The sequence below is a fragment of the Vicia villosa genome, linkage group LG2 (genome assembly GCF_029867415.1).
Source record: "Vicia villosa cultivar HV-30 ecotype Madison, WI linkage group LG2, Vvil1.0, whole genome shotgun sequence".
NCBI classification, from domain to species: Eukaryota; Viridiplantae; Streptophyta; class Magnoliopsida; order Fabales; family Fabaceae; genus Vicia; species Vicia villosa.
Genome location: NC_081181.1, coordinates 158,006,146 through 158,078,234, shown reverse-complemented (window position 1 = coordinate 158,078,234; position 72,089 = coordinate 158,006,146). Strand labels below are relative to the sequence as shown.

The 72,089-nt window shown below is 33.1% G+C and overlaps 5 protein-coding genes across 5 annotated transcripts in view; 2 read left to right on the top strand and 3 right to left on the bottom strand.

Annotated features, from left to right (window-relative positions):
- LOC131652693 (serine/threonine-protein kinase STY13-like) overlaps positions 1–893 on the bottom strand; it is a 3,435-nt gene extending 2,542 nt beyond the window's left edge. The window contains exon 1 of the mRNA XM_058922636.1: positions 304–893. Coding sequence (XP_058778619.1) covers positions 304–434 — 131 coding nt within the window. The 5' untranslated portion in view covers positions 435–893. The remainder of the gene's footprint in view (positions 1–303) is intronic.
- Positions 894–20,640: 19,747 nt separating this feature from the next.
- On the top strand, positions 20,641–21,437 carry LOC131650435 (uncharacterized). Its single transcript, XM_058920145.1, has 2 exons — positions 20,641–21,316; positions 21,418–21,437. Exons 1-2 carry the CDS (start codon positions 20,641–20,643, stop codon positions 21,435–21,437), a joined length of 696 nt encoding a protein of 231 aa, XP_058776128.1.
- Positions 21,438–36,418: 14,981 nt separating this feature from the next.
- LOC131652690 (glucuronokinase 1-like) lies at positions 36,419–39,671 on the top strand. The gene is made up of 6 exons (XM_058922630.1): positions 36,419–36,745; positions 36,853–37,002; positions 38,016–38,204; positions 38,297–38,413; positions 38,794–38,954; positions 39,368–39,671. Exons 1-6 carry the CDS (start codon positions 36,536–36,538, stop codon positions 39,609–39,611), a joined length of 1,071 nt encoding a protein of 356 aa, XP_058778613.1. The 5' UTR covers positions 36,419–36,535; the 3' UTR covers positions 39,612–39,671.
- Positions 39,672–44,273: 4,602 nt separating this feature from the next.
- Positions 44,274–46,755, bottom strand: LOC131647196 (uncharacterized). Its single transcript, XM_058917108.1, has 2 exons — positions 46,265–46,755; positions 44,274–44,958 (listed from the first exon to the last, which is right to left on the bottom strand). The coding sequence occupies exons 1-2, from the start codon at positions 46,613–46,615 to the stop codon at positions 44,809–44,811; spliced, it is 501 nt and encodes a 166-aa protein (XP_058773091.1). The 5' UTR covers positions 46,616–46,755; the 3' UTR covers positions 44,274–44,808.
- A 1,345-nt stretch (positions 46,756–48,100) lies between these two features.
- On the bottom strand, positions 48,101–54,275 carry LOC131652689 (uncharacterized). The gene is made up of 9 exons (XM_058922629.1): positions 53,275–54,275; positions 52,383–52,438; positions 52,224–52,306; positions 52,001–52,079; positions 50,345–50,455; positions 49,873–49,982; positions 48,987–49,070; positions 48,742–48,779; positions 48,101–48,642 (listed from the first exon to the last, which is right to left on the bottom strand). Exons 1-9 carry the CDS (start codon positions 54,167–54,169, stop codon positions 48,572–48,574), a joined length of 1,527 nt encoding a protein of 508 aa, XP_058778612.1. The 5' UTR covers positions 54,170–54,275; the 3' UTR covers positions 48,101–48,571.
- Positions 54,276–72,089: the final 17,814 nt, after the last annotated feature.

Sequence of the window (72,089 nt, the reverse complement as noted above, 5' to 3'; positions counted from 1 at the left end):
CTTATAATTGATTTTTTTGAGATCAATCATGACTAAATAGGACCCCGTCCTTACTAACCTAGATAGCCTCCAAAAACTTAAGACGGCCGTGAGTCAATCAACCAACACATGCCCTAAGTACAAACCATGATTTACTAAATTGGATATAAATCTAAAAAAAGGAAAGCATATAAATACAGACATGGAAATCAAATCAAAACAAACTTTGCACCAAAACTTATTCTTTTTCAAGTAACAACAAATCTACACAATACAAGAACTCAAAACCCAAAATTGACTAAAAAAACCACAAGTTTGACTTACTTTCCTTCATAGACTTTAGCATGAGCACCTTCTCCAATTTTAGGACCAACAAACAACTGTTTAGGATCTATAATCCACTTAGCATCTAAACTAAACTCACCAACAGAATGAACTTCATTACCAGATCCCATTTTCAGTTTCTTCTCTGAAACAATATATCAAACACCTAGCACTCAACAACACTCACCAAAAAAAAACTAACCATACTCTTTTCAAAAAAACCTTGAATAAATTGAATAAATACTTACTATAATTAATCTCTAAGAAAAAAAACTCAACTTTATGCAACTTTCCGAAAATACACACACAAAGTTATCCCAAAAAACACGGTCATGGATGATTAAAAAAAGAGAATGAAATAAAAATTTGCTTTATTTTAGGGGGCAAAGAATAAAACCTCACATGTTAAGAAACACTTAACAACAAACAAAAAACAAAAATAAGTATTAAATAAAATAGAATAGAAAATAAATGATCAAAGATCCAAAATAATAGGGTATGTCAGAGAAGGGTATATAGTATATAGTAGTAGAAAAAAAATGAGGAAGAAGAGATATGATAGATAAGGGTGAGGTTGAAAAAGTGAAAGAGAGGTGAGAAAATGAACGATCTAGATTTAGAGATGGTGAAAGGAAGGTGGTGGAAGATTTTGATTGAATTGAAATAAATAATGAAGAAAAAGAGATATGTTATGATTTGATTTTAATATATAGTTTTATTTTAGTATTATGTGCAACGCGTATTGGTTATTGAATTCTTTATATGTTGGTGGCATTGATTGGGGAAGTAAAAGGGTAGAGAGAATTTGGTCTCTCTCATAAACACTTTTAGCTTAAAACATTTTGTATGCTAGGTTGAGATTTAAGATATTTTGTTAAATCGATTTAGTTGATAGTTGTACAGAGATATTTGATTATCTAAATCACATCATTCCACTAATGTGTCTTTAATAGTTTAAATTTAAAATATTTGATTATTTGAATCTACATCATTTCATATACATCTTTAATAAATGAAATTTCATACATATGTATTGATGGTGACGAATAAAAGCCAGTGATTAATATGTAAATAGTTTATTCTACAAAATAAAATTAGTTTGTAAATCAACTATTAACAATTATAACAAAACTAGGGTTGAAGTGTATTCGTAATTCGACAGTATAATAAAAATTTTTTTTTTAAGGTAAGGTGGGCAAAGCCCCCACAAAATATATTAAACCAAAAAGAAGATACAGGGAAAAGAGAATTGGGGGGAACCGAACCAAAACCCCTTAACGAGTAAATCTATAGTTGGGAAGACCAATATAATTTCTAGCAAAGTCCATTAGAATCTCCCTATGAACAACATCCCACCATCTAAAATCATTAATATATAATCCTATGTTAGCCAGTCTATCCGCACATTGATTCCCCTCCCTATAAATATGGGTTACCAAAAAATTAATCGAGTTAATATGGTGAAGCACATTTTCCCATCTGTTTCGAAGCTCCCAAGGAACAATATCAGGTTTAGAAAAAGCTAGCACCACAAGCTTTGAATCCGACTCAAGCCAAAGATTACACCAATTATTTTGTTTAGCAATTTCCACCGCTATAGCAGCTCCATATAACTCAGCAAGAAAAGAGTTACCATCTCCAATGAACTTGGAGAAACTGCCCTTGTGATTCCCAACATGATTCCGGAAAATACCTCCGCAAGCCGCACGAATAGGAATACCCGAAGTCGCACCGTCAGTATTACATTTTATCCAATGGAGGATAGGAGGATGCCAAAGAAATTCTTTCACAATAGAAGCTTTAGGAGGATGAACTTTAATGTTGAAACATTTGAGAAGATTAAAGTATAAAATGGAATTTGACCCAACCTTCTGGGTGGTATTACCCGAGCAAGCAACTTCCACCTTGACCTCATTAAGAAGGGAAGCCCACGGAAGCTCCTTATCCTCAAACCGTTTCACATTTCGCGCCTTCCAAATTTTACCAACAATGCAGATCACTGCTGCCAGCATCACTAATTTCCCTTGAGCCGAGGATAGCTTGTTGTATGCCCTCCAAATATCCTCAACCGAACATATCCTGAGCGACAGACAAGATGAAAGAAAATTCCAGAATCTGACCGTAAACGGAAAAATACAAAACAGATGAGCCTTGGATTCCTCATGGGAACCACAAAGAGAACAGCAAGAAGGAAGGTGCAAACCACGACCCGCAAGAGAGATATTTGTCGGCACCTTGTTATGAAGCAATCTCCAGAACAGAAGAGAATAAGATGTGGGCATATTGACATTCCAAATAGACTTTCCCCACTCCAGAATATTATGGTCACGATAGAGGAACTCGTAGGCCAACTTCAAAGTGAGAACTCCGTCCGTAGCTGGGGACCAGACGAGAAAGTCCTCCTTTTCATTAACAGACAAATGAATTTTAGCCAAAAAATTAGAGAGAGGAGGAAACAGAACCTGAACATTACTAGGAAGGCACCATTGCCGATGCTGAATGTAGTCAGCAACTCTGACATGACGGAACGGATGAGAGCCGGCGGCAGAGATGAAAGAATCAAGCTCAGTCGAACTTATCCAAGTATCGCCCCAGAAGCTAACCTTGTTACCATTACCAATTAACCAACTTGAGTTACTTTTAATGTCTTCTAAAGATGTTTTCATACTGCTCCAAATAGAAGAATAAATATGATATGAGATCTTCTTGTTGTTTCTTAAAACTCTTGCTCGCAGCAAACAAGCCCATTGATCTTGAGAGTTGAATAAATCCCAGCACTGTTTCAGATTGGCAGCTTCGTTTAAAATGACCAAGGACCTAATTCCAAGCCCCCCTGTTCATACGGTCTGCAACAAATATCCCAAGCTACTGTGACGCATTTACGCTTGTCAATATTGCCGCTCCAAATGAAGTTTCTGGCCCATCGCTAAATGCTTTTCAAGACAGATTTAGGCCACAAATAAACCATCAAAGTTTGGATCATCATGCTTTAGATTACCGACTTCACGAGAACTATCCTGCCCGCAATAGAAAGTAAGCTAGCTTTCCAAGCCGAGAGTTTGATACGAATTCGGTCAGCAATCCCTTGGAAATGAATAGGCTTAGGCCTTCCACGAAAAATGGGAGCTCCTAGATACGTGAAGGGGATCTGACCCGTACTAAATCCCAGACGATTAGCAATGGTGGAGAGCCGATGACTAGGAATAGAACCAGAATAAATGATAGATTTAGAGAAATTAACCTTCTGACCGGAAGCTTCGGCGTATCTTCTTAACAAATTTGTCAGAGCATTAATAGATCCGTCGTCTCCTTTGCAAAAAATCATAATGTTGTCGGCGTATAGAGCATGAGAAAGAACAAAAGTATTACGAGCAGCTTTGATGGGCTTCACCAATCTGTTATCCACAAGCCTAGAAATACCCCTGCTTAGAACTTCCTCTACCAAGAAAAATAGAAGAGGAGATAGGGGGTCTCCTTGGCGCACCCCATTCGTACATTTGAAAAAACCTTCCTGCGAGCCATTAAAAGAAACCGACATAACCGCCGAGTGAAGAATGCATCGTATCCAATTGCAGAATTTACTATCGAAGCCATAAGTTTGTAAAACTTTGATCAAGAAATCCCAATTGAGAGTGTCAAACGCCTTGGAAATGTCCACTTTGATGGCAAGATTGCCATGCCTACTGCGATTAGGGAGCAGATTAATCGCTTCAGAAGTAACACTAATACAATCTTTAATGCTTCTACCTTTTATGAAGGCCCTTTGCTCTTTGGATATGAGAAGAGGCATAAGCAAAGATAATCTGTCCGCCAGAATTTTTGTTATGATTTTGTGCTTGAAATTTGCGAGAGCAATAGGCCGGAACTGGTCAATAGAGTCGGCATTCGGAACCTTGGGGATCAGAACAAGAGTGTTGGTGTTATAATTTGGCATAATCCAGCCATCTCTAAAGAACTGCAGCACTGCGTCAAAAACATCCTCCTTTATAATTCTCCAGAACTTTTGGTAAAAAAATCCGTTAAATCCATCGGGACCCGGAGCACTATCCTTATCCAAGCTCATGACGGCATCGTGAACCTCTTCAATAGTAGGCAGCCTGATAAGATCCTTGTTGTTTTCATCTGTCACCATATAAGGAATAACCTCAAAAATGTAACTATCATCCTGCAAAACAGAGGAGTTATTAAAGATGTTAGTGAAATAATTAACCACATGTCCAGCAATTTGAACTCTTTCCGTAACCATGTTCCCATCCACTTTAAGACAAGAGATTCTTTTGGTTGCTTGTTTAATTTTGGCAATTCTGTGGAAAAATCCAGTGTTTCTGTCGCCTTCCGCCTGTCAGAAAACGTCACAAAAGCGGAGGAAAATCTTAAAAACATCCAGGACAAGATTGTGGAGGAGGGCCATACGGATTTCTTGGACTCCTCTAAAAAAGAGGCCCAGGTTCAGCTCAATAAGGTTCTCTATTGGGAAGAACTTTTTTGGAAAGAGAGGGCTCGACAGTATAATAAATCACAATGGAATGAAATTGAGCAAAACATAATATAAAATATAAATCTCATTCTGTTATTTATATATTTTATTAATAATATATTATTTTATTTATAAATTAAAAATTAAATGAAATAAAAATGGAAAATTATATGAAATAAAATAGAATATATATTAGTATATCATATTTCATTCTACTTCATCAATTATTTGTAAATTTAATTAATATAATTATATTATTTATTGTTGTTTATTTTTATTTTATTCCACCACATATCACCTATCCAATCATATCTTAAATTACACACAAGTTTTATCATAGTATTTCTTATTTGTGTAATAATTTAAACATCCGCAATATTTTTAAATACTAACTTTATATATTTTAATCAGAATCTCATTAGACTCTTCTACTTTGTTTGAAAGTTTAGAAGGAAAAAAAATAGAAGATTTGAAAAAAGTGAATGATTAAGGGAAAATAATAGAAAGGTTTAAGTGAGGAGAGTTTCGAAGATTTGTTTTTATTCTAAAACTAAAATTTATTTAATTTGATAAATTAAAAAATTGTATTGAAGAAATGATTTGGATGGTTTAGACAAATTATTCAAATATAATTTATATTATTATAATATTTCAAAACATAAAAATGTGTTAATTATAACATTCTTTTATTATTTTATATAAAAATATTAAAAATTTATCTATATTTTTCAATTTTTTTTATCGTTTTCCCTAAAGTTTCCAACAAAGCCTAAGAAAACTATCCATTAAAATCAAACTCGATACATTTAGCAAGTTTGGATCAGTATTTAAAAATTTAAAGGAGTTGATAAATAAAATAAAATAAATTGGAGTCTAAGATAAATGGAAACCACTGTTTTAGAAATCGGACCGGTCATCAAACTGGTGAGGGTCCTAGGTCACTGATTCATTGGTTGAACCACTGGGTCACTGGTCGAATTACATGATTAAATTGGATTAAATCGGATAACTCAGTTGAATAAATCGATCTCTGTTGCAATACTATATATTTATTAAATCGGTCGAACCGGATGACTTAGTCTCTAAAAAATATCACAACACCTACAAAATTTTACAGTTTTAAAATATCATAATTTCACATGATTATTTTTTACATTCAAATTATAAATATAATCATCACTCACAACAAAATAATACAAAATATAAATTTAATTAAGTTTTAAACCAATTCTAATTGCAAATAGGGAAAAATTTGTTCCAAATAAGATTTGAATAAAGTCTAATTATATTTTAATTATATGATTTATAAAAAAATCATGAAAACGACATTGTTTTGTGTGGAAAAAAAATATGCATTTAAACTACCGGTTTTTTAAAACCGCCAGTTCACCAATTTTTTCTAATATAACCCGTTCGACCAATCAGTTTGATCCAATTTTTAAAACATCGATGAAAACTACAAATCTAGATGAGTTGTGGAAGATATATAAAAATATAGTATGAGTGAACGTTACATGGCTGAGTTATGGTAGTGACAGTAATATTCGTAAGTTGCTTTTTTAATTGGATCATGATAAGAATATGCTTTCTTATCTTATCTTTTTAATTTTATATAAATGAAAGCTTATCATAGTTAGAAAAAGTCTCAAATTTTAGACAAGACATTTTATCATCATATGTTTGCATTGTGTCTTAGTGAACACCGTGTTTTATTATGCTCTAAACTAATAATACTATAATCAACTGTCTTTATAATTACCAATTAAAGGAGATCAACAGAACAATAATGTTGTTATTTTATTAAATTCATTGCTATTTAAGACACACACTAACTTAATTGATATTAACTTATCTAAGAATATATGATTTTTAATATAGTGACTTTATACTTGTGTTGATAAGTCAACTTGATATACCTTGTCAAAGTATTTAAACACTAATAAAATTACTTGTGGGAACCTAAAATAATAAGCTTGTCTACTTAAAACATGACTATAACCTTTTTTTTATACTAATAATATTCATTTAGATCATCCATTAGGTAAGGTGGTTAACTTTACACATTTTCTCTTATTTAACTCGGTGGTTAACTTAAGATCCATATTTGAGTTTGTGGCTCTCTTAAGTTTATTGTAGTTCAAATACAATGGAAAAAATAAAAATTGAATCTGTAGTGCTAAGTCTTTTGTTGCTTATATTTTTATATACATGCTTATCTTTAAATAAAATAAAACATGTGAGATGAAATTAAATTGTAACGCTCCAGATTATTTTTGGGATAGATCGACGGATCCCTCAAATCAATATAGGTCTTTTCAGCATGCTTTGACCTCACTCGCACACTTTTCGGGAAACTTTCCAGAAGGTCGGGCTACCGAAAAGAATATGCATCTTGTTGGCATAGGTAATAACCATCCATCCTTATAAGTTTTCCTTCAACCATGCAGTCCCATACCTGCACGGCCTTAAGATTCCTCTCATTCCGACGTGGCGACCACCCTAGCCCTCTTCGGCCTCAGGTGTTACATGTGGCGCAACCACCCCTCGCCTTCTTCGACCTCGGGTGTTACATGCCCACCAGCTTCCGCATGGTTCGTCCTCGAACCACATCGTACTAGGAGAGATCTAGCTCTGATACCATTTGTAACTGACCCCACAAACCAACACGGGTCTTTTCAGCATGCTTTGACCTCACTTGCACACTTTCCAGGAAATTTCCCAAAAGGTCACTCATCCAAGAATTTCTCCAAGTCAAGCACAAACACGCTTAACTGTGGAGTTCTTATGAAACGGGCTACCGAAAAGAAGAAGCATCTTGTTGGTATAAGTAGTACCCATCAATCCTTATAAGCTTTCCTTCAACCATACGGTCTCATACATGTACGGCCTCAAGATTCCTCTCATTCTGATGTGGCGACCACCCTAGCCCTCTTCGGCCTCAGGTGTTACATGTGGTGCAACCACCCCTCGCCTTCTTCGACCTCGGGTGTTACATAAATCTCAATAAATTCTTTAACCAGAATCACCAATTCTCTATTAACCAGCAACTCATATCTCATATCATTATTTTAAGGGTTAAATATATTTTTGGCACTTCTAAATATCATAGTTTTTATTTTTAGTCCTTCAAAATATTTTCTTCAAAGAATGATCCTCCTGAAAATTTTTAATTTTAACTTTTAGTCCCTCCTGCGACATAGCGACGGTTTTTACAACTTAGAGACAGAATTAGCGACAACTTTTTATTTAGCGACTGTTTTGGCAAGAGGGACCAAAAGTTAAAATTAAAATTTTTATAAGGACCATTCTTTGAAATAAATATTTTGAGGAACTAAAAATAAAATTTGAGATATTTATGAGGACCTAAAGTATATTTAACCCTTATTTTAAACATAAAGCTTTAGATATATAATAGACTTTAAAGATTGAATATACAATGCAATTACTGGTCAATTTTACATGTTTACTCTAAGTGGAGAATTCCTAGAGTGGTAATATAGTCAATTGATGGATTCTATCTCATAATATTAGTCCTTCCGTCTTAAAATAAGTGTCATAGTTGACACTTTCATACAAATTAAAAAATGCAATAAATAAAAAAGATAGAATAACGATTTTACCAAATTATCCTTATTATCTGTTGGTGTATTCTAATTATTATTAATTCAATGTGGCAGAAATAATATATTACGAATATTAATTAGAGGATACAATTGGAAGAAAAAAACTAAAATTGTATTGGAAACTAAAAGTGACAATTATTTTTGGATAATTTTTCTTACAAATGCGACATATATTTTGGGACAGAGGGAGTATTAGAATTGAGATCTTTGTTGTAACACCCTGGATTTCCGCTTACCCCGCAGGGCTTCCGGCCTACCAAGCATGTCACCAGCTTAATCAATACTCCCCCTAGGTCCGCTTACCGGCTGCCCAGGAAATATTGTTTTTGCCTCCCGCAGGAATCGAACCACGTACCTAGGGGCTAAGTACGTATTCATAGCAATTCCTGCTACCACTTGAGCTACTAGCTCAATTGGTAGCAGGAATTGCTATGAATACGTACTTAACCCTTAGGTACGTGGTTCGATTCCTGTGCGAGGCAAAAATAATATTTCCTGGGCAGCCGGTAAGCGGACCTAGGGGGAGTATTGATTAAGCTGGTGACATGCTTGGTTGGCCGACATGGTTGATGCGTGTAGCGGATATCGCGGTGTTACATTTGCCTTGCTAGGCAACACTCTAGCTCCAATTTTGTCAATGTGAAGAGAGAAAAATTGAAAAAAAAAAGTGTCAATGTGAAGAGAGAAAAATTGAAAATAAAAAAAAAAAAGTGGTAAAGATGTGTGAGAGAGAGAGGGGGGGATGATAAGAGAGAGATACAAAAAGAGAACATGAGAAAAAGGGTTGTAGATGAATGACAGCAGATGATCTAGATCCATATTATTACTATACCAAATATATAAACTTTCATAGCTTAAGATTTGACATGTACACGTGTTGGATTTAGCTTGTGAATGTTAGTTGAGTATTTCAATATGAAAGTGTGATATAAAAGTATGAGAATGCTAAGCGTAAAATGACCTAACTATAGTTTCTACATATTGATCACTTCGATTGAGGTGGTGAGTTCGACTTGCCTATCAGGTGTTTTAGGACTTAGCATATTCTTGAGTTCAAGGATTAGATGGCCTAGAGACATTTCAACATTACATTACAAGATTTGGCAGAGAAGTTCCTCGACAAGGTAGTTAGAGGTTTTAAAGATATTTTCGAGAATGGGCGCAGTTCAGAGACAATTCAAAAACCAAAGACATGTGGAAACAAATAAAAAAATAGAAGCTCACGTAGTAAGATAAGTGTCGATCCCTAGAGAAATGACTGTGATCGACTGTCGTGGCCGGTAAAAATCACAGAGTCGCCACCATATTTTCTTTATTTCTAAGGAATATGAGAAATAATGATAAACCTTAAAAGGAGGGATAAGACAGTCATCACAACCGAATAAGGGTTCACGAGTCGGTTAAGTGAGGGGAAGGTGTTATACATCCCTCACCTCCCTTGTACTCGAGGGGAACCTTATTTAATTTAGGGGTTTATGTGTTTTGTCTAAGAGTAAATTTACATGTATTTATTCTATTTCTGCTTTAATCATGTATTTACAAAAGAGAAGGAACCCTACAATGTGAAAGAAAAGCCTAAATGTTTGTGACTCGCCTTGATTTCGCAATTGTGTGTCTACGTATCTTCATCAATGGATGAAGAAGCTAGAGTCTACGCAAATCGTAGGTGTTAGGTTAGTTGTTTTTATGAAATGATGTGAGGCCACCTTCAAGCGATTAACATAAGCTTGCTCACACATTGGAGGCTCACATCTTGTTTCTAGTTTGCGTTTAAGATATTAGATCAATTCTTTTTTGAAAAAAATGTCTTGTGTTTTCATTAAGTTAATGAGAAAAGTTTTGAATTGGTTAGTTGGTTTAACTTAAACTAGAGGGAAAGTGTTTTGGTCTTGATTAATAAGAAAATAAACCTAAACTAAAAAAAGTGTTATTTTTCATCTTTTTTGAAATATTGGAATTAAATATGTAAAGAAATATTTTAGGATTTTTTATGATCTTTGTAACCTAAAACTAAAATAAACTTAAAAACATAATTAATTTAATTACCCTAAAATTAAACTGAGATTAAAGTTTAATTAAGAAATAAATAAAACTAAGGAAATTAAATAAAATTGTAAGCTAGCAAAAGAATACAAAAAGACAAATAAACAAAATATAAAAAATAAAATAAAAGATATGAGGGTGTTGATTATGTTTATGCAGCAATTAGAGGATGCAAACCGATTCACATCTAGGTCCATTGGGGAGGAAATGATCAAATTAAACCTTGAAAGAAAAATTTTCAGCAACAAGAACCAAGAGGTCGTCACTCTCCCACATGAATTGCCAAAATCGGCCCATTCATTGGCCGACATATGGCAGACAGGGAAAGATAAAAAAAACAAAAAAGGTCATGATATGCACGCAGGGAGAGAGTGAGATATTAATTTTGTATGTTTTGCCGCTTCCCCACACGATTCATCCTCTCATTTTCAACAAGGACCTTTCTCTTTCTAAAACCACATGAAAATTCTCCCCAATGTCGCTACACGGAAAAAACACATAATCTCCATCAAACTTTATTTATCTCAAAGGGAAGGGGAAACATCGAGAAAACCCCTAAGAATGAATAAGATGGTCTCACAATCAAAACTCGGGTACGAAAGTCGGTTATGCAAGGAGAAGGTATTAACACCCCTCACATTTGTAGTATTTAACAAGATCCACTTGGTTTGTTTGTTTCTAAGGGTGTTATTAACTAAGGGTTTACTTTCTAATAAATGGAGAAAAGAAGGTTTTAAATTAGTGAGCTCGCTAGGATTTTCTTAACCCTGTGCCTACGTATGTCCATAGTGCAATGAAGAAACCAAAGCTCTGTAGTTCTTCTAGAAAATGTTTATTTGTTGGTTGTTTTTAGTAGACGGTGTTAACGTTCACGTTCTAGCATTAGGCATTGTGGCCAGTTGTGTGGAGATTTATGCATTACATGTGTTGCGGTAGAACGTAAATAACACACTCTTTTATGAAAATGTTTAAAGTTGAAAAGCCCCAAAGCAAGGTGTCACATTTGATTGGTTAAAGGTTGATTGTAGGAGAAGTATACTAAATGGTCCTCCAAGGATGTGGATATTTGAATATATGGGGAGTCAGGAAGTAATACACCACCAACTCCTTTTTCATCATTTTATTGCAAAAGTATTTGTGAAAAGTATTGTACTAAAGAATATGAGATAAGGGTGAATACTTTGAATATTTGGGCCAAGCGTCCCATATCCAAAGATACTCTAAGGTGAGTTAAGGAATGCTCACGCTCACCATTCTCCATCTATTTAAGACTCGTGGCATACAATACGTATCATATTTTTAATGTATTTTGAATTTATTTGTAGAGAGAAACTTTTTGTTTTAATTTGAGATGTAAAAGAAAAAACAAAATTAAAAGGGAGACTATTCTACTGTTGTCATGCATTTTAATTTCTAGGATTTTTGTACGGGAAAAACTAAGGAAACATGTATTTGTTTTTGTTTATGAACTAAAAATGCTATTTTAGTTTAATTAACCAAGTAAAGCTACTTAATTAATTAAACTAAAAATTTTAAGGGAACATATAAAATAATATGTCAATTTATTATGTATTTCTAGCCAGAAAAATCAAGCAAAAAGTCCAAGCAACAATCATTAAAACAAGGTAGAAGTGTGACAAAAAAAATAGAATAAAAAAATAATTTTTACACACTAATTAGTCAACAAAACTCTAAACAAATTTAAATCCTAAAAATTATATTAGAATGGTATCCTAAAAAAATTAAAGAAACTATCCTAAAAAATTAAAACGAAATAAGTGAAAAATTATTATGGTGCAATGCTGAAAAATAAGGTGCAGAAACGTAATGCAGTCAGGCCCACTAGATGCTTAGCCCATTCAGAATTATTGTTTCAATTATTAAACCAGAAAAAAAAAACTATTGTTAATGGGCCTTCGCTGAAAATTGAGTAAAACACATGGAGAATTTTACTTGTCACTCCCCCAATTATAACTGGCACCTTTTTTATTTTTTTATTTTAAAAATGCCTTTGATATTATTTACTCTTAAAAAATTACATTTGTAAAAAAGAAATACTGATGATGTTAGGTGAAAATCAAAATTTCTGGTAAGCAAAACGAAATTTTCTACACGAAACATTGCGTTTATACCAGAAATTGTTTGAGTTTGGAAAATTTCTTATTGCGATTTACCGAAAATTCCAAAATTTCCAAGGTGATTTACCAGATTTTTCAAATTTCTAGGGCAATTACAAACTATATAGAAAAATACCGGAAATTTCTGTAATTTCCGGGACGATACATACTATCAGAAATTTCCCAGTAACTTGAAATTTTCGGTATGTCTGCCGATGAAATTTTGTATATGTGTAGTCCAGAGCCGACAACATCTTTTAAGGACTCATATACTGATTATATGGAGTTCTTAACCACAGATACGATATGTTTCGTATTGAAATAATGTAGTTCTAATTGTTTTTCGTCATTTATGAAATTGATAACGTTTAATAATTATACTTTACAATTGACAAAATTTTAACTCCCGATCAAAAGTTTTAGCATATGCACAATCTACTGTTAAAGAACATGGTATTGTTGTTGTTACTGTTCGCTCCGATTCTACTAATGAGATATGAGGAAGGAAGGAAGGATAAATTAATTATGGGTTGTGGATGTTTAGTGAGTTGTTTGGTTATGTGCATTTTGATCGTGCAGGTACCAGATACCACTACTTCATATTATTGGTATTACTTTAACGAAGTTGACATTTTTAGTTGCCTTTGTCTATTTGGAACATGAAAGGGAGGAGAATTTCACATGGGCACTAAAGAAGTTCAAAGAGTTATTCACTTTAGAGAAATTTCTACTGAAGTTTGTGGTGACAGACCGAGAACTTGCATTAATGAATGCTATATAATTTGTGTTTCCAAAGATAACTCATATATTATGTTCGTTCCATGTTTCAAAAAACGGGAGCATGAAATGTAAAGAGTACATAAAATCAGAAAGACAAGAACATGTCATGGATCTATGGAACAACATCATGTATTCAAATATAAAACATGAGTTTAATGTACACTTCAAGCACTTTGAAAGTGTTTGTTGTAATAGCCTTATAAACCCCATGAAATTAACGATTAATTTAATCATGTAAACACAACCACAAGGGTGTCACACTTTATAAAACATCACAATTATCTTGCTCCGTAACACGGGTTACCATAATGAACAATTAAACTACACATTTTATACCTGGGATGCTACACAATATCCAATATGTCTGATTTGTACTTGGGATGTCACACGAGATCCAACACATCTGATTTGAGTTAAGTACTTATAAAAAAACGCAACGAATTCATCATAAAAATTCAATTAATACTTCCATAACTAAGATTGAGTCTTAAACTCTGACATTCATAACATCAACAAAAGATAAGTGTCGTCAACACTCAATTCAACATCTTAGAGTATCACCATAATTTTAATGGAAAATACTTCAAATTACTCAACAAAAGAAATCAAAAAGACAAGTGTCAACTCCAGCCCAGTGTTACATGAATCAGAGCAAAATCCCTACTACTCAAAATGATAAACTGAAAGAGAGCTCCAATAGCTAGCTTCCACTTACTTCCTTGGAGTCTACTCCTAAGTATCTGCATGTTACCCAACATGAAGATAACATTTTAACAGAAGGGGCGATCAATAATAATCAATCATAAACAACATAAGAGAAAAGTAAACTTCAACAAATATAGTCTATAAATCAGCAGCATTAATACAACATATACTCACACCTTCATTCATCATAAATAGTTCACACATAATCACATAGTAATCATAGTTAATCACCACATTATTTATCATCAATCCAACATATGCAATGTCACATAGAATGTTAATGCAGTGACACTAACTCAAATGCATGTGGTACCAATTATGAATACCTGGCTCATTTCCCTCTGTGACCCCCCCACCATAGAATCGATTCCCTCTTGGAACCGAAGCACATCACAAATCGCTACCATCACCATATTACGCTTCACTAAAATCCTCATACAAGGAATTCTAGCTACTCACACTCGATCCATCACGATAGAAACAAGGTCACATCATAAACGAAACCGAAGTTCTCACATGATGGATGCATGGACTCTTATCATACAACAACAAAAACACACATAGGTTTGACTTCGGCTATTCAAGTGTGTACTCAACATCATATTCATCATTAACATAACATGTTTATATTTGGACATGCAAATATCACTAATACATCATCACAATATCATCATAACAAGTCATCATAGCACAACATTATTACAACAGTACAATAACTTATTAATAAAACATATAAACAATGAAATTCCTAAACATATTAGGCATATAAATAATAAAACAAAATTATACTATATATATATATATATATATATATATATATATATATCCTGTTATAGTTCAATACATTAGCTTTCTAACACTTTGAACGACACTCAATTTGGACTTACAGGTCAAAAGTTATGCTCGTTCTGTCATCACTCGCTACATGTTCGCAATTGCTCAATACATCAAAGTTTTGCTACTACTCGCTTAGAGAACTCATTACAGAAGTAAACCAAGGAACTTTCACGACTGCTTGCTTATCAAACTCTCCCAGACAACAAACTAGAAAAGTAAAATTTTCGCAGTTAGAGGCCTTCCAGGCCTCCAAATTTGATTCTGTAAAAAGTTACAATTTTAGAATTCGAAATTCTACCATTATATAAAATTTATAACAGCCTACAACATCTATTTAGAGGTCCTAATATAATAGATACATCATGCAATCATATATTCAACACATGATTCATGAATACATGATCCAACAATTAAGATATGGCAGAATTATTATCATCAACAACACCACACAACATAATCATCCAACATCAATATCAATGGGTTTTCATCAATTCCATTAATAATCATTATAACCAACAACAATCAACAAGAATTAAAACCCTACATCTACCCTTCCCCGTATCATTCATAATTGATAACCATTACCCACCCTTACCTTATAACTCTTCTAGAGGTGTTTTTCTTCAAACTCTATGGATGGATACCTCTTGTTCTTCAATGCCCTAGCCTCATTCACATTTTTCTCTCTATTTCACATATGTTGTAAACTTACTTCACTTTTTACCTTATTCCCTTTTTATTTAGTAACCTTGGACCCATTCTATGTCTTAGAGACACCTCTTCTTGAGGAGGAGCCTCCAAGTTCTGCTCCTAAGGCTGGAGAGATACTTATAATAATCATGTTAATGATGCCAATGAAACTGTTTCCATCATGAATGCTACCATGAATTTTGAATTGCAAAAACAAATTGAAAACAGGGCAGTATTCGATATGATTGAACACCTCAATATGCTCTATCAAGAGAAGGCTAGGCATTAGCGGTTTGAAGTTTTCAAAGCCTTTTTGCAAGGAAATCTAATTGATTGAGCCCCATGCAGGCTTCCATGTACTCAAGATGATTGGGCATGGGGAGAACCTTGAAAGGTTAAGGTTTTTCGCTTAGAAAAGAGTTGTGACTAATTTGATCCTGCAATTGTTGTCAGAGAGCTTCACTCAATATATCCTTAATTTCAATATGAATGATATGGACAAAAGTCTGCCAAAGCTGCTAGACATGTTAAGAACTACTAAGCAGAATATGAAGTCAAAAGGGAAGGCCATTTTGTTGGTCAACAATGGAAAGAAGCAGAACAAAAGGCTCACCAAGTAAGGTGGTAAAGGGAAGGGCAAGGATGTTATCAGACTCAAACCTAATGCTCATGCTTTGAAGCCTAACAAAGGTATAACAGAGGCAGACACTTGCATCCATTGCGGGAAAACCGGACACTGGAAGACAATCAGCCCAAAGTACCTGGATGATATGCTGAATGGAGTAAAGACTTCAAATTCAAGTATTTTTGTCATAGAAATAAATTTATCTACTCTGCATCATAGGTATTGGATATTGGATGTGGTTGTCACATTTGTCCTAATGTGCAGGGGCTAAAAAGGAGTAGAGAATTGGCAAAAGGTGAAGTTGATTTACGAGTTAGCAATGGAGCAAAGGTTGATGCTTTAACCATATGAACTTATGTATTGACTTTACCTAGTGGTTTAATAATTCAGTTAGAAAATTGTTATTATGTACCTGCAATGAGCAGGAATATAATTTATGTTTCTTGTTTGGACAAGTTTGGTTTTTCATTCATAATAAATAATAATTGTTGATATATTTATTTGAATGATGTATTTTATGCTACTGCACAAAGGAACAACATACTATATGCCCGTGATCTTAAAATGACAATTTATAACATTAATACTAAATGGATGAAACCTGACGAGTTAAATCCAACTTACCTTTGGCATTGTCGCCTAGGCCGTATAAATGAGAAGCGCATTTCCAAACTCCATAAAGATTGACTTTCAGACTCTTTTGATTATGAACCATATGAGACACGCAAATCTTGTTTAATTGGAAAGATGACAAAGTCCTCATTTACAGAAAAAGGTAAAAGGGATAATGATCTTTTGATCCTCATACATATTGATACAGGGATGGCAAAATGGGTCCGGCCCATTGGGCATGCCCGTTTTGCCCGCACTTTTGTGCGGGGTAGGCCAAGATTATAGGCCCTCAACCTATAGTGCGGCCGCCCCGCCCCGCCCTGTTTATTATGCGGGCATGTGCATTAACATAAATTTTGCATTTTTAGGCCTAAAAAGTGCACTGCATGCAGGCTTAGCCCACTCCGCCTTCACTTTTTTGCATGGCGGGCCAAGGTTTTAGTCTCGCACCCTCAACTATGACCGCCCCGCCGGATTTTTTGTGGGCTTTTGTAGGGTGGGCTAAACGGGGCGGGCATGCCCGTTTGCCACCCATATATTGATATATGTGGACCATTGAACACACCAGCCAGAGAAGGTTTTCAACACTTCATCACATTCACTGATGGTTACAGTAGATATGGATATGTGTATATAATGAAACCCAAATCTGAATCCTTTGAAAAGTTCAAGGAATTCAAAAAGGAAGTACAAAACCAACTATGCAAGAATATTAAAACCCTTCGATCATATCGAGATGATGAATATTTAAGCTTGGAGTTTAATGATCATCTGAAAGAGTGTGGGATTATATCCTAACTAACTCTTCCTGAAACACCATAATGGAATGATGTATCTGAGAGAAGAAAACGAACCTTGTTAGACATGGTTCGATCCATGATAAGTCACGATGATCTTTCAAACTCCTTTTTATGACAAACTCTATTGGCAACAGCTTACACATTTAATCGTGTTTCATCCAAAAAGGTTGAGAAGACACGATATAATATATGGAGTGGTAAGAAAACACATACGTCTTACATGAAGATTTTGGGCTCCGAAGTTTATGTGAAACAATAAATTTCAACTAAACTTGAGTCCAAATATGATAAATGCTTATTTGCGGGGTATCCTAAAGAGACAACAGGGTATTACTCATGGCCGGTCCAAAACTATTATTATTATGATTATTATTATTATTATTAATTTATTTTAAAACAAATAATACACCAAAAGAGTATTCTCATGTATTATTTTTATTTTTATATACTTTTATTTAATGGTAGTTAAAATATTATTTCATAAAAAGATATTAAATATTAAAAAAACATGTCTGTTGTTTTTTTTTTTTAATTATGTCTCTTTTAATTATCACCTTATTTGATTCCTTCTAGAAAATTTTATCTTTTCTTTTAACTATGTTTCCTAATAACTTTAAGGCAAATATATATAAAACAAAAAAAAAGTTTAGAATAAATTACATTAGTTATGTATTTTGATTAACCATAGGTTTTTGTTTTAAACTATATCAGGCAGTCTAGTGGGCCAAATATAGGTGGTGGAAAAAATACTTAAAAAAAATTAATCGTTAGTGAGTTTATTGGTGATTGGCGCAGAACTTAGTAAGGAAGACCACAGTCCGATCCTCTGCAACTGTGATTGAAAGGTGATTCAACTTACTTGATGAAAGAACTGTCCCTCGAACCAGATTAGACGGTTTAGCTACAAATTCTGGATTTTTATATGATGTTCAATTTAGCGACGGATTTTGTGAAGGAAAATTTGTCGCTATTTGTCATGCTGGCATAGACACATGACAGTGTCACGTCAGCTCTGTTAACGAACGTTAGCTGGAGGGATCAAAAGTGTGGGTGGACAATTTTAGAGGAATCATTCTTTGAAAAAAATATTTAGAGAGTCTAAAAATAAAATCTGAAATACTTAAAGGGGCCAAAAAATTCATTAACCCAATGTAAAATAGAAAGACCAATTTCGTAAATCAAATTAAATAGAGGACAAAAACGGTAATTTTGAGCCTATATTATAATACATAGTGCCGTCATTTTTTTATTTATGATAGTCAAAAGACTATTGCATAAAATATGTTAGCCAAAATAGTATTACATAAAATATGTTAAATATTTATAAAATCTAATCTACTTATATTTGTAGTCATAAAAAAGTTTTACAAAATTTACACTAGATAAAAGAAATCCTAATATTCTCAAATTTAGATCATGGTTGGAGTAGATCAACCAATATGTGTCACTTGAATTAAATAAATGCAAGTCTTCAGTTTATACTTTAATTCTTGAGTGTAATATTTTCTTTATATTCTTTTATTATGTATTAAGGTAAACAAATTATTAATACCTATAAATCAAAAAAAAAATTTAAAAATTAGTTTATAGAAGATAGAAAATAATGTATCAGATTCAAATAACACATTGTTGAAAGCATGAGCTTGAAAAAAAAGGCCAAATCTAAATTTTATTTGATGACCTCATCAGTCATTTTCTACCATATTTTTGTGCGGCCAGATTGTTTCAGATGCAAGTGATCATTGTTGTTAGTTTATTTGTCATCTTGAAAATTATTCTTAAGATTGAAAGTGACTTTTGTATGCAGAGACAAATAAATTATTAAAATTGTTGTATAAAATGGACCCTGACACAATTTAATCAACATCTTCTAGTAACAACTCATTTGAAATTTGAGAAGATGATCCACAATTTGGTTCTACATAAAAAGCAGTTAGATCACTACCAAAATTTTCATTGTCGCACTTATTACCATAAACATACTGGTTAACGAAATCAATGGTTTTATGAAGTTGTGATCGATGGTAATGACAATGAAAAATTCAGCAATGGTTTTGAGGATGATTGAGCTGCCTCTTGCATGGAAAATATGCGAGTGAATTTAATTCTCCCAAGGATAAATCAAAATCAATATCAAGAATGATAAATTAGACTGGATCAAAAAACATAAACTATTTGATTCTACAACTTAACTATTACCAGAACCATCAAAGTGGAAGGAATATAAAGAAAGACATGAAATATTTTATAAGTCAGAATATTTTGATTGAGTTTTCTCAGGGTCATATATGTATTTATACAAGACAATGATGTTAATCAGGAAATAATCCTTATATTTATTGTGAATAATTTACTTTAATAAAATAGGAAATTAGTCATTACGAGTTGTAATTAATCATTATAAATTATAATTACCGACACTATTATATATAGTATCAAATACAATGAGAAAGGCATCAAGCCGATTTTACTGACATGGTATCAGAAGGTTCGATCAAACCTAAATCTTGTTACCTTGGCTAAACAGCGACACCCCACTGGGTCGCCCTCGAAATCTTGTAATAATCTGGTTCCTTGAATCTTGTTCCTCGTTGGTGCTCTTGAAATCTTTTTCCTCGTTGGTGCTCTCGAAATCTTGTTCCTCGGTGGTTTTGTTCGAAACAGTTCATCGAAACCTGTAACTGCTTTTGATTCTGCGTTTTTGCATCTCGAGATTTTGTCTTTGCGATTTCCCTTAATGCCTTGCAATCTTGGTCTTATGTTTATCACAATTGGTTAATGTGATTGTCGATTGTCTGTTGTTGGTACTATCAGATTGAAGATTCAGCGGTGATAACTATTGTTATTGCTAAGTTTTCGGTTCGGTGCTAGCGACAAGGTTACCTTATTGCTAGAGTGTTTGGTTCGGTGCTATTTGCAAGGGTTTACTGTTGCACAAAATAAATAGTGTGTTGCAGTAAATTATTTTTCTACTGTATTCAGTCTTAGCAATATATATTATATTGCAAGTTTTATTTAGGCTTATACCATGGCTTCACAAACAGAAAAAGATGATTTTTGTGTTCGTTTTACCGGTAAAAATTATCCGGCTTGGGAATTTCAGTTTCAAATGTATCTCAAAGGGAAAGGATTATGGAATCACTTGGATGATATCTCTATAGCACCGTTAGAGACAACCGATTTAGATGCTTGGGAAATCAAAGATGCTCAAATTATCACTTGGATTCTCAGTACTATTGATCCTCAGATGATTAATAATTTGCGATCTTTTTCCACTGCTCAAGAAATGTGGAACTATTTAAAGCATATTTATAATCAGGACAATGCGGCCAAGCGTTTCCAGTTAGAGCTCGAGATAGCCAATTACAAACAAGGTAATATGTCAATTCAAGAATATTACTCTGGTTTTTTGAATTTGTGGACAGAACACTCTGCGATTATACATGTGGATGTTCCCAAGAGTTCTCTTGTGGATGTCCAGGAGGTCTACTATACTAGTAGGCGAGATCAATTTCTTATGAAACTTCGTCCAGAATTTGAAGTTGTTAGAGGAGCTTTGCTGAACAGGAATCCCGTTCCTTCTTTAGATACATGTGTTGGTGAACTTCTCCGAGAGGAACAACGTCTTGCTACTCAAGGAACCATGTCTCATGAAGTTGTTGCTTCTGAGCCTACAGTGAATGCATTTGCTGCTCAGAGTAGAGGTAAAAGTCATGATATGAGACAGGTTCAATGCTTCTCTTGCAAACAATTTGGCCACATTTCCCGGAGTTGTAATAAAAAGTTCTGCAATTATTGCAAGCAGCAAGGTCATATTATATCTGATTGTCCCACACGTCCTCCACGACCAACACAATGTTCAGTGCAAGCACTTCATGCAAATACAAATTCTACAGCTGGCCCTTCCGTTAGTAATGCATCTAATGGTACTCTACACCCTGAACTAATTCAACAAATGGTACTTTCTGCTCTTTCGGCCTCGGGAATTCAGGGTAAGTCTTCTGATATTTCTCGTCCATGGTTTCTTGATTCTGGTGCCTCCAATCATATGACGGGTTCCTCTGAATATTTGCACAATTTACAATCTTATCATGGTAATCAGAAAATTCAAATAGTTGACGGTAATACCATATCTATCACTAAAGTTGGTGATATAAACTCTGATTTTCGGCATGTACTTGTATCACCCGGTCTTGCTTCCAATTTATTGTCTGTTGGCCAATTGGTGGATGAAAATTATAATGTTAATTTTTCTCGTGTTGGTTGTCTTGTGCAGGATCAGGTGTCAGGGAAGGTGATCGCGAAGGGGCCTAAAGTGGGAAGATTGTTTCCCCTTCAGTTTATTTCTACTCGTTTATCTCTTGCTTGCAATAACATTTTGAATTCTTATGAGGATTAGCATAGAAAATTGGGTCATCCAAACTCTTCTGTTTTGTCTCATTTATGTAAAACTGGTTTGTTGGGAAATAAAAATGTTATTTCTAATGCCTCTATTTCATGTTCTGTTTGTAAATTGGCTAAAAGTAAAACACTTCCTTTTCCATCTGATTCTCATCGTGCCTCCACTTGTTATGAGATGATTCATAGTGATGTATAGGGAATGTCTCATGTAATTTCTCATGCTCACTATAAGTATTTTATCACATTTATTGATGATTATAGTCGTTTTACTTGGATATATTTTCTCCGTTCTAAATCTGAAGTGTTTTCTATGTTTAAGAAATTTTTGACATATGTTGAAACTCAATTTCAAGCAAGTGTTAAGATTTTTCGCTCTGACTCTGGTGGTGAGTACATGTCTAATAAATTTCGAGAATACCTTCAACAAAAAGGCATCTTGTCTCAACGATCTTGTCCCAATACCCCTCAACAAAATGGTATGGAAGAACGGAAGAATCGTCATTTTCTTGATGTAACACGCACCTTACTTATCCAAGCATCTGTACCACCCCGATTTTGGGTAGAGGCTCTTTCTATAGCTGTCTTCTTGATCAATCGTCTTCCTTCTACGGTTAATGATCTTGATTCTCCTTTCTTTCGTCTTTTTAAAATTCATCCTGATTATAGTGCTTTACATACTTTTGGATGTGTGTGTTTTGTTCACTTAGCTCCATTTGAAAGACATAAGCTTGGAGCACAGTCTGTTTAATGTGCATTTTTGGGATATAGTCACTCTCATATGGGATTTGTGTGTTATGTTGTCACTAACCATCGTTTTCGCATTTCTAGGAATGTGACATTTTTTGATAATCAATTTATGTTTCCTTGTGTTTCTCGTGCCACTAATGATATTGTTACTCTTCCTAAGTTTTCTATTATGCCTCAATCTATAGAAATTTATAAACCAGGTCATGTATATGTCCGAAAACACAGACAGCAGGTTCTCATGCCCCTTCTCGATGCTGAACCGCCACCTGATCCAGTACCGATTGAACCACGGTGATCTGGGCGAATATCTCGCGCACCAGATAGATATTCACCAGACAGGTATGATTCTTCACATACTTCTTTGACTGCCACACTCTCTAGCATATCTATTCCTACTTGTTACTCACAGGCTGTTAAAGATGTTCGATGGAGAAAAGCAATGAATGAAGAGCTTCAGGCTCTTCAAGAGAATTTCACATGGGATATTGTCTCTTGTCCTCTTGAGGTCAAACCTATAGGTTGCACATGTGTATATTCTGTGAAATTGAATTCTGACGGGTCCCTCAACCGTTACAAGGCTCGTTTGGTTGCTTTAGGAAACAAGCAGGAATATGGAATTGATTATGATGAGACATTTGCACCGGTTGCCAAAATGACAATTGTTCGCACGATCATCTTTATAGCTGCTTCTAGTGGGTGGTCTCTTCATTAAATGGATGTGAAGAATGCTTTTCTTCATGGTGACCTGACAGAAGATATTACATGACTCCACCTCAAGGATTATTCTCTTCATCTAAAGGAGTGTTCAAGCTCAAACGCTCCTTATATGGTTTGAAACAGGTACCTAGAGCATGGTACGAGAAATTCCGCTCCACTCTACTTGGATTCTCCTTTACTCATATTCAGTATGATTCCTCTTTATTTATTCATAGCACATCTGCGGGAATTGTTCTGCTTCTTTTGTATGTTGATGATATGGTTATTACTTGTTCTGATCATGCTTCCATTCAGCAACTTAAGCAACAGTTACAGGCCTCATTTCACATGAAAGATCTGGGTAATCCACATTACTTTCTTGGTCTTGAGGTTCATTCTACATCCAAGGGCATCTTTCTCCATCAACACAAGTATGCTGCAGATTTGATTTCTATGGCCGGTCTCCAATCGGCTAATTCGGTAGATACTCCTCTTGAGGTTAATGTTAAATATCACCGTGATGATGGTGATCTTTTGCCCGATCCCTTATTGTATCGAGAACTTGTGGGTAGCCTTAACTACTTGACTATTACTCTCCCTGACATATCTTTTGTTGTTCAACAAGTCAATTCATGCATTCTCCTCGCCATCTTCACTTGGCTGCGGTTCATCGTATAATTCATTACTTAAAGGGAACCTCTCACCGCAGATTATTCTTTTCTGTTGGCATTTCTCTTCAGTTGAGTGCTTATAATGATGCTGATTGAGCAGGGTGTCCTGATACTCGTCGATCTGTCACTGGTTGGTGCATGTTTCTTGGTTCTTCACTAATCTCTTGGAAAAGTAAGAAGCAAGCAAGAGTTTCTAAATCTTCTACTGAATCCGAGTATCGTGCCATGTCTGCTGCTTGTTCAGAAATACTTCGGCTTCGTGGTCTTTTGGCTGAACTTGGATTTCCCCAAACAGAGCCAACTTCACTTTATGTTGACAATACAAGTGTCATTCAAATTGTTGCAAATCCTGTTTTTCATGAACGCACCAAACATATAGAAGTTGATTGTCATTCCATATGTGACGCCTATGATGATCGAATGATATCACTTCCTCACGTCAGTACTCAGTTGCAGGTTGCAGATATTCTTACCAAGGTTGTTCCACGTCTACGACATCAGTTTCTAGTTAGCAAATTGATGCTCCTTGACCAGACGCGTTAATTTGAGGGGGGATGTTAATCAGGAAATAATCCTTTTATTTATTGTGAATAATTTACTTTCATAGAATAGGAAATTAGTCATTACGAGTTGTAATTAGTCATTATGAATTGTAATTACCGACACTATTATATAAAGTATCAAATACAATGAGAAAGGCATCAAGCCGATTTTATTGACAAATGACGGAGTAATAATTATAAATTATTAATGAGAAAATATTTAAGTTGAATATATTTTGCAAAATAAAGTTATATTTAATAGTTGTTGGAAGTAATTCATATTCTGAAGTTGTTTAGTCATAATTTGTTATCAGTCAAAAGCAGAAGTTTCTGATGTTGCGTCCGAGAAGTATGTTTAACTTATGGGGCTCTAGTTAATTTTGTTTACTTAGTTATTAAGTTTACTTTTGTTAGGGCCTACGTGGCAACCCTAGTTTTCTGTGTATAAATAGACTAATAGTAGTTGCATTTAAACCTAATCATTTCACAATCTGTTATAGCCGTCATTTACAGAGAATATAATATTTCTTTTGCTTTCTTTCATCACCTTGTGCACTAACAATTGGTATGTAGAGCTCCGGTTCGGATCCACGGGGAAACACGAGTGAAGCGGTGAGGCGTTGTGTGATTGATTTTGGTTCTTGTATTTGTGTTGAATCTTGAACAAAATCGGAACAAAATCACATTTTATGATTCTACGAGATTGGGAAACACTTTGTTTGGTGAGATCTGAGTGACTTGCACAAGGTTAAAATGAGTTGAAGTAATCTGAATACAAAAATTATGGTGCTTGATGGAAAGAACTGGAATAGGTGAATGTCTCAAATGCGTATGTTGTTCAGGGCTTAAGATGTTCTTGAGCTTGTTACCGAAGGTTATGTTCCGGTTGCAGCGAATGCAATAGAGGAACAAAGAGAAACAAAGAGAGGAATAAGGAAGAGCGATCAGAAGGCATTATTCTACATCCATCAGTGTGTAGATGTGAACGTGTTTGAGGAAATCGTTGATTTGACGACGGTGAAGGCTGTGTGGGATACACTGGTTAGGTGTTGCGATGGTGACGCATCAGTGAAGAAGGACAACGAAAGCAGTAGGAGAATCTCAACATGAAAGATAACGAGAAGGTATCTGAATACACCTCCAGAGTGATTCTGATCACTAATGAGATGAAAGCTTGTGGAGAAACCATTTCTGAACAAGTAATCATTGAGAGGATATTGAGGTCGCTTACTCCTCGATTTGATTACATTGTTGTAGAAATTGAACGTTCTAAAGATTTGGAAACCATGAGAATAGAAGAGCTACAAAGTAGTCTAGAGGCGCAAGAGTTGCGTCTGGCTAAAAGAACCTCTGAGAAGGAGGTTAAGCAGGCTCTGAAAGCTTCTTTTGTCAAGAAGGACCAGAAGCAAAAAAGACATGGTAGGTCTCAGAAGTCAGAAGTCCTCTATTCTGATGAAGAGAAACATCAGAAGGGAAAGGAGAAGTATGACAAGAGAATGGTTATGTGTTATTGTTGTTATAGGTTTGACACTTTGCTAAAGATTGTTGGTCAAACAAAGAAGAAGCAAAAATAGCCAAAGGAGATTCTGATGATGAACCTGTGATATTAATGGCTTATGAATCTGATGAGGAACCTATGAGTTTTTCGTTTTCTGATTCTGAAGGGGAAGAAGATAACTCTGAATATTTTGAAGGTGTGTTTTTATATAAATCAGAATCAGAAGATGACTTTGAAGATTCTGAGGATGGGTCAGAGTCAGAAGATGACTCTGAAGCTGAAGACAAGTCAGAATCCGAAGGTGATTCTGAGTTTGAAGGAGAATCAGAAGATGAGTCAGAATCTGAAGAAGATTCTGCTTCTGAAGATAAATCAGAACCTGAAGGTTCTGAAAATGATTTAAAACTTGAAAGTTTTGAAGGTGAGTCAGAGTTAGAAGATGAAGAATCTTCTGGAGACTCTGAAGATGAATCTGACGGTGAATCTGATTCTGATCCAGATGTTGAATCTGGTGGTGATCATGTTTGAGGAAGGAAAAACTCTGAAGACATAGGTTCTAGAGGACAAGCTTCTGGAGATGATCATGTTTCTGGTGGTAATCATGACGTTGAAGGTGGAACTTCATAAACAAGAGCTTCTGAAGGTAGTCTAGCCTCTGACAATGGTTATGATTCTGAAGGCAATCCAACTTTTGAAGGCGGTATTTCTGAAGCTAGTGGTTCTGGACGAAGTGTAGAAGTTAACAAAGGTGTAGCTTCTTGTGGTAGTCGTGCTTTTGAAGAATGTTCAGAAGGAGATACAGTTCTAGAATCAGAAGAAGATTCTAAACAAGTGTGTATTGAAGAAAATCTCAAGAAGAAATTATGGTTGAATGCCATGAAAGAAGAACTTGAGGCTATAGAAAGAAACAAGACTTAGGAGTTAAGTGAGTTTCCAAAGGAGAAGAAAAACATCAGCGTCTGATGGGTTTTCAAGGAAAAATCTGCATTTCTGAATGGAGTTGCACACTATAGCAACCATAAGCAACTTGTAGATGTTCTGACGAAGGATGTCAAGACTGAACACTCTATCCATTTGAGGGAAGAAATTGGTGTTATAGTTTTGGTTAGCTGAATATGAATTAAGGGATGGTGTTGGAAGTAATTCAAATTCAGAAACTGTTGTTAGTCAGAATTTATTATCAGTCAGAAGCAAAAGTTCTGAGGTTGCGTCCCAGAAGTATGTTCAGCTTCTAGGGTTCTGATTTATTTTGTTTACTTAGTTATTAAGTTTACTTTTGTTAGGGCCTACGTGACAACCCTAGTTTTCTATGTATAAACAGACTAGTAATAACTGCATTTAAACCTAATCATTCACTTGTAGTCGTCATTTACAAAGAATATAACATTCCTTTTGCTTTCTTTCATCACCTTGTGCACTAACAATAATAATATCTCATTTTAATTTAATATTTTTTATGATAGGGTTAAATAAGTTTTTGGTCCCTATAAATATTGCAGTTTTCATTTTTAGTCCCTCCCTGCTTTTAGGCAACGTTTTTTATAAAAAAACCGTTGCCAAAACCAGCTAAAACCGTTGCCAAAACCCAGAAGGGACTAAAAATGAAACTGCAATATTTATAGAGACCAAAAACTTATTTAACCCAAAAAAAAATTGTAATTGACCCATTTTCATCAAGTTGTTCCAACAAACAAACATCACCTCCCCTAATAATGCCTCTTTGTAGATCTTGGGGGTCAATATCAAACTCACCTCATTTTTTTTCATGTGAAAACTAGTAACAAACCCGTGCATACGCACGGGTTCTGGTCTGGTACGCACATTTGTTTACATAATATATTTATTTTAAATAGAAGGTGTAAAAAGAAAAAAAATAGATCAATAATAGATTTTTTTTATATAAAAATATTTAAATTTATAATGGATTTTTTCCCGTATACCATTTTTGGATCATAAATACCATCTTTCGTATATAAAAATATTTAGATCAATAATAATTTTTTTTCCGTATACAAATATTATTTTTGTTTAGGTATCGTTTATAAAAATATATGGATCAATAGTAAATTTTCGTATATAAAAATATTTAAATCAATAATAGTTTTGTTCTTGTATACCATTTTTTAATTAAAAAAATTTGGATTATAAATACCATTTTTCATATATAAAAATATTTAGATCAATAATAAATTTTTTCCGTATACCATTTTTGAATAAAAAAATTTTGGATCATAAATACCATTTTTCGTATATAAAAATATTTAAATCAATAATAGATTTGTTCCTGTATACCATTTTTGAATAAAAAAATTTGGATCATAAATACCATTTTTCATATATAAAAATATTTAGATCAATAATAAAAATTTTCCCGTATACCATTTTTTAATAAAAAAAAAATTGGATCATAAATATCATTTTTCGTATATAAAAATATTTAGATCAATAATAAATTTTTTCCCGTATACAAATATTATTTTTGTTTAGGTATCGTTTACAAAAATATCTGGTTCAATAGTAAATTTTCGTATATAAAATATGTAGATCAATAATAAAAATTTTCCCTTATACCATTGTTGAATAAAAAATTTTAGATCATAGATACCATTTTTTCGTATATTAAAATATTTAGATAAATAATAATTTTTTTCCCGTATACAAATATTATTTTTGTTTAGGTATCGTTTACAAAAACATATGGATCAATAGTAAATTTTCGTATATAAAAATATGTAGATCAATAATAAATTTTTTCCTGTATACCCATTTTTAAAAAAAAAAATTTAGATCATAAATACCATTTTTTCGTATATACAAATATTTAGATCAATAATAAATTTTTTTCCATATACAAATATTATTTTTGTTTAAGTATCGTTTACAAAAATATCTAAATCAATAGTAAATTTTCGTATATAAAAATATGTAGATCAATAATAAATTTTTTCCCGTATACCATTTATGAATTAAAATTTTTTGGATCATAAATACTATTTTTCGTATATTAAAATATTTAGATCAATAATAAATATTTTCCCGTATACTAATATTATTTTTGTTTAGTTATATATTTATAAAAATATGTGGATCAATAGTAAATTTTCATATATAAAATATAAATAAATAGAGTAAAAGAGTGGGGAAAATAAGATTTTGAAATTTGAATTTGATTTCTTGTTGGTTTATTTATCTCTCTTTTTTTCCTTTCCATAAAAGGGACTTATAGTATTGATAATGACATAAAAATCAAATTACATAAATGTAAATTTTGAAATCACATTTAAAAAGAAAACAAATCCTCAACGGTTAAAAAAAGTTTGAATATGTATATATTTTAACATTAAAATAATTGTAGTTTTTAGAATCAATTATAATGGCTTATGGACACAAATAAATAAAATAGATTTTTTTTTTGTTGCTATTTTCTTCATATTTTATGTTGGATCAAAATTATATTTTTAAATCTAATAATTAGAATAAATATTTCAATCAACTTTAGATTGCTTTTGAAAACTAATAATGTAAAGGTGAAGAGAGAGAAAGAATGGTGAAAAATGAGAGGAATTGATTTATAAGTTATAATAATGTTGAATAAAATATTAACATTATATTAGACAATTGTGTGGATAGACAAAAAAACTAACAATTTTAATAGGTGTAAGAAAATTAATGATGGGTATTTTTGTAAAAACTAGAACCACTTATTTTCTTATATTATAGATAAAAATATGTAGATCAATAATAAATTTTTTCCTGTATACCATTTTTTAATAAAAAAAATTTAGATCATAAATACCATTTTTTCGTATATACAAATATTTAGATCAATAATAAATTTTTTTCCATATACAAATATTATTTTTGTTTAAGTATCGTTTACAAAAATATCTAAATCAATAGTAAATTTTCGTATATAAAAATATGTAGATCAATAATAAATTTTTTCCCGTATACCATTTATGAATTAAAATTTTTTGGATCATAAATACTATTTTTCGTATATTAAAATATTTAGATCAATAATAAATATTTTCCCGTATACTAATATTATTTTTGTTTAGTTATATATTTATAAAAATATGTGGATCAATAGTAAATTTTCATATATAAAATATAAATAAATAGAGTAAAAGAGTGGGGAAAATAAGATTTTGAAATTTGAATTTGATTTCTTGTTGGTTTATTTATCTCTCTTTTTTTCCTTTCCATAAAAGGGACTTATAGTATTGATAATGACATAAAAATCAAATTACATAAATGTAAATTTTGAAATCACATTTAAAAAGAAAACAAATCCTCAACGGTTAAAAAAAGTTTGAATATGTATATATTTTAACATTAAAATAATTGTAGTTTTTAGAATAAATTATAATGGCTTATGGACACAAATAAATAAAATAGATTTTTTTTTTGTTGCTATTTTCTTCATATTTTATGTTGGATCAAAATTATATTTTTAAATCTAATAATTAGAATAAATATTTCAATCAACTTTAGATTGCTTTTGAAAACTAATAATGTAAAGGTGAAGAGAGAGAAAGAATGGTGAAAAATGAGAGGAATTGATTTATAAGTTATAATAATGTTGAATAAAATATTAACATTATATTAGACAATTGTGTGGATAGACAAAAAAACTAACAATTTTAATAGGTGTAAGAAAATTAATGATGGGTATTTTTGTAAAAACTAGAACCACTTATTTTCTTATATTATAGATAAAAATATGTAGATCAATAATAAATTTTTTCCTGTATACCAATTTTTAATAAAAAAAATTTAGATCATAAATACCATTTTTTCGTATATACAAATATTTAGATCAATAATAAATTTTTTTCCATATACAAATATTATTTTTGTTTAAGTATCGTTTACAAAAATATCTAAATCAATAGTAAATTTTCGTATATAAAAATATGTAGATCAATAATAAATTTTTTCCCGTATACCATTTATGAATTAAAATTTTTTGGATCATAAATACTATTTTTCGTATATTAAAATATTTAGATCAATAATAAATATTTTCCCGTATACTAATATTATTTTTGTTTAGTTATATATTTATAAAAATATGTGGATCAATAGTAAATTTTCATATATAAAATATAAATAAATAGAGTAAAAGAGTGGGGAAAATAAGATTTTGAAATTTGAATTTGATTTCTTGTTGGTTTATTTATCTCTCTTTTTTTCCTTTCCATAAAAGGGACTTATAGTATTGATAATGACATAAAAATCAAATTACATAAATGTAAATTTTGAAATCACATTTAAAAAGAAAACAAATCCTCAACGGTTAAAAAAAGTTTGAATATGTATATATTTTAACATTAAAATAATTGTAGTTTTTAGAATCAATTATAATGGCTTATGGACACAAATAAATAAAATAGATTTTTTTTTGTTGCTATTTTCTTCATATTTTATGTTGGATCAAAATTATATTTTTAAATCTAATAATTAGAATAAATATTTCAATCAACTTTAGATTGCTTTTGAAAACTAATAATGTAAAGGTGAAGAGAGAGAAAGAATGGTGAAAAATGAGAGGAATTGATTTATAAGTTATAATAATGTTGAATAAAATATTAACATTATATTAGACAATTGTGTGGATAGACAAAAAAACTAACAATTTTAATAGGTGTAAGAAAATTAATGATGGGTATTTTTGTAAAAACTAGAACCACTTATTTTCTTATATTATAGATAAAAATATGTAGATCAATAATAAATTTTTTCCTGTATACCATTTTTTAATAAAAAAAATTTAGATCATAAATACCATTTTTTCGTATATACAAATATTTAGATCAATAATAAATTTTTTTCCATATACAAATATTATTTTTGTTTAAGTATCGTTTACAAAAATATCTAAATCAATAGTAAATTTTCGTATATAAAAATATGTAGATCAATAATAAATTTTTTCCCGTATACCATTTATGAATTAAAATTTTTTGGATCATAAATACTATTTTTCGTATATTAAAATATTTAGATCAATAATAAATATTTTCCCGTATACTAATATTATTTTTGTTTAGTTATATATTTATAAAAATATGTGGATCAATAGTAAATTTTCATATATAAAATATAAATAAATAGAGTAAAAGAGTGGGGAAAATAAGATTTTGAAATTTGAATTTGATTTCTTGTTGGTTTATTTATCTCTCTTTTTTTCCTTTCCATAAAAGGGACTTATAGTATTGATAATGACATAAAAATCAAATTACATAAATGTAAATTTTGAAATCACATTTAAAAAGAAAACAAATCCTCAACGGTTAAAAAAAGTTTGAATATGTATATATTTTAACATTAAAATAATTGTAGTTTTTAGAATCAATTATAATGGCTTATGGACACAAATAAATAAAATAAATTTTTTTTTGTTGCTATTTTCTTCATATTTTATGTTGGATCAAAATTATATTTTTAAATCTAATAATTAGAATAAATATCTCAATCAACTTTAGATTGCTTTTGAAAACTAATAATGTAAAGGTGAAGAGAGAGAAAGAATGGTGAAAAATGAGAGGAATTGATTTATAAGTTATAATAATATTGAATAAAATATTAACATTATATTAGACAATTGTGTGGATAGACAAAAAAACTAACAATTTTAATAGGTGTAAGAAAATTAATGATGGGTATTTTTGTAAAAACTAGAACCACTTATTTTGTTATATTATAGATAAACAAGGGTATCATTATATAGTATTATATGTTGCAGGTAGGGAAATATATTTTTACAGTCAATGCTTGAGATGCCATTTTGAATTATGTTGCAGTCAATAACTACCAACCAATAGTAAAAATTTAATTGTTTTCAAAAATATATTTTCAGATTATTATTTTTTGTCAAAATACGGTGCATGTGAGTTATTTGACATAAATTTGATGTGCGTTCAATGCATTTCTAGAATCTAAGAATATTTTTATATTTTCTAAATTTGATGTGACTTATATATATATATATATATATATATATATATATATATATATGACTATTACTAACCAGTGCCTTCAAGACACTCTTTAATAAGTATATTAAATAAAAAAAATATTTTTTATAAAAATTAATATTTCAATTTTTAATATATTAAATACACGAATTTTTAAAAAAATTTACCACTTAAAAAACGCCCCTAAAGGCATTTCCATATATTAGAACAACTTTCAAATACAGCACCTGCCTAGTTTTATTTCCATTAATGAAACAGACAATATCCCATGATCCAGGCCTATCATGATGGATACTACAGTACAATCCATCAATAAAAATAAAACATGAAATGCATTTTTTTTTCCAACTATCTGAAAGTTGGTACTAGTAGCTGTGGTGACATTTTTGGAATATGTGATATGCAATCTATACTGTAAAAATAATTTTAGTAATATATTTTGACAAATTGAAAATTATTAGGGGTGCTCAAAACCAAACCAACCCAATAGAAAACCGCAAACTAAACCAAACCAAACCGAAACCGCAAAAAATCGCATTTGGTTCGGATTAGTTTGGGTCATTTTTTAACAAAACCGCACGGTTCGGTTCGGTTTGCGGTTTGTATTTTGTAAACCGAACCAAACCGAATCAAACCGCATTATGTTACAACCTAAATTTTACTTAACTCACATCCAACCCAAAATTAAACCTATTATACATTAACCTTATGAATACGAACAATTTTTTCATCCTTACACATATAATTTCAGTCCCGATCTTCTCAAATCTCTAATAATATTATTTCACATTGTTTGCCACATACATCTTCCCTCTTCTTCTATAATCTTTACTCTCCTATGTTCTTTCTTTTTCACCTTCTCATTTTTATGTAAATGTTCCGTATTTCAGTTTCATTTTTATTGCACATCTTCTTCTCTAATCTCTCAACACTTTTTCTTTTTCTTTTTCACCTTCACTAATCTTTTGTCTCTTCTATTTTTTTGTTTCATTATAATAATTTTATATTGTTTTATGCTATTATTTTATGTTTAATATTCCACTTTTGTCTAATTTAATTTTTACATATTACATGGAAAATTATTGTCAAAATATGACGAGTTTTGTTGTTATTTGTTAGTGTATGAATGTCTAAATATAAAATTATGTTGTCATATATATGTGTATGTATGGCTCAATAAAATATTTGTAAAAAACCGAACCAACCGAACCGAACCAAACCGCATTAGTTTAGTTTGGTTTGGTTTGGATTTTTTTTAAAAGTCAACCGAACCAAACCAAACCGCACTATTTTTTCTCTTGCGGTTCGGATGATTTTTTTCGTCAAAACCGTCCAAACCGCACCACGAGCACCCCTAAAAATTATATTTGAATCGTTTGTTTGAAACCGATCAATTTATTATTTTTTTTACAAATAGATTGGGTTGAATTGGATGTCGAATTAATTTAATTGTTTAATTTGAATGATATTGAGTTGATATGATTGAATTTAAATGATTATTTTGATTCCGGCAAAAATTCAAATCCGATCAAACTCAACTAATATTCATGTTATTTATTTCTATTATTATAAAATTGACTCATTATTAGAATGGATTCAAGTCAAATTATTATTGTTTTTATAATCTAATTTGGCATTATTTACTCTGAAAAAATACAAAACATTCAACATAAGATATAAATTGTTATATAATTTATGATTTAAAATAATAATAATTTTTTGAATGATAAAAAAAATTTTTGCGCTGTTCTAAAATTTTGATATTTTTTTCTTGAATAAGTTAAGAAATGAATGTATGACTTTATAAAAATAAACTGTTTCTTTTTTTTTTAATAGAGTGGTATCCTTCCTTCCGTGTCGACTAATCCACTCGAGAGGAGTTTTTTAGGCTCCCCCACGTAGCCTCCGAAAGTTGGCCCCGGGCTCCTTCGAACTCAGGACCTCAAGGGAAGCACGTCCTTGAGGCCCAAGCTCCACCGCTAGTCAAATAAATATTAAATCGACAAATTTTATTTGATTTATTCGTTAATTTAATTTAACTGATTTTTCTAAAAATTAAAATTTTATCTGTCGAAATTTAGACTTAAGAATGAAACGACAGTTTATTTAAGTTTTAAACCAGATATGCATCAAACCCATTGATTTATCCAGCCTAAATGCCTAATGTTAGAAAGTTAGAATAGAAACTAAAAGATATATATGCGCAAAGTGCTGTCTGCCACCTCATTCTCACGCGGAATCAAATTCAAGGATAAGACCAATCACTTTTTAATAGATAGATTACTTCTAGAGCTAAATAACTATGTTCATGTTTTCATAGTAAGGAAAAAAACAACTTTAAAAGATGATTTAGTTTTATTTGTAATTTAATATTATATTTAATTTAATTTTTTAATTAATTCTTTTGTGTTACTTTCAATTTAATAATTTTTATTTTAAGAAATGTTACAACACAATAAATTATTTTAATAAAAAAAATATTGTGTATATTTTGGTTCTAACTTTGGAAAACACAAAAATAATTTTATAAATCATATAATAGATTTTAATCTGTTAAATTTTTTAAAACTAATATTTGACCTGTTTGTTTTTTTCTTTATATTTTTAAAAATGATTTTATAAAAATGTTTTCTAAAATAGTAAAAAGAATTTTTAAATCTATTTTTATAAATTAAAATACTAATTTTGACATTCAATAACATAAATATAAATTATTGAAAATCAAAACATAATTAAAATCATAATTTTTTAAAAAGTTTTTAACTCAAAAATAATTTTTATAAAAAAATCATTTAAAATAGCTTCAAAAATTAATTTATTTTTTGATAATTTTATATTAAAAAAAATTAATAATAAAATATCTAAAATAACATTTTAAATTAAATTTTTATTAAAAAATTTTGCTAGCAAGATTTAAAGTAGAGGTTGTCTCGCTCTGTTTAGTTTGTCTTTTGAAAATCCGAAAAAAATAAGATGAAATAAAATTAGATGAACCTAAAATCATAATTCGAATCCAATACAACAGGTTTGTAATTAGAATATTTTTTAAATTTAAAAATACCAAAATTTATATACTATTTAAGAGATTTAAAAAAATTTACACTATTAATTCAATTAATTTATAAATAATTAAAATAAAAGTGAAAAATTATTCAACGTCTATCATTAAATGACATTATAGTCTTTTACACGCATTTCAATTAAATTTAATTGGTTGTTACTACAAAAGTTTCACCTCGGTGCATATTCATTCAATTATTTTTCTCAAATAAGTAATATAAAACTCTATACTATAATATTATAACAACAACAAAAAAAAAGTCATAGATTCATAGAGTTGAAACTTGAAACCCAAAGCAACACAGAGAGATTCACAGATTCATCAATGGAGGAAAAACATGATAATGTGATCGAACACAAAGCATATGCACGAGTTGGTTTTCTCGGAAATCCAAGCGATGTATATCACGGCAAAACAATCGCTTTCAGTCTTTCCAATTTCTATGCCACCGTTCGCCTTCGTCCTTCCAAAGAACTCGTCATTCAGCCACATCCTACTCACGATCTTGTCAGCTTCGATTCTCATCATCAATTGGTATCTTCTTTGAATTGATTCTCAGTGTAATTGTATTCATTTGCATGTTCTGTTTTCATATTGATGATGGTGATGATGTTGTTGCATGTTGTGTGATGTTGGTGCAGGTTGATAGATTGAAGAGTGAGGGTTATTATGGTGGAGTTCGGTTGCTTATGGCTATTTATAAAGTTTTTTATAATTATTGTAAAGAGAATGGGATTGAACTTCATCATACCAATTTCACTCTCTCTTATGATACTAATATCCCTCGTCAGGTATATAATTCTCTTTTACTCCTTTATTTTGTATGTAAGCTTTTAAAAAGTGGTTGCAATCGCATAAAGGTTTTCGCAATTTCGGTCACCTTTTTACAGTTTTACTGCAGCAGTTTTCGGAATTGCAGACCGTTTTTATAACCTTGAATTGTAAACTATTTGAGCATAGATTTATTGTCACTGTATATTTTACAATGTTGATCAATCGTAATCATCAGATTATTGAAGACATGTTTAACTTTAACCATTAGGATTGATCCATAGAGTAAAACTTTTTACGCATGTTAGTTTTGTAAACCATTTATCTATTTATAAGTGTGCAAAACTCATTGCCAATTTTTTTTAAACCTCTAATTGTAATCCTTGTGAATGATTGTACTTGAGGGTAAGTGCGTATTTGGAATCACTTTTGGGACAACTAAAAGTGAGTTTTATGAGTTAAAATTGATTCTAACTTGAAGATAGGATTTGTAGTTTTATACCTTCAAACTTGATTTTTATGCTTTAATGTGTTGTTCAACTCACTGATACGTGAATATAATCAGACCTGACTGAATTGTTTTACCTTAAATTCACTGCTCTTAACCAAAATCAATGTTACAAAATCACTTTTTGCCACTGTAAAACCAAGCATGCAGTAAGATTTTAAGTCTTACTTGTGCCGTGATTCTTGATGTTGTTAGAAGTTGTAGTGGAGTATAGTCTAATTGGCCTCAATTGGGGCCACATTGGGGAGATGTAAAACACTTTGATTGTGCGGCCCATTTTTACCTTGCTTGAGGATTCTGGGTAGAGAATCCTAGACAATAAAATTACATCTTTTAAGGTTACATGCGTGTTCAATGCTCTGTTCTTCTAGAAAAGCAGTAACTTTTGTATTTTGACTAGTGCCCTTAAGGTGTTTGTTAGCAAGATTCACTCATTATTTATTATTAGTGTAGACAGTTTTGTTTTCATTTTCATATTTCAATCTGTGGCTTTACTGATGAATAGTTTGGACTTTTGTATTTCAGAGCGGACTTTCGGGTTCTAGTGGGATTGTGTGTGCTGCCTTGAACTGTTTTCTTGATTTCTACAAAGTCAGGCATCTAATCAAGGTGGAGGTGAGGCCTAACCTTATCCTTGCTGCCGAGGAAGAACTTGGAATAGTTGCTGGTCTTCAAGATCGAGTTGCACAAGTTTACGGTGGCCTAGTTTACATGGTATAATGTTAACTTTGATCCCAACATTCAGTTTCAAATGTGTATAATGAATACCAAATTGTCATGTGATGCGACTTGCTCTGCTTTTATAGGACTTCAACAAGGAAAGCATGGACAAATTAGGGCATGGGCTTTATATACCACTGGATTTGAGTCTACTCCCACCTCTATACCTCATCTATGTAGCGAATCCTAGCGACTCTGGAAAGGTTGGTGTCATGGAATTGCTTTATCTTTTTATTTTTATTTTTATTATATATGCTTACTGCTTGTGCCTTTTACGATAGTAATATTACATTACATCTAATTCAAATGTTGTGTATATAGCATTAGCTTACTGACATAAATTTTCTGATCCTTATCGCTAAAAATATTAAGATATGGTTGCAGTAACATCTGTTCTCAGGCTTAGAGTCCTTTTGTCTGCTTAATTTAACTGATAAGTTGATGCATTGTGTTATTCAGCATGTTGGAGATAGCGCCAAAATTTCTTCAGTGATTGTTTGAGCTAGCATTTCTATTAAGAGCATGAGAAACTTAACTTAATTTGTTTTTTCATATATAAATTTTAACTGATACTGACATGTAGGTTCATAGTAAAGTACGTCAGAGATGGCTTGATGGTGATGAGTTCATCGTGTCAACAATGCTTGAAGTGGCAAATGTTGCGGAAGAAGGAAAGGCAGCATTAGAAGAGAAGGACTATTCCAAACTAGCATCTCTCATGAATAAAAATTTCGACCTGCGAAGGTAATTCTTATTTTTCTGTTTCAATATATGTAGATACAGTTGGATCATTTGGTTTATATGACTGATAGCATTCAAAAGTAAGAAGAAAAAAAATCCATCTTTGAAACTTAATCATCAGCTTACTTATTGATCGGTACTAGGACTAGTCCTTGGTTCTTTAGTTTGGTTTACTAAAAGCAAGCTACTAATTACACAATTTAGTGTTCTAATTCATTGATAATTAGGAGTTGAACTTAGTACCTAGGGGCTTACAACTCTCACATCACACTCCGGTTACTTCTGATAGACCGAGTTGTCAAAGTACTTTCGATGAAGCATAGACCCAATACACTCATAATCTACTTCGAGATTTTTGCATCTGCTTACACAATTTTCTTCTATTAAACTTTGTTATTGGTATATATATTGTGCAGGTCGATGTTTGGAGATGATGCACTTGGTGATGTCAATATAAAAATGGTAGAGATTGCTAGAAAGGTTGGAGCGGCGTCAAAATTTACAGGTAGCGGCGGAGCTGTTGTTGCATATTGTCCTGAAGGAACTTCTCAAGTAAAGCTTCTTGAGGATGAATGTCATGCAGCAGGATTTGTTTTAATACCTCTGGAACCTTTTCCTTCTCGTTTAAATGAAATAGACTTGAAAACCCTGCATTTGTAATGTACCATTCTAATTCTGAAGATTTGAAAATTAGTTGTTCTTATGGGTTAGAATTTTCAATGAGATGTTTTTTCTATTTATGAATTCAAAAATAAAAACAAATGAGTTGAATATGTTAGATACGATCCAATTGAATTTTGGGGTTAATGTACTTTGATTTATATTTGTTTCTTAGATATGGATATGAATATTCAATGTTTCAAAATTGAAGTTAAGAACCTGTTAGGTACCAAATATGTGTGTGTAAGCCCAATTGGCTTAGGCCCATTTGGAGTAATCAAAAGTAGAAGATTAGAGGAGATAGTGAGTTACAGGAGAGAGAACGGGTAGAGTTGGTTATAAAGAGGGTGGAAAGTAAGAGTATAGGTATCGGGGAGAAATCATTTGTTTTAGTTATGGACAGAGAATATTGTTCTCTGTAGGAGCTTGGCTCTGGGGTAGATTGGGATTCTTCCCTTTCTGCATCTTATATTTCATCATTAATCAAATTCCGTTTATTTCCTAAAGTTTTACTGTTTTATTTCTTTAATTTCTGTTTCGGAATTTCGGGATCCTAACAATGGTCCGACCTACCGGATGCATCGAGGAAGAGCCAGTGACGTTGTCGGAGAAGGTACTTCCAATCTTTGATGGAACGGAAGACGCTTACTGGTGGCTGATCCAGTTGGATCGGTACTTTGAAGCCAACCGCTGGATTTCAGAAAAGATGAAAGTAGACTGGGTGACTCTGTTTGCATTGAGAGGAGAAGCTTCTTTATGGTGGTATTCTTGGAAGAAAAACCATCAAAGTGCAACATGGAAGGAATTTGAAATGGCCTTTATCAAGAATTTCATCCCAGATCTGTGGGATATGCTTGAAGTTGCAGAGGATGAGGAGAACCAGGGCGATGACCACATTCTAACTGAAAATAATGAGGAGTCAAAGAATAGTGGTGTTGAATCGGTGATAGAGGAAGACCAGATGTTAGTTGACAAGAGGAATGAAGAAGAGGAGATCTCAACTACTGATTGGTGCAAAGGAACCGACGTCAAAGGATTAACCCTTGAAACTAAGAAGATGCAAGAACCACTACGGTCAATGGCGATATTTCTCAATATGGATATCACAGGAAGCAAGGAAGTGAAAGAATTCAAAGGGTGTGTTGAATCAGGAAGGTTTGAGAAGATAAACGTATCAAGCACAATGGTGGAGAGAGTATGTGCACATAAATCATACTTGAGATCACCATTGAAGCCGACATACGCCGGACGATTTGTAACGGCACTACCGCGGCGAATCTTGCAACCCCCACCGATCAAAACAAGATCAAGCTGGACAATACCCTCTTTAGTGAGGAAACCACCAAAGCCGCCAGATGTTAAACACCATGTGAAGAGTCCACCACAACAAAAATTGTTGGAAGAGTTTCCAAGGGTAAACGGTAAGAAGCAACTGATGATGATGGGAGTCGAAGGGGAAAACAATCGTAAGTCTCGCAAAAAAGGGGTGAAGGTGAGTTACGACCGCTTAGATAATTATAGGTCTAAGTTTGACAATGACACCATCGATTCTTCATCTCTGAAGGATTCAATCATCTTTTCCTTTTCTCAAAAAGAATCACACCGAAAACTATACTGTGCAGCGAAGAAGATTCAAAGGGTATGGGGCTCCACCATGGTCGGAGAAATGCCTAAGACAGTCCCTCCACACTTGAAACAGTCAATTGCCGTCCACCGTATAGTTACGATGCCATCACTGCAGAACGAGTTACGTTGGGTGCTTATGATGGAGAATCCGGGTCGAGTGAAAGAGGGTGATAGAAGGGCAAACTTGTCTTTAGGTAAGTTGGGTGAATTCTTTAATTTAATGGGTCTGACCCAAGTTGTTGATAGTTATGGGGTTCAAGAAAAATGGGTTTGTAGTATATGGGACCCAACCCCAGAAACACCACTTGAGAATTGGGAAAAAAATTGTGTTGACCAAATATGTTGTGTTTTCCCATTGCCCCTAACTAGAGCCTTTATAGAAGTATTGCATTTCAATACTATTGGGGAAAAATATCCTTCAATTCCATACTCCACAAGAAATGGAAGAAATACTCTTTTAAGTGCCTTACAGATGGTTACATATGCTATTGCCAAGTGGGTATATAACCATGTCAAGGTACTAAGTGCTTTACAGATGTCTATCTATGCTACTGCCAAGTGGGTACATACCTTGGATGGTTCATGGAATTCTTTGCTCCCATCATTGCATGGTAAGTCCCAATTTCAATATAGAAAATTTGAGAAGGCAATGAAGCAATCCTCCACATATGTTTTGTTCACTCAATATCTCTCAATTTTTCGGGGGCTACTTGATACACTTAAAAGCTTTATTTCCTACTTCATGGATATGGAAGCAAATCATGTAACCTATGAAGAAAGTTTATTCCAATACACAAATTATCAGAGTGCACACCTACAACATGAGTCCATGATAAATGAGTATATGTGCTCTTCCCTCACTGCCATTTACTTGGTTAGAGCTGCAAATTTTGTTTTGTTGTTTGGAAACTCTATAACAAATGGTGTTGACATGATGCTGGAGAGTATAGGAGATGCAACCATAGTTAGGCTGGAAGCATCAACTAAGCTTGTTATTCAAGTGAATCGGGTTGTTGCGATGGATGAGGGTTTATTTCCTCAGCAAGTTGAAAAAAGTAGCAGGCTACGATGCAAATGTAGAGCGGGGGAAATTGTTTGGGTGGTTCAAAGGGTTGAAACCGGATCATCAACCTCTGAACAGTGGGACCCAGGTGGAAGGACCCTAATTTTCAACTATTGTACAAGGAGAGTTTTTAGAAGAACTACCATGGGTCAATTTTTATTTCAGTGGAAAAGAATGTTTTTTCATGATTGGGTCAATATCCCCACCGTTCAGATCAATCATATGTGTTTTCTTAAACCCACCATTGGAGAATGTGTTTATGGGGCAGCACCAGGTTTTAAAATCTGGGAGTTTGAATGGCAGCAACAGTTCGTTGCAACTTTTATTGTGTTGCTCAAGTATAGGATCTATGGAAAATGTTCAGGCCCAAACCACACAAGAATTCAATACTATGAGTACACAAATGTCTCAGCACCAACAAGGGAGGAAGCCTCTAGTGGAACAGCAGAGTTTATCAAGCAACCAAAATCTCTGTTCAATACTGCAGGTTATAACAAGGCAGCAGCTACTGGAAAGTGAATTCTTTTTTCTCTGCCTTGAGGACAAGGCACATTTTAAGGGGGTGGTATTGTTAGGTACCAAATATGTGTGTGTAAGCCCAATTGGCTTAGGCCCATTTGGAGTAATCAAAAGTAGAAGATTAGAGGAGATAGTGAGTTACAGGAGAGAGAACGGGTAGAGTTGGTTATAAAGAGGGTGGAAAGTAAGAGTATAGGTATCGGGGAGAAATCATTTGTTTTAGTTATGGACAGAGAATATTGTTCTCTGTAGGAGCTTGGCTCTGGGGTAGATTGGGATTCTTCCCTTTCTGCATCTTATATTTCATCATTAATCAAATTCCGTTTATTTCCTAAAGTTTTACTGTTTTATTTCTTTAATTTCTGTTTCGGAATTTCGGGATCCTAACAGAACCTTTGCCTAGTGAATACTCACTCAATTTGATTTGGTCTTAAAATTCTATGACTGTATTAACATAATCTTCCACGTTAAAACAATCAACGAAATTATAAATGTCGATTAAGCTTGTTCCTTTGTATGAATTTGTTATTTTTTTGAATGGACAATTGTTTAAGTGAAAAGAATAATTGAAAGAAAAAAGTTAAATATTTTTTTATAGATTGGATATTGTGAGAAGCTGTAGAGATTAATCTATAAAATGGGAGAGGACTACAATAAGCTGTAAAACTCTTTTAGACAATTTAATAACATTGGATGTTCAAAATGAATGTTTAAGATGAAGTTCAATCCATAACCTTTGATTAAGATCAAGATGCATGTTTAAGATGGAGTTCGAATCCATAACCTCTGATTAAGATCAAGATGCATGTTTAAGATGGAGTTCGAATCCATAACCTCTGGTTAAGAAGCATGTTAAAAATGGAGTTCGAATTCAACATGCATGTTTAAGATGGAGTTCGAATCCAAACCTATGGAGTTCGAATTCAACATGCATGTTTAAAATGGAGTTCGAATCCATAATCTTTGGTTAAGATCAAGATGCATGTTTAAGACGGAGTTTGAATTCATAATTTAAGACGGAGTTCGAATCCATAACCTCTGGTTAAGAAGCATGTTTAAGATGGAGTTCGAATTCAAGATGCATGTTTAAGATGGAGTTCAAATCCATAACCTCTGGTTAAGAAGCATGTTTAAGATGAAGTTCAAATCCATAATCTCTGGTTAAGATCAAGATGCATGTTTAAGATGGAGTTTGATTTTATAACCTCTGGTTAAAAAGGAAAATATCAGTTATCATATTATCTAATTGTTCTAGAGTAAATTAAGTGTTTTTTTATACCATTATAATATAGATACATCATGACATTGTTAATTTGATGTCATTATAGTCCATCTAATTTCAATTAAAAGGGAAAACAAAGCAACTCTTTTAATTAATCTGTAATAATTGTTAATTTGTAATGTCAAGTTATAAAGTCAATATACTATGATTTGTAATAATTTGTAATGTTAATTTTGAAGTTGACAGCTTATATTTTGGGTTATCATTGCCCTTAGTCTAAAAATGAAACTTAAAATATGAATTGGAGATTGTAACCAACATGGTTTGGTAGAAGTGAAGAAAGGATGTGAATACCAAAAGACCAAACTTTGCTCACATGTAAATTCATGATATCATCATATCTTCAAGCATCATGTCAAATAGTTACCATGTAGTGATAAGAGTAGCAAATACAAAACAAAATCAGTCAAAAATCACACAATAAGAAGAGTAATAAATTTCAAACATACAAAACTACCAACACCTTGTCACTTTTTACATTCATCCTAAGTAAACTCTAATGACATGACGCCTATCCAAAAAAAACTCTAATGGCATGACTCTAGTCAACATGCTTTTAAATACAATTAATCAATATTTTAAAAATATTTACCAATGGTCTAATCTACTTTAAGTTACAACTAATAACTCTTTGTTGAACAATGTAGACCCTCCTTTTTGAACTTGACATTATTACCCATGGTATAAGGTAGAACTTCAATCATACTTCAATCATCAAAGCTTAACTCTTGCATAAGCTCAAGTGGTGTAGACCATATTGGTAATTCAAACAAAGATTGTTCTTGTTTGAGGCATATTGCTTCTGCAACGTCGCATAAATTAGAAATATCACTAATGATTGTTTCCTGAGCTTCCACCTACAAACATAGGAATACTGAATTAAAGTGACAAAACTTATATCCACTATTCACTACATATGCAGTTCAATTAAATTAACAAGTCTATAATTCTGCAGAGAATGTTCCAATGCCAGATAATGGCTAAAAAATAAGTATTTATTCTATACGGTAAGATGATGTGGACCGGCATCTACTATAGCAATGCAACAGTGTAGCACAAACAATCAATCATATACTACCCAATACACTGAATACAGTAGCAACACACGTATTTACATGGTAAGAAATGGACAGGGATCTTCTTCAATTACCGTAGCACGCAGTTTCACGCTCTAAACAATCTTGGTCATTAATTTGAAATCGGACAATTCAGATTACACAGTCAGTTTTACACAGTCAACCGATATTGGCTGTCAATTAAGATTGGACGACCAAGATACTACAATACGTGACTCAGTTCTTGTATCTAATCCAAATCTATAAGATATGACAAATACAATAACAACCAAGTCTTATTTAATTAAGTGGAGTTATCTATATGAATCAAATTACTCGATAATGTCCTATCAAAAACCATGTTTTTATCCAACTCATTAAGCTCGAGATCTTTATTAACAGTTTCTCTTATAATTTTTCTAGGTCTTTTGCTAGATCTACATGTATGACTACTCTCCATCTAATCCACTTTCCTTACTAAAGAATCCACATGTTTTACTCTTCTCATGCCCAAACCACCATGCTTATTTTCCATGCATGATATTTTTCATAAATTCAAATAAGAAGCTAACAGAAATAAACTGAGATTTGCTCTAAAAAAACAGAAACAACTTGAGATGAATCATAAAAGCCAAAAACCTTCACAAATACTTATAACTTCTAAGTTCTTCCAATTCCAAACAATCCTAAGTCCTAATGCCCTAATTTAAAAACTAGAAGACTTGCCAATATTTCCTAAACAGAAAATTGGGCAAACTAGGTTTACAGCTGAAACTAAAAGCAACAAAATTGATTTAATCCATTATAAGTTCATTTAATTGAGCTTCAGCATACATCTTATTGTTCACATAGAAAACTTAAAAACCCTAAATCTACTTGTACACACAAAAATGGATTTTTTTTTTTTTAATAAAATTTCGCAACTCAAAGTATGCAAATTCTGACCCATTTTTTAATTAACCCAGATTTTCAAAATTTCTTGAGTATTATGAAACATAAAGACCGGAATTGATATAGTGCCGCTATAACACGCAAATCTCAGACCCAGTTAGTAATTTCCCCAATTCCTATTGAGTTTTTTGGGAAGATATTGAGATTATGAAGATACCTGGAATATCAAATCGTCCAAGAACGATGATTGAGTAGAGGAAGAAGTGGAAGGAAGAGATGGGGTTTCATCTCTCTCCTGCTGCTGTTTCTGTTGTTGAAGTTGAGTTGAAGAAGAAATTTGTAATGAGCGCAAGGTGTTCGACAAATGTTCCCACTGACCAATTTCCTTCTCTAACTTAGATTTAAGCTTCAAAAGCGTCTGTTTCTTCCTTTCTTTCCGTAAGTTCTCCAATCTTTTCTCCTCCGACACCGAGGAGGACTCCGGCGGAGCGTTGAATCGACGGCGTTTGCGTTTGTAGACCAAACCATCGTTGCAGCAGAGTTCCCACTCTTCATCCTCTAACTCCATTGTTGTTTTTTGGTTTTCAAAAATTGGAATCAGCGCGAGCGCGGGATTTTGCCTTTTCAATTCTCTCTTTCCTTTTTCTACTTTCGTTCTATTTCTTCATTTGACTTTTTTAATTTGTAGTATTTCATTTGAAACATTTGAAGGACTTTTTTTATTAAGTGTTTCCTCGTTCCTTTGTCATTGTTTGTCTTTTTATTTTGTTCAAAATAATCATTGTATTATTCTTATTATTAGGATTTTTCATTTTTATTACTACTATTCTTTTAATAATTATAAGCTAAAATAAATATGGATTAAGAAAATTAGTTAAATGTAATTAATTTTCTTGATTTCATGTAAAATCAAAGTAAATTTTACTTCTAAATTATACCGGATGAATAAATTATCAACATTAAATATTTTTGAATTAAATTGAAGGTATAATAGTAATACAAATATTTATTAGTCTAAAATTTAATGACTTTTGCCATTTAATTTAGTTAAAATTTAATTATTCCGGTCACTATTATAAGAAAAAAAATCTTGAATTTTAGTCACTATTATAACCAAAAAAATCAGGTAGGACTACAACTCTTAAGAATATTCTAGGTATATGCGATAGTTTTGGGTGTAATGTCTACTTGCTTTTCCCTCTTGGAGAGATTCCTTTTATACCGATACCCCCTATAACTACCTCCTTTAAGCTTCCCTCATAATGACCAGGAATAACTCCCGCCGCCATAATCATTGGATGCAACATCCTATTTGCTTATGATAATATTTTATGGATCTTTTTGGCTTTCATAACCGTTTATGCCGGTTAGCTTCTAGGTCCATCCGATCTGGTAAATACAGGGATTCCCCGAGTTAGGCTATTCGTCCCTACAAACCAAGGATCTCCCCAGATTTGACTTGGTATCTCGATTACATAGGAGATACCGACTTTCTTTATAATCCGGCATGCCTTTAATAGATTTGACTGAAATTTCTCAACATAAAGGACTGAGGACTAGAAACATTATTATGGGTCAAATAAACCTAATTATTGTTTCAAGTAAAGTGATCAAACATGAAAAAAAATATGTTTTGATAATCAACATTATTTTATCCTGTTTGCATTAGACAATTTCAATTTCATAGCACTAAAGACTAGATCTTTTACAAAGAATCATACATAATAATATGGTGTCTTATAAGTTTATGTATGTACTCTCTCCCTCCGTTTCAAAATGACTTCCTTTCTAACTTTCTTACTTTTAAATGTAGCAATTGTTATTTTTTTCATTTGTCATTTAATTATTACTCTATAAAGTTAGTTTTTACTCTTTACACTACTTTCAATATACCAATAAAGTTAGTTTAGTAAAAGTGTATTGTCTAATGACAATAATATTACATTCTTTAATCAGTGTGCAAAAGTCTTAAACAACACTATTTTAAAATGAAAAGAATAACTTTTAAGAAAATTAATTTTGCGCTAAAAAATTAGCATGAGAGCTTGTTGGCTTTTCCGTTTGTCCATTATTACGAAATGATTTTTAAATTATGTTTACAAATTTAGTAAAAAATTAAATAGCCTAATTCTTTCTTAGGTGAGCAAAACAACTATAAGCAGTTAAGCATATGTATTATCCACATTGCCATACTCAAAAACAGTGCACCAAAAACACGATCGGAAAAACTGTCAAATGCCCAGTGGAAGAAAGAGAAAACACATCATATTTCAAGTGAATGTTTATACTTTGTAATTACAAGATTTAAAGGGTTTATTAAAAGTTCAATTATATATTCTACATATAAATAATGAACAAATGAATTTTACAGACCCCTTCCTTCAATTTTACATACCAACTCAGAAATGAATATTGAAAATTAAAAAAAATTCAAAAAGGGCCATAACATGCTTAAGAATTGTTACATAAATATGTTTATCAAAAAAAAGAAAACAGCATGTTACAGGAGGGAGAAACAGAGAAGTTAAAGATACGTTTTGGTGATAGACTCTTCCAGCTCTTGAAACTCCCATGCATCATCGGCTAAATATTGTCCTGAAGAAGATTTCATTACAGTTACTAGCTAGCTACACATGAATCATACAGACAATCACTTTTGAATTGAATCAAAATTCAATGAGCAAGGTCACTTACCGATTGAATCTCTTCGGAGAGCCGTTAAATGGGCACAACTACAAATATTAAAGCAAATAAATCGTCAACAATGTATTAGCAACAAAACTTTAGTAATTGTTTAGGTATAAAACATTAGTGGGATAGCATCAGAACATAAGACTAATTACAGAGGTTAAATCAAACAACAAAGAAATGAGGAACAGAATTACAGTGTGAGACTCAATTTCTACAAGTTATGTAATGAATCTCGCAGAAACTAATACCTGCCAAGAGCCTTCCCAAAATCTGCACAGAGTGACCGAATATATGTCCCTTTAGAACAAGTCACTCTAAAAATCAAATTTTGTCTGAAAAAAATATATAACAAGTACATCAGGGGCAAAACGAACAAATTAACTACAGAACATAAACAGATTATTTTGAACATATTTTTATGAGGAAAAAGCTCCTCTTGTGAGAACAGTAATGCACAATATGATTACTATAACACATAATCGATCGTAGGTAAAAAGCTGTTAGGCTGGTATCTCAGAGAAATCAAACTTGGTTTCTTCTTCATTGCAAGAACAGTGTTCTATGCTAGATCCAATGCAAGTATAGACTAGAAAATACAATTGAATTGATATCTCCAGGGAAATTAGACAGAAAATACCATTCTTTTCTGACCAATTATGTTACTTAGGAGATGAAATGGGAAAGGGTTGAAGATTTGGATTTAACTCAAGTTAGCTTTCATTTTAGAGAGTAAAGTAAGTCGTTTCAATTGTTTATGAATGAATCAAGTCATCAACAGTTGATGTTATGGACATGTATGACAAATCATGAATGTGTTAAAATATCAACCGCTGAGTTTCTAATCATCAGTTGAATTCAGATTACTTATTTTACTCTCTAAAGTGAGTAACTTGTCTTAGAGGAGTCAAATCCTAAAGATTTGTACTCAATTTGGATTTCTTGAATGCTCAAGATAACTTTGGTTCTGTTTTATGGATTAAATAGATTATTACTAGCAAAGGGCTTGATGGTCAATTAAGTGCATTGATGTAGCTCTTTATCGGTGTTGATTGCAATTGCAACTCCCATCAGTGGTCAACCTAAATCATTATTCAAAAGCAAAAAGGGAATAGAAAATGGAGGCTCCCAAGTTACCTGTCGTCCAAGCTCCGCTCAACGTCAAATTGGAAAATTGAAATTCGTCTAGGCGAAAGTTCAATGCTTTCTCCTCTTCTTGCTTTCTCATACATCTTTTCACCTCCAACCTATCACAAAGCAGTCATACTTGTAAGGAACTATACAAGGTGCAACAACAAGAAGCATTTTTTGTAGTAGATGTGGTTAACTATATGGATCTAACACGAAATTGCTTCCATCATAAACCCAGCCTTTATAAATGATAAACAAAAGTCATGTTACAATTTCACAATGCTGAACTGCTTTAGAGATACGAAGCAAAATGCTGATCATATTGATGCATAAAATAAAAGCTTGTCTAAATTGAATACCCATTACTGAAATGACATATTGAATAACTTCAATTTAAATTAGTTCAGACCTCATCTAATTTCAAAACTTCAAAGAAATTAGGAAAAGTAAAAGGTTCAAGAATGGTAATTGTTCCTACTTTAATAGCAGAGAACATAGGAGGAACTTGCCAAATCTCCCCACAAAAGGACAATGCACTTTTCTTTATGTCCTCATCTTTGATGTGCTCCCATGGCTCACGCTGAATAACCTACATATTAAGCTGGCCTATGAGTGAAAAAATTGCATGTAGTTAAAAACTTAAATCAAAACATAAATTGCCACATCAATTGTAATTCCTAGTTATGGCTATCAAGGTTTTAAAAAACGGTTTGTTATCGCAAAAACGGCAGAGACAAAATGGTATCGGAAGGTGCCGATACCGATACTGTTATTCATCATTTTTATGATGAAACAGAAATCATGGTTAATTCACACCGCAATCAGTATCGCAACACCTATAACGACCGAAATCGTGAAAGCCTTTACGCAACCGCAACGCGACCGTTATTTAAAACCTTGATGGCTATCATGAGTCACATTATAATGATTTGGATGCACTAATCCAAGCTTGATAATGATATTTGTCATTACCAATAATATTTTTGTATAATGATTTAAACTGATCTTATTACCCCATTTTCATTATATTGAAATCATTCAAGGTTCAAGCACCAAATACTATTACAGAATGCAGCTGTGTATCTGTTCAAAGTTGTGGTTTCAGACATAGATATAGACATTATTTTTATCAAACATTTATTTTAATGTGTGACAGCCTCCTTAATGAAAAGATTTTAGAGTTGGGTCTTTGTTAAATACTACCTCTACTCTTATTAGAACAGACTTTCAAGTTAAAAACTCTAGAAGATTTAAAAGTCATTATTTATCCCTTGCCTGATAGGCATAGCTAAACCTTTTGAACTGAGCAGCAGTTCTTGGAGGTTATAGGGTTGAGTATTTTTCAAGGTTTCATCAATGAATGGTCATTTAATCCATCAATAAGGAAATACACCTTCCGGTCACTATTATAAGAAAAGGGTCACTTTTTAGATTTATTGAATAACCGATGTATCTGGTCTAAATACATTAATTATTCAATGAACCTAAAAAGTGGATTCTTGCTTATAATAGTGACACGAGGGTGTAGCATGCAGCCTCTAAATTTGACAGTATTCAGCATCTGAATAACAAGTATAGGATTTCGAGGACATGTCTGCATTCCCAACTTTTTCCAAAAAGGTTAAGAACTGAGGATGAATTGATTCTCATGAATCATGATCACTTATACAAAAACAACAAGAACTAAACCTTATCCCACTTATATTGGGAAAAAAGTACTTTTCATCTAAACTTTTTTCAAATTGATTTACTCTTTTATGTAAGGCTTCATAAACTTGCACATAGGTAAAACAGATTAAGGGTGTGTTTGGATTGGCGGTGGACAGAATTGATTCTAGTAGAATTGAGTTTGGTAGAATTGATTCTATCAGAATTGAGTTTATCAGAATTGATTTATGTTTGGATACATTTATGTAGAAGTGAGTTGAATAATAAATTTCATTGTAAAAAACATCCAGAATCAATTCTAGAGGCAGAAGCTACAAATTCTAGCTTCAAGTAGAATCAATTCTGGAGACAGAATCAATTCTGCTTTTGCCTAAACAAACATCTTAAAATTACTCAAAATCAATTCTACACTTGTAGAAGTGCTTTTGGCCCTTCTAAAAGCCAAACCAAACATGCTATAACTCACTGGTGAATCAGCATCCCACGTTGAAGTAGCCTCCCCTAAGCGGAAAACCCCACTATAACCCTTAACCATCCCTTGATATCTGAAGTAGAAAAAAAAAACAATGATTCAGAAAAATTATACCGATCAAACATTTTGACTAAAACAAAAACTGTATTATTGTGAAACATGCTCCAATACTTGGTACTCAAATAAATGAAAACAAAACTCTATTTAACTTAATCACCTATCCACCAGTTTTGTTGATTTGCCAACACAAACAATCAATAAACCAGTTGCCATTGGATCAAGAGTTCCAGCATGGCCAACCTGTAAATAATTAATATTGTAAGTCTACGGGAAAAAGTGAACTTAAATACATGTGTACTGTGGGAAAGAAAAAAACCTTTTTCACTTTAACAAGGCGACGCAGCTTCCCACAAACTGTGAATGAAGTCCAACCTGCCACAAATTCACATTTTATTTGTACTTTCATCGACACATCCCTAAAAAAAACATTTTCAAGTATTTCAAAATAACCATACTTAAAAATGAAGCCTACACAACACAAACCATCACTCAGTGCTGCAGTATGTGCACATAGCAACAATGTCATATTCGTTGAATATCGAGCCAATTCAGTCATCATGAATAGTGTACTCGTGAATAATGATAGTTATTTTATACAACTTGCATAGGTTAAATTTAAATATTTCAGGTCCACAAAATAACCACTAGCTCTTGTAATTCCCCAAAAGAAAATCAACTAGAAAGCAAAATGAAACAAAGTGAGAATTCCAACCATCAGGATAACCCCGCAATCTCAGCCTTCAGACGGCTTATATTCCAACTTCGCAAATGAGTCCAAGACATAAAGATGGAACATGAACTGTCTGAACAAGTCTGCAACAGTGCAATAGCATTGTTATCAATTGCAGATTGCAGAAAATAGTTGTTGGTTTGAATTCTCCTACACTATAATGCTAGCCCATTAGCACCGCTATAGCTACTATTAAACAATGATTTGTACTAAAAGTGCATTACAGAACAATAGCAATTTGCTTATATTCATTTGCTATATATCTGCTATTAAATATTGCTTTGTACTAATTAGCCTATTAAGCAACAATAGCGATTTATTTAAATTCTGCTAAGCTATAGCCACATTTAAACAATGCTTGCAGTAGATACTAAACAGCGTATCACAGAACAATAGCAATTTGTTTAAATTCTCCTACACTAAGTTAATCCAATTCAGCCTTACGAAACATGAATAACGAATTGACTCACTAACTCACCTTTAGGTTTGTTAATCAGAAGCACTGTCCCATGCTGAGAATCCCAAACAGGAGGAAGACCAGTCCTCCTTGAAGAAAAAAACGGCTCCACAACTTCAACATCTTTCTTCAAACCCTTAAAAAACTCCTCAACCTTCTTCTCACTATGATCTCTATTCTCAATCTTCTTGCCCTTTTCTCTTTCTTCTTCTCCTTTCACATTCTCCTCAAAAAACACCAACTTGTTATCACCATCACCAACCTTTTCACCTTCATTCTCCCCACCAAAAACACCAACTTTCTTCTTTCTAACCCTAGCATTCGCATTCGCATTCGAATTTGAAACTGAAATTGAATTTGAATTGGATTGACCTGGTTGAAGAAAAGCTTTATCCAAACACTGATCAGGAAAAAACTTCTTCTCCAATTGATAAACCATTTTGTAATGCTTATCCTTCTCCCAAGGATAAGCAAAAGCATCATAAAAATGCAATTCCTCTTCTCTCCTATGCAAAGTTCTCAGTTCCACCACTTCCGGTTTCATTTCCACAAACTGCTCTTCATTTCTCCGATTCTCCTCATCGGAATCGGACCCATACATTCTCTTCCTCCGTTTATTGTAGTACTTCCTCTTGGCTTTATCGAGTTCAGACGAACCGGGTTCGGTGGTTAGTTTATCGTCGGCCCAGTCATGGAGCGAGTCGGGCTGGTTTGGTTCGGGTGAGTTTGGGGGTTTGGCGGTTCGACGGTGGTGGTTGGGTTTGGGGAGGTCGGGGCGGTTTATGATAAGTTCGTATTGGAGAGGGTATGGGGTTGGAGTTGTGGAGAGGAATCGAAGTGGGCGGAAGAATCTAGAAGAAGCTGTGTGAGGTAGGAGGAAGGATAGGTGGTGAGTTAGAGATATTGCTTTCACCATTGGAGAAATTCTGAGGAAATTGCAGTTGCAGTTGTTGCAGTTGAAGCTCTGAACGAGTAGATGGAAAGTGATGAGTAAACAAACACTCGTTTAGAGATGCACACAGTCAATTTTTTTATTTTTTATTTTTAAAAAATAGATAAAAGAAAGAGAAATGATAGTTTTTACACTATTTTTTTACATCAACACCGTATATTAATACCTACCATGCATAGGTTTTATTTTTTTATAATAAATTAGTAGTTTGCCCGTGCGATGCACGAGTAAGTTTGTATAATTTGCTCTTAATAATTTGTTAATCATATTTTTAATATAAAAAAATATCAATTGTAAGAAAATAAGTAAAACATAGATTGAAAAAGGGAAAAGCGTGCGAGTAAGATGAAAAGAATATTACCGTAATTTTATTATGATATAATATGATTTTTTTAATAAAATGAAAATAAAATATAAGAGAAGATGAAGATGAAGATGAAGATATGACCTTAAAATAGTCTCAACCTAACATTCAAAAGTTTAATTCTTATGCTAGCATGAAGAAATATATATAGCAGAGGTGGGATAATAGTGGGACGTTAAAAAAAATTACATGATTATTGATTAATTATATATAGTACATATTAGTCCGTGATAAATAATTATATTTTTTAATAATAATGTAATCACTGAAAAAGAAAAACTAAATGGTAAAATGAATTATTACCTATAATAATAATAGAAAAAACATTAATAAATTGTATTTATATTTTTTATTTATTATCTATAATAAATTAGTTATATACATTTTTTAATATTTGTTTTTAGATATTTGGATATTATATAATTATAATATTATATCAATTTTATTAATCTTTTAATATTTTTGATTTGTATTTATTATTTAGAAAAACTAAGTAATTCATAATTATATAAATATTATAATTTTATTATTAAACAAAATAAATAAAAGAGAATAATTAAAAAAACATAATTTGTTAATATTGCAATGGGATTTAATACATTAAAGAATGTTAAATGGGATATAAATTATAAAAAATTTATAAGATATTTATTTGACAGTTTTTTTAAACAAAACTTATTTGATATTTATATTTAAATTAAATAAATATTTATAATAATAATAATTATTATTATTATTTTTCTTATTGGAGAATTAAACACTTTTTATATAAAAAATGAGAATTAGAATAATAAGATATAATAGTGCTAATTGAATATGTTATTATTATTATTATTATTTTTAATATTATTATTAGTTAGATATTATATAATTATTATTATTAATACTGGTGGTTTAATATTATTATTATATTATTATTATAAATATTATAATAATTATTATTATTTATCTTAATATAGAATTTGTATAATTAAAGTTTGTACTTATAATTAGAGTTTTTATTAATAATTATTAATGTAAAATCAATTTTTTAAAAAAGTAGAATTAGGATTGATATTAGAGTGACATGTGTCAAAGTTTGTCAAGAGTTGTTATCATGAAGACACATGGCTAGAGTTGTCATCATGACAACCTTGCATTTATATATAAGATTGTATTGTCTTGATTTCTGTGCCAGATTACTTTCCTTTGTTAATATCTACGGTGTATTTATACTAGGGGTGGCAAAACGGGCCGGGGCCCGCCGGGCCGTCCGCGCACCCGTCAAAAATTGGCGGGTTGGGATTTTAGGCTCGCCGCTCGCCAAAGCCCACCCCGCCAAAACCCGTCGTCCGCCATATCCGCCCCGCCAAAACCCGCCGCTCGCCAAAATCCGCTCCTCCTCCAAAACTCACTCTTTTTTAGTTAATTCTAGTAATTGCAATTCTTGATGGTTTATTTTATACATTTATTTATAAATATATGTAATATTTTTTAGAGTAAATTTGTTAAAAAATTACTTTTATAAAAAATTGTTTTAAAAAATTGTTTTAAAAAATAAGTGAAAAGTTTAATTAAAAGGTAAAAAAAACATATTAATCTATTAAAAAAATATAAATAAAAATAGGCGGGTAAGCCCGCCGCCCGCCAACCCGCCATCTTGGCGGGGCGGGCATAATTTTGATGCCCATTTTATTTGGCGGGCATGCCCGCCCCGCTCGTTTTTTGGCGGGCATAAGGCGGGGCGGGTGGCTGGCGGGGCGGGCGGCCCGTTTTGCCACCCCTAATTTATACGGTGTAAGAAAAGGAATGTAAGGATAGCACTTCTCTAAAAGAAAATGGCTGGTTAATTTTTTTTATGGAAAAGATTTATTCATTTCATTAATAACAATATTCTAAGACAATTTCTCAACATATCTCATGCCCTTCTTACGCACCACCGAATTATTCATTTTGTCCTCGTGCTTCCATAGATGTATCTCCGGAAGCATCTTTTTTTGTTAAATGTTGCTTTGTTTCGTAGATGCATCTACGGAAGTCATCCGCATGTGCATCTACAGAAATATTTTGGTGTTATATCTCTCGTCAGACCTTTCATCTCCCTCATTCTTCACATTTTCAAACTCAACTCTCTCAACCCTCATACTCTCTTAACCCTCATACTCTCTTAACCCCAAACTCTCTTTCCCCTACCTCAAAATCGATATCAAGTTCAGCTACGTTGTCAACATCAACTTCAATTATCTATCAAGTTCAAAGCGATATTTTAATCGGTAAGTTTTTGGAATATTAAGTTATTTTAGAGTCGTTTTGAAATTGAATTAGAATGTGTTAATTAGGTGTAGAAATGAATTGATAGGTTTAGCAATAGTGTTTAGAGACAATGTAGGGGTTGTTTGAGGTTTTAAAAGGACGATCAAGCCACACAAATTGAGTTTGTAGTGGCTGGAACTGTACTCAGACGCCATTGTTGCGTTTTTGAGTTTCAGTTGCTCCCGTAGATCCATCTACGGAAGAGATGAACGTTGGGGCCTTCCGTTGGTCTATCTACGGAAGCACCCAATGTTTTTGTAACTAACATGCTTCCGTAGGTCCATCTACGAAAGCACCCAATGTTTATGAAGCTATGTGTTATACCCCAAAATTTGCCCGCGTCTTTTTTTCAAAGAGAAGTCAACAGACTTCTGTCTAAAAATTTGAAGTTTTATATAATCTTGAATTTTTATTTCATAAATATCCTGATTTTATGAATACTCAATTTTTAGAATTTTTTATACAGTATTTTGGTTCGCTGTTGAATTTATTCTTACATAAACGCCAAATACTGTTTATCACTTCATACACAGTTGGTACAGAATTAAAATTTGCAGGCGCAGAGTCTGGGGTTTCAGATTATACTGGTAACAATTAAATTATTATTGGTTTTATTTCCCACTAATTTTTATTTTATACTATATTATTTTTCAAAATCTCTTCTTTTCTTTTCAAATCTCCTTCTTTCAAATCAAATCCTAACTTTATTCTATACCTCTTTCTTTTCAAAACCTACCATATTTTTTTCAAATCCTACTACCATTCAAATTTTCCGTTTTACGGTGCCACTCCATTCCCCAACGTCTCTATCTCTCTCTTTTCACTCTATAGATACTCCTCATTTTTCCCATAATTTCTCACGTCAAATTTCACTCATCTCCCAAATTTCTATCATACTATCTGTCATACCCCAATTTTTGACCTAAGATACCACCTCATATCATTGCATATGCATCATTTGCATCTCTAACAAATTGCATAGCTTGTGTTTGCTACTTGTGCTCAGCAGGGTTTAATCAAGAAATCACTCATCAGTACAAGTAACAACCAATTAGGGTTTTGTTCTCCCTTCATCTCAAAAGAACTATCTTCATCAATAATCAACATTTGGTCCTCAGAGATTCCACTTCAACAAACTCAACAGCTTTGAATCGACTGAATTAGGGTTTTGACTGAAGGCAGCACACTCCTGACTTTTGCTCAGAATTTGACCTAATGACTTGGGACATGACCTCAAGACCCCAAGTGCATCATTTTGACCTAATCCATTAGCTCATAACATCTCCTACACAAGGATTGATCAACAGTGAAATTTCAAATCATCAGATTAGGGTTTTGAACTATCAGGGACTAAAATCAGGGATCACATTTGGGAAACCCTAAAAACCCCCAGGAAGTCAATCAAAGGTTTCAATCATCCTCAAATAATCCCTATGACAACATACAATGGAAATTGTATCTCAATTCAAGATCCACAGTCATCAATTTCATCAGGTCGACAATTAGGGTTTTGACCTAATTCACTGAACAACTGACTTTTTTAATCAGGACATGGTGCCACAACTCAAACCATGGCTCAATATCCTCTAATGCCTCAATGTGATCCATTCATACCATTCATTTGGTGAGGATAGCCTGTTTCATTTGAAATCTCCAGAAACGCGATTCGTATGAAAAAAGTCAACTGTACAAAATCACCATTGACTTTTGGGGAATTTTGGTCAACCATGACTTTTGAAGTTTTGAATCATCAATATATGATATATGAAGTCATTTGATCAAGAAAAATCAAGAAAATCAATCAAGAATCAAAAAGTCAAAAGTTTGACTTTCCATACTTAGAAAAATTTCTAAGTGTTTTTCATGGTTTTTTCCAAACTTTGGAAGGGAATTTCTCAAAATTTCACCTACAAACTGAAAAAAACTTCCAACATGAAAGTTGTAGATTTTGATCCAATGAACAACTTTGTCACATATAATTTTTTTTCATAAGATCAACCATTTAAGAGATATGGAGCTTCAAAGTTGGTATCTTTTGAAAACTTCACTTAAAACTTCATTTTCTTCAAAGTTCATGGATCTTTTTCACCCACTTCCTTAAGGATCTTGAAGAAACTTTCAACTAGGGTTTTGAAGTGTGTAATATGAGCTTTCCAAAATGTCCAAGAGCATGAAAAAATTTGAAGTGTAGCTATGGTTTTGAATTTTGCCATTAGTGAACTTTTCACTTGAAATTTCAAGTCATTTTGCCAAAGTTATGAGCCAAATTGCCAAATGGACCAAGTAATGATGCATAGAAGCAATAATTGAATGATATTTTCTGATTTGAAGATCAGAATGGAAGAGGATAGGAAGCTTGGAATTTAACCATGGTTTAGTAACTTTAACCATATGCATTTAATGTAAAAGATTCCTTTCTATCCCTTAAGCCAAATCATCAAACTTTGAAGCAACTTGCAAGAGCCTTGTATTCAGAACCCATGGCCTATAAATAGAGGTGCAAATCACTCTTCAATTCACACCAAAACCTCACAATTATAGGTTTTCTCTCTTCTTTCTTGAATTGCAAGTTTCATAGTTTTCAAAGAGGTAGAAAACTCAACCTCCAAACCTTTGAATTTCTGGCCAAAGTGATGTTTCTAACAACTTCTAAACATCATATGTGATGTGTTTGATCCATCCACACACCCCAAAAACACTCAAATTTCAGAATCACTACCTCACTTCCACATGAACCAAAATTGAGCCTTATCATGCCAAAATCCATTCAAGATCATTTCTGTCCAAACTAACACTTCCAACACCTCATATATGTCACATATGAACTATCCCAACACTCATCATCAATCAAAAACTTCAGAATCATCAGGCTCGATTCACACTTGGTTCTACTGCAGATCGGGTTCCATGGAATGATCCAGATGTTTTTAATCCACTCCAAGCATCCAGACATGTTCTATAATCATCATTGAAGCTGTTCAGATCGAGCAATAACTTCTGTAACACCTCTACTGAAGAATTCAATCTCCACTTTGGCCTTTTTTGAAGGTAAGTCTCATGAACTTCAAACTCTATCATGCACGCATCATAAATGAAATATTGATATACCATCTTGTTTCTGCACACATGGGGATCATTAACCCTCAATCAATTGCATCATAACTTGCACATACATCATTTCACGATCAAATTCAGTTTTAGGGTTCTTCATGTTCATGTGAAAATTGATAACCTTAGAGCAAAAATAAATGAAATTAAAGGTCATCATCATGTTCCTCGTCCAAAACCGAGTGAGATAGACCCTTTGATCAATCAAAACAACACAGATTTGAAGAATTTCAAAATTCAGTTAGGGTTGTGTTCTTGGCGCGTTTTTTCGTTCAAAGAATTCAAATATTTGTTTTAAAATATAATGTGTTGGAAGCGTATTATAAACAAGCCACAAGCGTGGCTCAGTTGGTCCATGTTTTGGTTAGCAAGCGTGGGTGCGTGGGTTCAAACCCTTGTGGAGACAAAACCAATTTTTTAGCACCTATTTTCTTTCATTTTTCTTCACAACTTTAATTAATCATTTAACTAACCAAATTAATTCATTTTTTATTCATTTTTTACACACCTCTTATTTAATATATATATTTTATCAATATCAAAAAAATCACAAAAAAGGATTTATTTAATATGCTTTTAATTAGGTTTAAAATGATACATTTTTAAGTATTTTTAATACTTTAAATATTGTTTTTTTCATTTAATTTTTAACCTAATCACTTGTAAATATTTTTTGAATAAACCCTAATCATCTAAGTGTTAATTGAAGACAATCTTTTTGTTTATCTTGATTAATTTGACTTCTTTCAAAATTCAAATCATTTTAAAACAAGCGATCACGATTCATTTCAAAGACAATAAACCATTTCTTTTTGAAACTATTGATTAAATCTTTTTAATTGATTAATTGATTTTCAAAACGATGTGGGGCCTCTCGAATATTAGAGAGTATAAGACCCACTCTTTTTTCTTTTATACAGTTTTTCTTTGTACAGAAAACTCTTTCAAAACAAACTTTCAAACAGTTTTTCAAACAACGCATCTGTAAATAAAACAATCAACCATGTTTTGTAAATATACCACGGGCCTCCATGTAGGTATAAGTCCCAAGCCCTTTTGTACACACCCACTCCAGTACATGAAATTAGGTATTTCATTGTACACACACTTTTGTACATACCTCGATCAATTTGTTTTTTAACTTTGAATATAACAAACCAAAAATGAAGGTTTTCTTTAAATCTTCCCAAAAATATACCATGGGCCTCCATGTAGGTATAAGTCCCAAGCCCTTTTGTAAATACCTGTTTACATAGCTTTGAATAAACTCAAGTGGACTTCTCCCCGAGTATAAGTCCCGAGCCCCATGTATACAAATGGATCATGCTTACAGGTATATTTCCTTCATAAACTCCATTATATACACACACTTTGTCATATATATAACTGTTCATATTTGTTCATGTACTTGTTCGTGTTTGTTCGTACTTGTTCATACTTGTGATTGTGTTATATATGCTTGTTCAACTTAGTACAACACTAGGTTCCCCATAGCCTCCTATTGGGCTTCGTGCAAAGAATCTCCCTAGTTTAGGTTAGGACATAGAGTATGGTTTCCCGGTGAAATCACTCTAAGAGCTCAAACCAACTATACCATGCCTCCCCTTGGGCTTTGTACAAACGAGTGTCCCTCCCATAGCCTCCTCTTGGGCTTACAATGCAAGGACCCTGGATTGTCCCTCCCATAGCCTCCTCTTGGGCTTACAATGCAAGGACCCTCAGATAGCCTCCTCTTGGGCTTCGTACAAGGACCCACGGGCTTCTTATAAGCATCCCCAATATCCAAACACAAATACCCTAGGAGATTAGACATTTATCATCTCTATGATAGGAGTATCTCTTCTATATCATCACAAACAATCAATCAATCAAACTTTTTGCCACAAGGCTGGCTAATCAATCAAACTTCTTTTGCCACAAGGCTGGCTAATCAATCAAACCGTTTTGCCACCATACTGGCTGATTAATCAAAGTTTTTGTCACAAGGCTGACTTCATTGAAACTTTTGCCACAAGGCTGGCTGATTAATCAAAACTTTTTGTCACAAGGCTGACTTCATTGAAAGTTTTTGCCACAAGGCTGGTTAAACAAACAAAAACATCTTTATCATTCTAAGCGCCATAAGTGGCATGACCCAGGGCTTATAATGAAAAGATTTTCAAACAAAAACAAACAGATGTATGTGATGATATAGATTAGATACATCGAACATTTAGATGACATTTGTCTCTTTTCCTTTGCTTCCACTAGCATAAGTGGGAACTACGATTGCTCTGACTTTCTCAACATCCCTTTGAGAATACGTAGGCACAAGGTCGATCCTTGGCGAGCAAAACAAAACAAAAAAAACCATTCAAACCTTAGCACCCGTAGACTTCGAGCTACAGATGCTCTGATTCCCTCTAAGGGATATGTATGCAGAGGATCGCGATGATCTTTGCGAGCATAATCAAACAAACACCTTAGGTCCCACCTATTTCACAACAGAACCTCCACCATAACATGGAATGAAAAACAATAAAGAATCCTATAGAGTACTATAGATACGTTGGGTGCTAATACCTTCCCTTCGTATAACCAACCCTCTTACCCAAGATCTCTCCCCCCACTTTTAGGTTATAACAGCTTTTTTCCTTTTCCTCCTTTGGAAATAATAAAAAGTTTGGTCGAAACAAAGAAAAATCATTTTTTATGAGCACTCGAGCCCAAAGAAGGCATCAGGTGTCTCATCCCACAAAAAAAGAGGAACAAAACGATTTTTCGCCCGCGACACTATCTCCTAATCATTTCTCTCTTCCTCTTCCAAAAAATGGCAAAGTGGTGGACTCTTGTTCTTATAATCTTCACTGTTTTTACAGTGACCATGTCTTTTTTCTGTTTTAACAATCTCGAAGAATGTGGTGTCGGGATGCTTTTGATTCTCCTAGCCATCTGGCCATTGTTGATTTTGGCTTGGATTATCAATTGTAATTAGATTGTTTCATGTTTGTCGTGTTTATCATTTTCAAATAGCGTACTGTTCATTATATTTGTCGTAATGTTGCGTTTGTTATATTTACCGTTATTTAATATTTGTATTGTCCGTATTAAATATCGTATTGTCTATTGTACTATCGTTTAATTATTGAGATAATATTATGTGTGTTTATTGCTAGTTAAATATTTATTTTTCTGTGCATTAAATCCTTTTAATTTTATTATCAATAGTTTCATTCGTGTACGGTGTACGTTTTGTTTATTCTGTTTTTGTTTTACTAACAAATCATGTAAATAATTTTCCACAATCCACAAAAAAAAACAAAAATAAAAAATTAACTTTAAAGTTTTCACTTTAACTGCTACATTAATACCCGGACGACCAGTTACCAGTCAAACCTCGTTACCAGCGCAATTCCCCGCATTTGTACCAACAGTCAATTCAACTGTCACACCTCAAGGTGTGCACTTCAAATTTCCAAGATTTTTGTCCTAGAAGTCTCCTGATACTCACATGATCAGCAGAGACTCAAAACTGCACAAAAATCAGGTACGCCTAACTGTCTCCTACACAAACAGTCCCTAACTAGGGTTTTTGTTTTTTTTTCAGGAGAATGAGTTTTTGAGACCTCAAATGGATTTCACAAATTTCCACATGTCTCAAAGTACCACCAGACAAATTTTCAAACTTCGATTCGCTCGGACGCACAGTCAACTGCTCAAACGGTCAACAGACGACCAGTTTGGCCAAAAAGTCAACAGACAGTCAAAAATGCAATTTTTTGTCAACATCCATATTTTGTCAAAAGATTCATCATTTGATCAATGGTTGATCATAATTCATCAAGAAAAGTTTAGAAATCGACAAAATTCCAAGTTTTAAAATTAGGGTTTTTACCTAAAAAGTCAACTGAACTTTGACTTGCCATAACTCTCTCCTCGTTCATCACAAAAATTCCAACCAAATCTTATTTTGAAGGAAATTAAATTATCTTTCAAATGAAATTGGTCCCATGATTATTGGATTTACCATTTGGGAGATATGAGCCAAGATATTACAGGTCATTTTCAAAGTCAACAAAAAGCAGTTTTTTGTCAAAGCGCATAACATCAAGATAACTTCTCCAAATGCAAAAAAGCTTTCAAAGTGGCTTGTATAGGACATCTTGAGGATTCCAAAAAGTACAAGAACACATTCATATGATCAAAATTGAGGAAGTTATGCCTTGTTAAAGTTGGCCATTTTTTGGGAAAATACATGAAATCAACATTGGCCAAACTTGATTTTTTTTCCAAATGGGCCTAATCTTTTGTGATCCAAGCATGTTTCTAAGATACTTAAGGCCATCCACGACCCATTCATGATCCATGATGTTTTTATTTCATTTTTTATTTAATTTTATTTCATTTAAAATTAAATTAAGAAGAAATAATGCAAGATAATTGCCAAAGTCTTTGTTTCTAGAAGTGGCTGCAATTCAAAGATAACAATTTGGTTGCAGAGGGTGCAGAGGACTTAGGGGCAATAGTGGTTGGGAGCAATGATCAAAGATGGCCATAAAATTCAAAGTTCTATCCATGGAAGGAATAGAAAATGGGAAAATATTCCACACTTGATCAAAGGCCAAACTCAGCATTCAATCTTTCTCTATAAATAGAGAGCAAGCTTCAGCAATAGAGGACGAAATCATTGCCCAAAGAATAGCCACAAACATTACAAAACTCACAAAATATCTAAACACTTGTAATTTTCGTTTTCTTTGTAAAAGCTATTATCAATCAAAACAAATCTTTTCAATCATCTTCTGAGATCATATAGAGTAAGAATGAACCCTTAATATGGTCCCATGAGAGTCACAACACGTGCATAGTGTTTTCCATGAACATACATGTACATCTTTCGTTTTCTATATTAATGCTTGTGTTAATGTAATATGATCACTCTAATTCGTTTCTGACACCATTTAGAGGAGATTGGATGTGCTATATGGAAGCCATAAGCCCTAGAACACATGTCACCATTTTTGAGCTTCAAAGCTTTGAAGCTGTCGTTTTCATGGTTCCATGCATTTTCTGTCCAAACTAATGGTTCCATTGAACTCAGAGACCCTCAATTAGGGGATCTGGGTCGCTTTTGTTGTTTAAAATTAACATTTTTTTTGCAGGTTTGAAGGTGCATTAAACAACGGCGGTTTCGTATGGAAACAGTGGCGGTTTAAAACCGCCGTTATCTGCGTCAGTAGAGAGGAAAACGATGATGAACAGTCCCTGGACTTGTTGACCTCCACGCGGACGTTCCTAATTGGTCAGTCAAAGTCCTCGCTCTCTCTCCGTTTTCGTGGCTGCTCACCACTAGCCAGTCAACTGGTCTCTCCATCCACGCAGGCATCTGTGGGGCCCACCTGGAAAATTTGAATTTCTAAAGATCCAGCGCATCTCTTTTGCTCAGCTTACCATGCACCCTTCCACGTGTACCATCAGATTCCTGTGAATTCAGATCAAAAGGCCCTGAACAAGCAGTCCACCATATGCCCTCAGACCAATCCACACAGGATCCCTTATTTCTATTTTATTTTATTATTTCATAATTAATTTAATTTCACTTCTAAAAATGATTAAAAATAGTTTTAAAAAGCCAAAAATTATTTTAATTTCACTTCTAGGCTCAGAAAATGTTAAATTATTTTATAACATAAAAATATTTTATTTTTTCTTCATAATTAAAATATTTTGTTAATCAATTAGTATATATGTGAATATTTACTTTTTAATTATTTCAACCTATCAAAAAAATCAGAAAAAAATATTTTCTTTTTATTAAATTAAGTTTATATATTATAAACTAATTTTGTACATAATTAGACTATTTTTTCTCTTTAAGTTTAAGTTACTTGTATAATTATTTTTATAATTATTGTTTAACTAACTTAATAACCTCAAAACAATTCCAAAAATCACAAAAAAAATTAATTTTATTTTAAAATTAATTAACAAGCAACTTGAACATATTTTAGACTTAATTCTTAGGTTTAAATTTTATTTCTAATTTTTAGCCTTTTAATTAGACTAATTATGCTTTTAATTTTAATTAAAACACCATCCAAAAAATCTAAAAAAAACCTTTTCCCTTTATCTTATTGCAATTTAAATTCTTAGATAAGTGTATTAGGTTGCAAATTTCATGTAAATAGCGTAGTTTACATTTCTCGCACAATCGATGTAATAGCGTAGATTTACTTTCCGCATTTTACATTTCCGCACTTTAATTCCTGTACATATAAAACTGCGTGTATGACAAGAATAAAAATTGAAGCGCTAGATCACTAATCTCAAAGACAAAAATATCTGAAAAAAACACGATCACACTTGCACCTCTTAGGGTAATCCCTGTTACTCTTTTCAAATCAATCATACTGTTTTAAATGCAATTCAAATTTCTGTTTGTATCCAGTTAGGGAAAATTTTCTAAAAGAAATAGGAAAGGACCTTATGAACTTAGGGTAGACCTCCTAATTGCTTGCTCAAATAAGAAAAAATCAAAAACAACAAAAGTTCTCACACATCACTGTTTTTCCAAAACAAAATTTCAAAAGACTATATTTTGTATAATTCCCAAACAAGGATAACTACAAGGTTAAAGATCTTTTTCAAACCATCAAAACATCTTTCAAAGATAAACACTTTGTATATATCCGCACAAGGATCATTACAAAGTTAATTCTTTTACAAAAGGTTTAAAACCACATACAAGCATTTCAAGTAAACGATGATTCAAACAAGTGAGCTAAGCAATTAAGAGCCCATGGATAACCATGGATACAAAGGGTGCTAATACCTTCCCTTTTTATAACCTACCCCCCGAACCCAAAATCTCTCAAAGGTCTTTTCCTGTTTCTTTTATAAACCTTTCCTTAATTGGATAAAATAAAAGTCGGTGGCGACTCTCTGCTTTTCGCAATTCAAAAAATAAAAAGAAGAGTCAGTTCTCAAAAAAACCGAGGTAACAAAACTGGCGACTCTGCTGGGGATTTCAAAACAAAATGTTTTTAAGAGGGGTTACCTTAGAGTTTAGATCACTTCGATGTTTTCAATTGTTTGTTTTGTTTGCTCTATTTTTCAAAGGTTTGTTTGGGAATTGGATTTACTTGTGCTTGTGGCACTACTTCTACTTCTACTCCTGTGCTTGTGGCATTGACGGGCGATGCAGGATCTGTTATGCCACCTACACAGGGACACGGGGATGAGCCGGTGCCGGAGCCTATTTGGTACCCTAGGGGTCCTGTAGACGCATGCCTTTTGTCAGGGTATGACGAGCATGCAGCTAGGCATATATGGGATGAAGAGGTAAATTTTATTTGTTAATTACTTTTTATTTTCGTCAGTTCTGACCTTGCTTATTACCAATCGTTTGAATTTTTAAAAAATTTCAGAGTAGGGATCCCCAGAGGTTCTACAACTATGGGCGGAAGATTAAAGATCTCGCGCAACCTGACGAGCCATGGTTTTAGGAGGTACTGGCTGCTTCAGGCATGAGGGACCTCTGTATGCTCGGCTACGATACCATACATAATGGTATGCTTGCGGCTTTTGCGAAGAGATGGCATCCTGAGACATCCTCATTTCATCTGCCCCGTGGTGAGATTACCATCACCCTAGATGATGTGGCATGCCTACTTCATCTACCTATCAGGGGTGCCCTCCTTTGTCACAGTAGGCTGACGAAGGCGGAAGCTCAAGAGATGATGATTGCTGAGCTGGGGGCTAATCCCAATGACGCCTTTGAGGAGGTGGAGAGGACAAGAGGGGCCCACGTCAGGTTTAGATTCTTGCATAGACAATTTGCTCAAGAGGTCGATGCGGCACGCCAGGCTGAGGGGGACGAGTTGGAGCAGGCTACACACACAGAGTTGGCGCTGAGATTCTACTTCCTATATTTAATAGGCACTCAGCTCTTTGTGGACACGAGATCGTCGTACACAGACGTCGTCTACCTGACGTACTTATCGGATATAGCACGTTGTCATACCCCTAAAATTACCCTTTTGTTCTAAACCTAATTCATAAAAGGTGTATAAAAAATATATAGAGATGTCACTGGGCTTGACATTTAGATTGTTAAGCCCAGTCCTTTATGAATCTTTGAGAAGGGGTGTATTCAAGTATAAAGGGGTGTATTGCCAAATTTGGTTCTTTGGGCCAGTTAAAGGTTAGGCCCATTTAGAGTTTTTTTGTTTAGAGATCTTTTAAGCATTTTTTTATTAACTAAGGATTAGTTTCTATTATGTATTTATTTAGGTTTATTTAATTATTTTGTTTTAGTTAACTAAAGTTTTTAGTTAACTAATTTTATTTTATTAACATAAATTAAGTAGTATTAAATATAATGTGTGATATTATTATTAACTTGGTTATTATTAATTATTATTTTTTTATTATTATTAACTAAAAGGAAGAGTTGACTAAGTCAACTAGGGTTTCCAAAACCCTCTTTATCTTCCCCTTCCTTGGAGCACCGCACCTGCAACCTCACCCTAAACCTAAAAGCCCAAATCCATGGATCAAACAAATTAAAAAACAGAAATCAAATCAAAACAAAATATACACAAAATCGAATCTTCATTGAATCAAAGAACAGGAACGAAATCAAATTTGATTAATTTATTAAATTAATTACAAATCAAACTTCAATCTAATTTACAGAATCAAATTAACAACAAACTTGAATCTAATCTTACTAAAATAAATCTAACCCTAAGAACTATATAAACTAAAACCTAAACCTAAAGAAGGGGACAAAGAATCAGAATTGGAGAGAGAGAACCCTTGGCCGCAAATCCATAGCCTTCACCTTCGTCCTCCTTGCGTCGACACCTGCGAATAGAGAAGAGAGAGTAGGATTAGCGAATCGGAGAGGGAGCTTACACGATCCAGAAATTCAAGACCAAAAGGTAACCAAATTAACCACTTAGCTTGAATTCTTGCTTGCATGCATATATGTTGAGTCTTCGTTGGATCTGGGTTTAATTTAGGGTTAGGGTTCATCATGTTAGGGTTAGGGTTCATATATGTATGGGCTAGGGTTCTTTAAATTAGGTTAGGGTTCATGGGATGTGATGAATGTGGATGGGTTTTAAGGGGGGGGGGGGGTAGCCGAGGGCTGAAGATGAAGATTAATCTTCATCAGGGTTGGAGGCCGAAAATATGGGTTTTGGGTTGAAGTTTCCGATGAAGATTCATCGGGAAACTAGGTTCTCACAGTGGGTCTTAGGGAGGTTCATGGCGGCCGGAGGTTTTGTTGGTTCCTTTTCTGGGTGAGTGTTGGGGAAAGAATGAGGGAAGGTGAGGGAGTGAACCGAAGAGAGAGAGAGAGAGAGAGAGAGAGAGAGAGAGAGAGAGAGAGAGAGAGAGAGAGAGAGAGAGAGAGAGAGAGAGAGAGAGAGAGAGAGAGAGAGAGAGACAGAGACAGAGACAGAGACAGAATTGAAAAGTGAAGAGAAAACCAAAAATGAATTACGTTATAAAATCCAGGTCAAGTTAGATTGCGACACGTGGCCACCCAAAGGCCACATGATTGGTCATGTATGCGGCGTCCTACGCCATCTTACCATACTCCCTCATTTTGAGGAACACATGCAGGCATTGATAAGGATTCAAACCAATCCTGGCCGTTCATTACGCATGAGAGCGCGGCGTAGCAATGCCCTGCGTCACACACGATCCCAACGGACTGAAAACCAATTGGGCTTGACCCAATGCTATTAACACCCCTAGTTTAACTGATCTTCAATAAAACACACCCCCATACGCCATAAAATAAAATTAATTCATTTATTAAGTTTTAATTATTTTGTTAATTGATTTTTATGCAAATTTTTAATCGATTAGATTATGCCTAATAGTCGCGTTGATAAAAAATCATATTTTAATTTAACGAAAATATATTAAGATTAATTTTTATTAAAACGTTTATATCAAGGTCATTTCGCTAATTGTTTTAATCAAATCAATTGATTACAATAATTAGCGACAAAATTAATTTTGTCAAGCTAATTTAGATTAGGATTGATTTATTAATTGTTTTGATCGAATTAATCGATTGCGATGATTAATAATAAATTATTCAATTTACTTTAATTTAAATAATATATTCAGACAAGTTTTATTTACTAAAGGTTTTAACCGAATAAATTGTTTACGATAATTAGTAATTATTTATTAATTTGTTAATTATGTGGATCAAATCTATTGATCGATGCGATTAACAAAACTTCAAAATACTAAATAGGGTTGTATGCTATATAATAAATCATTAACATTTTCACAAACTACGAGTTACACAAAACTACGATTGATTGCAAACTGCGTACCGCAATTGATTTAAAGCACACTTCAACATACAAGTTACAAAGGCATACAACCTCTAAAAACACCAACATACCCCGAACTACGTAGACTCTGATCCTCCCTTAGGAGGTACGTAGGCACTTGATAACCAAGGCGAGTCCATTCCCCAAAATTTCAATAAGGTTAAGGTTTAACCTAATTAACTTTCTGTCACCTTTCTTTACGTAGCCATAAACCTTTACCTTAAAATAAAACCTTAGGAAAGGGTTAAGGGTGCCTAACACCTTCCCTTGACCTGATTATAATAACTTATCCAGATCTCTAAACTTCGTAGGGTTTCCTATTCGCCCTGGCAGAATAGGTGGCGACTCTAAAATCTAAATTTTTAGGGCATGTTGCTACACACGTATCCATGAGTACAACTGGGGAGCGACTGTACTGGCATACAATTACCATAGTCTTGGAGAGGAATGCCTGTGGAAGGCAAGGACAATTGCGGGCAACTGTACTCTTTTGGTGGTAACAATCTTATACTCTTCTACTTTTTTTATATTTTTTTTATTGTACTTTAAAATAACCTTATTTTTTTTCAGGGTTGAATACTACAACACTTCCCAGGCATTATTGGCTGGGGAGAGGTAGAAGAGTACACAGAGGTCATGCCGTGTGCCAGTGCTTTCACCCCCCTTAGAGGGAACCAGGTTCCAGATCCCTACAGGCGCGCTCTTGATCGCATGGCCGCGGAGGACATCAGGTACTGCTGCTATGATGAGCACCGGAAGGCGGTTCCATTTGATGAGATAGCTCTGTATTCTGGATGGTTGGCCGCCAGCTCGACCATGGTTGTACGCTATCTTCCAGAGCGCATCATGCGTTAGTTTGGATATGAGCAAATAATACCCCGCGATCCTACAATCTCAGCTCCTCTCGCCATGACGCGTATACAGTTAGATGAGGTCTTTGCAGACTGGGAGGATCACATGGTCCCTGAGGAGACACGGGCGACGCTAGCAGAGCACGACTGTAGCTGTGTCGAGGGGTACATCACATGGTACTATAGAGTCTCACATCCATACATGCTTCCACCTGCATAGGGAGGTCCTCCCAGGCCATCCCACGAGGAGATTCTCCGTGTGCATTAGGCTCAGTTGGACTACACTCAAGATCTTCTTTCTTTGTGTCGTCAGATAGCTAACATGGGCATTAGAGCCATTGTAGAGGGTTTATTCCCTGAAGGGACTGCTTCTAGGCGTGTGTTGGATGATATGATCAGGATGGCGAAGAGTGCATTTATGTATTGTTGACATTGTGCCAGGCCCCGTGGGACACTTGATGCTAGGGGTAGAGTCAACAGAGCTTTTGGTGGATTCGGAGGGGATGCGCAGGATGGTACGCAGGAGGACACCCGGCATACTCAGTAGTTATATTAGATGGTGTATTTATATTTTTTTTATATGTTTTTGACGATGTACTCGACACTTTGACTTTCAATATTTATATATTTTATTTTTATTGGTCTATGTACTGTTTTCATTTAAATGAATTACTGTTTAAATAACTCTCAACTGGCGAGAGTAAGATATGGAAGACATGCCATAAAATTAACTTCAAAGAAACGAGTGTGATGATTTCAAAAAATTGGGTGATCTACAATACATTCAAAAAATTCAAAAATAGAATATTGTTTCGTAGATGGATCTACGGAAGTACCTTTGTTTCAAAAACATTGAGTGCTTCTGTAGATGCATTTACGAAAGTATTGATAAACTGAATATAAGGTGAAATTAACTGTATTTTCTT

Excerpts from the sequence above, each read along its gene's own strand:
- LOC131652690 (XM_058922630.1), top strand. The coding sequence starts at position 36,536 with ATGGAGGAAAAACATGATAATGTGATCGAACACAAAGCATATGCACGA. Across the intron at positions 37,003-38,015 it reads ATACTAATATCCCTCGTCAG|AGCGGACTTTCGGGTTCTAG; the intron begins GTATATAATTCT and ends TTTGTATTTCAG. Across the intron at positions 38,955-39,367 it reads AAAAATTTCGACCTGCGAAG|GTCGATGTTTGGAGATGATG; the intron begins GTAATTCTTATT and ends TATATTGTGCAG.
- LOC131647196 (XM_058917108.1), bottom strand. The coding sequence starts at position 46,615 with ATGGAGTTAGAGGATGAAGAGTGGGAACTCTGCTGCAACGATGGTTTG. Across the intron at positions 44,959-46,264 it reads TGGACGATTTGATATTCCAG|GTGGAAGCTCAGGAAACAAT; the intron begins GTATCTTCATAA and ends CTATGTTTGTAG.
- LOC131652689 (XM_058922629.1), bottom strand. The coding sequence starts at position 54,169 with ATGGTGAAAGCAATATCTCTAACTCACCACCTATCCTTCCTCCTACCT. Across the intron at positions 52,307-52,382 it reads GCCTTGTTAAAGTGAAAAAG|GTTGGCCATGCTGGAACTCT; the intron begins GTTTTTTTCTTT and ends AATTATTTACAG. Across the intron at positions 48,780-48,986 it reads TTTGGGAAGGCTCTTGGCAG|TTGTGCCCATTTAACGGCTC; the intron begins GTATTAGTTTCT and ends TAATATTTGTAG.
- LOC131650435 (XM_058920145.1), top strand. The coding sequence starts at position 20,641 with ATGGCTTCACAAACAGAAAAAGATGATTTTTGTGTTCGTTTTACCGGT. Across the intron at positions 21,317-21,417 it reads ATTTGCTGCTCAGAGTAGAG|CAAGGTCATATTATATCTGA; the intron begins GTAAAAGTCATG and ends TATTGCAAGCAG.